General features: G+C 45.1%; 1 long non-coding RNA gene across 1 annotated transcript; it reads left to right on the forward strand.

Annotated features, from left to right (window-relative positions):
- The first annotated feature begins 36621 nt into the window (after nucleotides 1-36621).
- Nucleotides 36622-44748, forward strand: LOC112614658. Its single transcript, XR_003117110.1, has 2 exons — nucleotides 36622-36823; nucleotides 44152-44748. It is a non-coding gene; the product is annotated as an uncharacterized LOC112614658 (long non-coding RNA).
- The last annotated feature ends 27341 nt before the right edge of the window (nucleotides 44749-72089 follow it).

Below are 72089 nucleotides of genomic sequence, written 5' to 3' on the forward strand. Positions count from 1 at the left end.
ACTGGGCTTTCTTACAATGTGGAGCCTGGGTTCCAAGGGTAAGAAGAAGGGGAGAAAAAGTGAGGGAAAGAGAAAGAGAAAGAGAGAGAGAGAGAGAGAGAGAGAGAGAGAGAGACAGAGAGAAGCTCTATGTCCTAGCCTTAGAAGTCACATAGCATGACTTCTTTCTTAGTGAGTTTTAAGGAAATAGAAATAGACTGTAACTCCTTCAATTCTTTTTCCTTTTTTATGTTTTTGTAGAGATGGGATCTTCCCATGTTGCTCAGGCTGGTCTCGAACTCCTGGTCTCAAGCAATTCTCTCGCCTCAGCCTCTCAAAGTGCTGGGAACAGGACCTTTCCAATCCTTGATGGGATGTGATGATGTTCTCTTCAAGAGCACATGGGACTGAAAATATTTTGGAAAATACAGCTTGCCATATCCTCCTAGATAGCACTAATGACAACAACACAACATTCACTGAGTTCTTACCAAGTCCCAGGCTCTGTTCTAAACATTTTACCTGTGTTCTCTAATTGTAACCCTCACTGCCACCTTGCAATGTAAATACTCGCCTTGTTCACCTATGCAGATGTGGGAACTGAAGCACAAAAGGGGAGCCCTAGCAGGCTTGGTTGATGGCTGGGTGTAGGGGAACAGATTCCTGAAGAAGTAGAGCTGGGGGAAGTGAGGCTGGGGAACGTGAGGGAGAGGAAGCATGCAGGGAGGAGTCTGGGGTAAGAGTGGTGGGCAAGCCTAGGCAGCTCCACACTGGAGCCAGGCTTTGAAGGACAGATCAGACTTGGGGCAGTGGTGGTGGGAAGGGTGTTCTGTGTGTAGGGCCTGGGCTGAATCAAAGTGTGCATCGGGGGGAGTGGGCATATTGGCTGAGTATAGAGTAAGTGGTGGGGTATTAAGGAGAAGCAGTGGAGGCTGGGAATGTCGGCTGGGATGTGCAGATGTTCTGCTGGGGGCCCGGGAGCCAGAGCAGGTGTCAGAGCAGCGCTGATGACAAGAAGGGCTTTTCTGTTCTGGAAGGGCAGTCTTGGGGTCAGGGACAGCAACTGAAGTTGGGGTCATGTTTGGTATGAGGCCATATCTTTATCTCCAAGCAATGCCCGCTCCCCATTCTCTTCCGTCCTGGAGGGAAGAAAGTTTTGTGCATCCCCTAAAGTCTCCACACAATGTGCTGAAGGCCAGCTGGGCAGGGGGTCAGGGGGAATGCACAGTGAGCTGGGCTGCCGAAGCCTCGGGCTGCCTCCCTCTCCTGCCCAGCTGGCAGACTCGCCTCATCATGCTCTGGCGGTGGTGGCAGGGCTGCCTGTGTCCCCCAGGTTCTGCAGGGCTGTCTCTCCTCTTTGCATGCCTCTCTCTGCCTCTGTGTCTCTGTTTTCCTCTGCAGTTCTCATCCCCTCCTCCCACGGGCAGTAATGTGTCTCTGTCCCAAGTCTGAGCCCCCTTTGAAGATGAAGAGATGGAGGCCCAGAGAATCTTGGTCCCAGGCCTCTTCAGGAAAGCTGACTTCAGGGCTTTCGGGCAGTCAGTGTGCTGAATTCCCTGTAGAACCTTCTGTGCTAGACCGAAAGCCATTCAGCACAGCTCATAGTACTTGCTGGGATAGCTCTGAACTCAGAGGGGCATCAGAGGCACCCCCACCCCTGAGGAGCATGGTCGAGCACTGGTAAAGGTTCAGGCTCTGCATCCACATGCCCAGATGCCAGAGCTCTGCCACTCACTAGCTGTATGACCTTGTGCCAGTCACTTGATTTCTCTGTGCCTCAGTTTCCTTATCTGTAAAATGGGGGTTACAATAGTATCGACCTCATGGAATTATGTGAGGATGAAAAGGCTTGATGCATATAAAGTGCTTTGGAGAGTTCCTGGCCCCTGGTAAGAACTACAAAAATATTTCTAGGCGGGTAAATGTAAACATATTTTTTTAAATATACTATAAAGCCTAGTAGTTTAGAGCATAGGCTCTTCAGTTTGATGCATTCAGCACTTCCTGTGAGATCCCAGGCAGGTTATTTAGCCTCTCTTAACATCTCTGAGCCTCCATTTCCTTATCTGCAAAATGGGAATTAAACAGTTGGAATAAGGATCGAATGAGATCATGCAACTGAAGTGCCTAGCAGACAATGAGCGCTCAGTGAACAGGTTCATCAGGTCCTCCTCCCACACCAGGCCAAGGGCAGGAAGAGCTGCCGCTTTGGCCAGTAGAGGATGGGTGGAGGTGGGTGGTATCTAATTGGAGCATCGGGGCAGGCCTGGTGGGAGCCTGACCCTTCCTCATCTACCTCATCAAGATGGGCGACAGGTGCTGGGGACCTGAGAACTAGGGCTTTCCATACTGACCTGGTCAACAGAGCTCCACTGGCCTTCCTCTGGGACATCTGAGCCAGGAGCCGGGACCCGGGAGCTGGCTGGAGCATGACTCCGACCTCTGAACTATGAGGTGCACTTGGGGTCTCTGCTCCTTTTGCACTGTGTTTTCTTCCTGCATGGCCTCCAGACTGGCTCTGCCTCATCCTCAAACTCCAACCCACATCCCCAGGGGCTGCCAAAGGTCTCTGCTGCTTGTCCCACTGTCGGTTCAGCCTATGCAGGCTTAGCCCTCCTTCTCCAGACCTCATTTCCAAATTGAAAATCTTGGCATTGGACGTGACTTTCAGGTATTTGTCCCTTATTCCCTTCGCCTCTTTTGGGGAATCTCCTTCCCACCTCCATGGGGGCTGCCAACCAAGGGTCCTGCCTCCCTTCCCCGGGGCAGATCATATGACTTTTGTGGGCCAATCAGGAGACCTCTCCTGCCTGGAAACAGGGATTGGTCCGGAACTGAACATGTGATTCGAGGAGGGCCAATTTGAGTTCCTTCTGGGGAGATTGCTAGGGATGCGGGGAGGGAGAGGGTCTTCTGAAATCAGCAGCTGAAGAACCATCCTTCCTGTGATTAGGAACCAGCCTGCTGGTGTGAGAGCTGATGCAGAGGAGAGCTGAGACGTGGAGAGAGAGGTGGGTTGTTGAGGACACTGCTTGAACCTTCAGCCATACCTGAAGGTGGTGTTTGGCTCCCAGTTACATAAGCCAATCAATTAATTCTCTCTGGCTCGCTCGCTCTCTCTGTTTTTTTTTGTTTTGTTTTTTTTTGGTTTTTTGTTTTTTTGTTTTTTTCTGGAGCGAGTTTGAATTGGGTTTTGTTACTCTCAGCCCAAAGAGTTCTGACTAACCCAGAGCCACATTTGGTGCCCCTTCTTCTACCATCCATCTGCCCATGTCCCTTCCTAATCTTGTTCTTTTTCATCTCCTGATCCTTCACTGTGGTTTGCGCTTTTAGACTACTTCTTGCCAATGGTCACCAAGAGTAGGAGAGGAGATGAGGGAAGGGAAGACAGAGTGGAAGGACGGAGGTGATGGAATGGGGAGGCAGAGGTGTGTCATGCGAGTCCAGGGAAGCTGAAAACCAAGGATGTGGCTGCAGCAACCTCACAGATGTGCCCAGCTCCCATCAGCCTGCTCATTTTAGAGAGAAGAAAGTAGACACAGAGAGGTCGAGTGACTTGTTAAAGGACACACAGCTAGGAAGTGGAAGAAGCGGGATTAGAATCTGGGCTTTTGACTTTAAACTCTGTTAACACAGAACCTCAGGCTGTCAGAGGGAAAGGGCCCTCACTCAAACTTCTCATTAGGCAGATTAGAAAACCTGAAGCCCAGATGGAATAGAGGCTGGGTCACTGTCCCGCAGTGGTGATTTTTGGGTGCATGGCAGAGGTGCAAATGTGTATACATCCACACATAGGCACACACACAGGCACGCCCTCCTATCTGAGTTCTCAGGTAGTCAGTAAAACCATTCAGGGTGATGGGAATGGGCGATTTGGAGGCACAGTCAGGAGCATAAACAAAAGCTCTTTAATAAAATATTAAACAAAGGCCAGACCCCTTTCTCACCCATCCCCACCCATGTCTACTCCCCAGAGGCCTCTACATTAACTCCCAGCCTTGTGTCCACACCAGTGCCCCATATCTCTAAATAATGCATGTCTGCCACTATTTCCTGATTCATCAGTTTTGGACATTATCTATTGACTTTCCAAGATGATGGATGAGAATTTCTCTCCCATTCATACCCCCTCCACTCCGCCACATTATCCCATTATTAATTTTCAGTGCTTCTAGTGGTTACTTTTCTAACTTGGAGGACTAGACCTGCCCCTTGGTTTCTGGGTCATGCAATGCTAGAAGCATCTCGTGAAGCTTTCAAAGCTCTTCTTGGTAAGATGAGGCTCTCCCGGCCCTTGCCCTCCCTGCAGCTCTGCAAGCCCTCTCTCCTGGTGGCCAATCACATGCCTGCAGGGACCAGCCAGTCCTAGCGTCATAGGACTCTGGGCCTTGGGTCTCTGAGCTCACATTCCATCACTCGCCTGAGTCTTTCCTCTCGTGTTCTGTCCCCCATCCCGGGCTCTGCCACAGGCCCCTGCAAGGAGAGGGAGTATCAGCCTGGTCAGAAATCCTGCGGCTTTCCTGGGGACATTCTGCTTCTTGGGGTCTTATGGCCCAAGGGTTTCTAATGTTACCTCCCCACTCCTTCCGCATCATCACTTTGAAATAGAAATGAAGGTCTCCAGTGGGCTTGCTCTTCTTATGAAATTATCTGGCTTCATTATGTCATTGGAAAAAGAGAGAACCAAAACACCTCAAAGACTGACAGGCAGTTTGACAAGTGTCAGCAGTCAAAGTCTGAATCCGTCCTCTGAGTTTGCAATCACTTAGCTCCCTCCCCTTTACCTTTAAAATACGAACAATGAGGTCTTTTGTGGGGTTTGTTGCTTCTGCTGGGCCCTTCTGAGTCACTGCATATTTTTATGTGTTCAGTAATATACAGTGTGAGTCATTCTCCAGCTTGGGGGTATTTTGGGACTTGTGGTGTTTTACTTAAAATTGCACAAAAAATCAAATATTACAGAGGTGATAAAAAATACAGCAAATTCATATGACCCAGCTCAGTGTGTGTACAATTCCAGGATGGGAAAGAGAACTGGGGCATGAGGTCACTGTCAAGGGTTCTTTGGGGTGTGTGGTTAAGATACAACCCATTTTTTGCTGAAGTCAAATAAGGGGGTGATTTTAACATCCCTAAGAAATCTTCTTAGGCCAAAGGTGGAAGGTGCCAGTCTTCCTCCCATTCGCAAGAGTTCAGAGAGGAAAGGAAGTTCCTCCCTCAATGAGAGCTGTTTCTTCCAGATTTTCTAGTTTCTAGACTGGGGTGTTGGCTGTGGGAAGGGGGTTGGGTGGAAGCGGGGATGGAGAGGATGGTGCTGAAGCTGTTTCCCCGAATGAGCCATGGCTTCAGCTCACCCGGCTCTGACAGAGCCCCCATCTCAAGAAGCTGGGGCGACAGTGGCTGAGTCAGGCTGGTCTGAAAGGGCTGAGGCGGGTGCATTTGCCTTGAGAAACTTTAGGGGGAGATGAAGGAATGCTGAGTGGGGATTCCGTCATAATGGAGAAACTGAGTCACAGTTGAGCAGCTCCTGACGGGTGATGTGTCATGGAACCAGGCACTAAAGCAGGGATGAATATCACTTTCCCCCCACCAGAATGTCCTCCTTACTGCCCTGCTCCCTCTATTATACTACACATCCTGGATAAGCCACTTCGCCACTGTGGGCCTCAGTTTCCCCATCCATAACAGTGAACTGGATTATTGACAAGGCTGACCCAGCTGGATGCTCTGCTTTTCTGACATGATCTAGGCTGCCGAGACCAGAACCCTTGTTCCTTCGGGAGCCCAAGTGTGCAGGGCACTGGGGCAGGTCCTAGGGTGTGAGGTGTGGCCCAGGTATTGGGGTTTCAGCATTAATTGCATTCTGAGCACATGTCTACCTCTCAGAGCTGCGGGGCCTGTCTCTTTCTATTAGTTTAACAAGCCCTGGTATTAATGAGATTGCTCTATAATTGAACCTTTTCACGGGTCCCTCGGTAATGAAATTATGCTAATTTGCATTCAGCACCACCAGGCATCCATCACGCGGGACCAGCCGGGAGCGGCCGGTGAGGCGGCGTGAATGCGCCGCTAATTATCACCGAAATGAACAAACCCAGCAGTATTATTATTTCATCTTCTGCCCCTTCCCTTCCTCACTACCCACCTCCCCCACTCCATCTATATTTTTGTCTTTTCATTCACATGACTGCCCGAGCAGGGGTGGGAGAGGGTGGGAGAGGGTGCCGGGGAGGATGCCGCCTCTCCACTGTGTGGCAGCATGGACCAGGGAACAGCACAGGCCCGGGGCCGCCTGCGGGCTCCGTGGGTGCAGGCGTGGGGCATGTGTGCACGTGTGTGCGAGAACCCATGCTGTTTCTCAGCCTGTGTGCAGCGTGTGCTGGTGTCCGGGTGTGCAAACCATCTGCATTTGTTCGTGAGGCTATGTATGTCAGAATGTGAACCTAACCTTGGATGTGTGTCTGTGCTGTCGCGATGCAGGCATGCTTCTGTCTGGGCAGGTCTGTCTGCTTGTGTGGGAGTGTGTGTGTGTCCTTGTGAATGCGGTGTGTGTGTCACTCTCCTGGCTGGGGGTCACAGTGTGTGTCTCTGATGAGGGCCTGAGTGCGTGTGTGTGTGTTTTTGCCAGTGTGCATATCTGTTTCAGTGGGAATCTCAGCAAATATCTGTGCTAGTGTCATTGTGTGTGAGTGTGCGGTATAGACGTTAGTACGTTTGTGCATGGGGCCTGGCACGTCAGTGTGTCTTATAAGATGTGTGTTTTGGGATGACTGTTGTGGTGTCTGTGTGGTGTGTCGAGGTGTGGCGTGTCTGTGTTGGTGTGAGTAGGTTCTCAGTGTGTGTCTCTGTGTGCCTATGTCAGTGTTCAGATGTGTGTGAACATGTGTGTGAGCATCTGGCCTTGTGTTCGGGAACATCCACTTACCTGGCCTCGGAAGGGTGACTGGGAAACCCAATGGCCTGGGAATGATGGCTCACTGAAACTGCTACACTCAGAATGGATCTTGGTGAAGGGACTGGGCCACCATGACAAGGGGGCAACTACAGTGCCCTCCTTCCCATTTGCTGTGCCCCAAGGAATCCTCCTGGTCTCTCAGGTGAACCAAGAATAGTTCAGACTGATTTTCTGGCCAGGCCTGCTGGATGGAGGCTTGGAAGAGAAATTTTATTTGATTCAGAGAAAATATTTTGATATTCCTTTCTAACCTGAGTATGTGCAGTAAGATTCACTCTGGCTTTGTTGGGTAAACATTTCTTGGGTGCCCCTCTGTGCCAGACCTGCTGGGTGCTTGGGGCTAATGGACTGGGAGGGGAAGAGGCCACTGAAATCCTCTCTGGGTGTCTATTAGGGCAGAGGCGAAGCTCCTGATAAGAACGTGTCCTGGCTCTGCCAGCAACCAGGTATTGACTTTGGGCGAGACTCTCTCCCTTCTCAGAGACTCAGTTTTCCTGGCTATAAAATGGGAGTGGGAGAGACACTGGCTAAGATGAATTCTGAGATCCCTTCTAGCAATGGAATGCCATGGCTCTGAGAGTTGTTGTATTGGGGGAGCTACTTTTACTGTGTGGTGAATAAAAGTCTGGACTTTGGAGACAGTCAGCTCTGAGCTTGAGCAAGTTAATTAATTTTTCTGATTCTTCATTTCCTTTCCACAAAACATTTGTAATAATATGTTATATGTTTGTGTTGTGGCTAAATCAATAATGTGCTGGTAAATGTATAACAACCAGCTTGATAAAAAAGTTGCATGTATATATGTAAGTTAATTATAAAACTTACCAATATAAATGAATGTAATACCGAATTTACAAATAATAAAGCATATAGTTCTTTTTATGATAAATTCCATATGGCCAATTGATTCTCCAAGAATGCTTTTGTTGATTTTTGTCAAACTCTCCTATTCATAGACAACCTACAGTTGCAATTGACAAATGAGTATAGTTCTGACATAAATATTTGTTGGTAATTTTGGTTTTTTTTAATGAGGAAGATATAAGTGAAACAACTAAAATATCTATTAAAAATTTCATTTTTTGTCATTGGCATAAGAGACTTCTTGTTGAATTGATGATTAACATCATTTTCTTTTTTTTTCCCTTTTCTTTTCTTTTTTTTTGTCCAGAGACGCAGCCTTACTCTGTTCCCCAAGCTGGGGTGCAGTGGTGTGATCATAGCTCACTGCCACCTTGAACTCCTGAGATCAAGCGATCCTCCTGCCTCGGCTTCCAAGTAGCTAGAACTATACACGTGTCACCCCATATGGCTAATTTTTAAAATTTTTTTAAGAGCTGGAGTCTTGTTATGTTGCCCAGGCTGGTCTCCTGCTTCAGTCTCCCAAAGTGGTGGGATTATAGTTGTGGACCACTGCTCCCAGCTCTCATCAGTTTCTTAAAGTCCAGATCATCAATAAATCAATAAATCAAGCCCTGCTTTGTGGTGTTTGCTGATTTCCACGGTGTAAAGACTTCTACTATGGCCAGTTTAAAACAACACGATGTCACTAACCCTGAAGTGGGGAAGAGATGCACAGGAGCACACAAGCACATACTATTTTCACTATAAAGATACAATAGATATAAATAACCCCAGGAGCACGGATCATAGGATAATAATTAGAAAGTGATGAGTTTAAGAATTACTAACTTTTGTTTTTAATATAATTTATTTGATTGTAAATTTAAATGATTTAATTTTTAATGGTGGATATATTTAACAACCCACTGACTTTTTTTTTTGTTTTTGGAAAATTGAACTATTGACTCTTGCAAGCTGGTATGAACGAGCTCTAGCATAGACACTGAATGGAATAAAATAATGCAAGACCTAATACATTTTAGTTACTCAAAATAATTTAGCTATTATTATTATTAATAGTAGTAGTAATAGTGACACTACATAAGTAGTATTTTACAGGAAGTAACACTACTTCTTATCAACTAAGAGATATCTGCCCTGTAACATGTTGATTTAGTTACAATTTGTGACTAATCTTCTTCATTTGTGAAATGGAGTTCACAATCCTTTCCCTATTTCCTAGAAGTCTCAGTGAAATGTATGGAAACGCTTTGGAAATGCTATGTGTCTGGAAACTGGGTAGGGCCAGGTAGAGCCACAGAGAGAACAGCAAGTATAGGCAGCTTATACTTGTGTGTGTGTGTGTGTGTGTGTGTGTGTGTGTACAAATACTTTTAAGATACTGAGATAAAATGTCAAACACTGGAGTGCACACGTCTGAAGTCTACAATTTGGGCTTTGACAAGTGTGTGACTGATAACATTTCCATCACTGTAGGGGGTTCCTTAATGCCCTTTTTCAGTTCAGGCCTTCCACTCCCACCATAGGCTATGAATGTTCTCATTTTTGTCAACATAGATCCATTTTGCCTGTTTTTGAACTTCATGTACAATTCCATCATTTAACAATGGAGAATTGCTCTGGGCAATACATTGGTAGGTGATTTTGTTATTGTGTGAACATCACAAAGTGTACTTACACAAACCTGGATGGTATAGCCTACTACATACACACCTAGGCTATCTGGTATAGCCTATTGTTTCTAGGTTACAAACATGTAGTGCATGTTACTGTACTGAACGCCATAGGCAATTGTAACACAGTGATATTTGTGCATCCAAACATAGATAAATATAGGAAAGGTACAGTGAAAATACGAAATAATCTTAGGAAACCAGTATCATTGACTGAGACATCATTATATAGTGCATGACTGTAAATGCAATCATACATGTGTAATCTTTTATGACTGGCTTAGTTTGCCCAACATTATGTTATTGAATCTATCCATATTTAGCATGTATCAGTAGTTCATTAGTTTTGCTTGCTGAGCATCCCATTTGTAATTCACTTATTAATGGACATTGGGGTGGTTTCCAGTTTGGGGCTATTATAACTAAAACTTCTGTGAGCATTCTTGCACATGTATTTTGGGGGCATGTATCTTTTCATCTCCCTTGGGTAAATACTACCTTGGAGTAGAATTGCTTGGTGAGTGGTTGTACTAATTTATACCCCCACTATCAATGTGTGGGACTTCTGGCTGCTCCAGATTTCTGCCAATATTTAGTGTTGTCAGTGTTTTTAATTTTAGTTATTATGGTGGGTGTGTAGGTGTATCTCATGTGGTTATAATTTGTATTTCCTTGAAGATTAATAACATTGAGCAGTTTTTTGTATGTGTATTCTATGCCATTTACATATGTTCCTTCATTAAGTGCCTTTTCAAATTTGTGCTTGTTGTTTATTGAATTATTTATATCTGTTATTATTGAGTTGTAGAAATTCCTTATATATCATGATTTTTAGCCCTTCATCAAGGATTTGTTTTGCAAATATTTTCTCCCAGACCATGGCTTGCCTATTAATATCATTAACAAAGCCTTTTGATGACCATTTTAAAAAGTTGATGGAGTCTAAGTTATTATTTTTTCTCTATTGTTATTGTTGTTTATATCTTGTCTAATGAATTTTTGCCTACTCCCCAGGTAGTGAAGATAGTCTTCTATGCTTTTTTTCTACATTTTAATAGTTTTAGCTTTTACATTTAAGTCTATGATCTAGCTCAATTTGTGTGTAGTGTGAGGTAGGGGTTAAAATTCCTTCTCTACCATCCATTTATACAGTTGTTTCAGCACTATTTGTTGAGAAAACTTCTTTCTTTAAGTTGCCTTGATGACTTCCTTGAGAATCAAATGGTTGTATATGTTTGAATCTTCTTCTGGGCTCTCTATTCTATTCTATTGATTGATTTGTCATAGTTTTCATTACTATACTATTTTGGTTATTATGGTTTTATAGGAAATCTTGAAATCAAATCATATGAATGCTTCAATTTTGTCCTTTTTTCTCTCTCAAAATTGTTTTGGCTACTCAAGCTCCTTTGAATATTGATGTAAATTTAGGAATCAACTTGTGCATTTATACAAAAATAAACTTTCTGGGATTTTGATTGAGATTGTCTTGAATATTTATATTAATTTTGGGACAATGGACATCTTAACAACATTGAACTTTCAATCTATGAACATGGTATATCTGTTTATTTAGGCCTGATTTCATTCCCCACAGCAAAGGTTTTTAGTTTTTGTTGTGGAGTTTTGTTCATATGTTGTTACATTTATTCCTAATTATATTATGTTTTATATATTATGGCAATGGTATAATTTTTCAATTTATTTTACAATTGTAGTATTTTATTTACTATTATATACAAATATAATTGTTTTTTGTATATTAACCTTGTTTCCTGTAACCTTACTCAATCCACCTCTTAGTTTGAATAGTATTTTTGGTAGATTGCTTAGGATTTTTCTATGTAAACAATCATTATCTAAGGCAGCTCAGGCTGTTAAAACAAAATACCATAAACTGGGTGGCTCAAACAACAAACATTGGCTGGGCGCCATGGCTCATGCCTGCAATGCCAGCACTTTGGGAGGCCAAGGTGGGTGGATCACCTGATGTCAGGAGTTCAAGACCAGCCTGGTCAACATGTTGAAACCCTGTCTCTACTAAAAATGCAAAAATTAGCCTGGCGTGGTAGTGCACCCCTGTAATTCCAGCTACTTGGGAAGCTGAGTGGGAGAATTGCTTGAACCTGGCAGGCAGAAGTTTCAGTGAGCCAAGATTGTGCCACTGCACTCCAGCCTGGACAACAGAGCAAAACCCCGTCTCAAAACAAAAAACAAAACAAAACAAACAAACAAAAAAACAAAACCACTAGACATTTATTTCTCAGTTCTGGAGGCTGGTAACTGTATCACCAGATTTGGTTCTTGGTGAGGGCTCTCTTTCTGGCTTGCAAATGGCTACCTTCTCTTAGTATCTCCACATGGTGGAGAGAGGACACTCAGATGTTTCTTCTTCTAAGAAGTCGTGGCACTACTTATCAGGGCACTGATCCCATCATGAGGGCTTCACCGTCCTGACCTCACATAGATCTAATTACCTCACAAAAGTCCCACCTAATACTATGTTAAAGCTTCAACATAGCCTCCTCCTCCTGAGGAGGAGACACAAACATTTAGTCCATAATAATAATGTAATCTAGAAATAAATGTAACTATTTATTTTTGATATTTATGACTTTCAATTAGTTTTCCTCTTCTTTAAAAAATATATATATTTTTAAGCCTACAGCATCCGGTATTCCCTTGAAGTCTCCCTTCCAAGCACTAATCAGGCCTGACCCTGCTTACGTTCATAAGATCAGATGAGATAGGGCACATTCATGGTGATATGGCTAACAGACACACACACACACACACACACACACACACCACACACACACGCACACAAGATCTTTTAAGATGAAAGATGTTGCTAAATAAATTCTTTTTCTTACCTCCATTGCACTGAGAAAAATCTCCAGTACATATGGAATAGAAATACAGAGAAGAGACATACTTGCCTTGTTCTTGATCTCTGGGAGGAAGTATTAAACATTTTGTCATAAGTATGATGCTTATGGTAGGTTGGTTTGTTTGTATGTTTTTAGTTTCCTTTTATTACGTAGAGGAAAGTTTTCTTCTATTTCTAGTTTCCTGCTAGCTTTTGAGTGGGTATTAAATTTGTCAAATGATTTTTATGAATCTATTAAGATGATCATATAGTTTTTCCTCTATTTTGTTAATGTGGTAAATTACATTGCTTGCCTTTCAAATATTAAATCAATCTTGCATGCAGAGATACATTTCATTTTGTTGACGTAATGTATTATCCTTTTTATATATTGCTGTATTCTATTTGTTAATATTTTGTGAATTATTTGAACTTATGGATATGAGGGAGATTGTACATATTGTGTAATTTTCTTTTATTATAATATCAGCATCTAGATTTTTTGTGGTATCTTATCTTTTTATTGTGGTAAAATAAATGTAACATAAAATTCACCATTTTAACTATCTTAAAGTGTACAATTCAGTGGCACTTACAATTTGCATAATGTTTTGCAACCATCACCATGATCTAGTTCCAGAATATTTTCACCAACCCCAGAGAAAATTCTGTATAACAACTTCTCATCCTTTTCTGCCTTTTGTCCCGTAGCAACCAGTAATGTGTTTTCTGAACCTATGGATCTGTCTTTCTATCCTGGATATTTCATATAAATGAATTATACAGTATATTGCTTTTGTGCCTGGCTCTCTCACTTAGCATCATAATGTTTAAAACATGCATCAATGTTGTAGCTTGTATCAGAACTATATTACCTTTTACGGCTGAATAATATCCCATTATATGAATATCCCATCTTTTGCTTATTTATTCATCAACTGATGAACACTTGGGTATTTTTCCCTTTTGTCTATTGTGAATATTGTTACTATGAACATTTGTGTACAAGCTTTTGTTTGAACACCTATTTCCAGTTCTCTTGGGTATATACCTAGGACCGGAATTGCTGGGTCAGATGGTAATTCTATGTTTAACTTATTGAGGAACTGCCAAACTGCTTTCCAAAGTGGCTGCACCATTTTACATTTCCACCAGCAGTGCATGAGGGCTTCACATTCTCCATATTCTCACCAAAACTTGTTATTTTCCATTTGTTTTATTATAGCCAACCTAGTGTTAACTCATTGTAGTTTTGATTTGCATTTTGTTTATGATTAATGCCATTGAACACTATTTCATATGCTTCTTGGGATTTTCCATATCCTCCTAAGAAAATGACTATTCAAGTCGTTTTCCCACATTTTGATTGAATTGTCTTTTGCTTGCTGAGTTATAAGATAATACATATTGGATACCAGATTTAGCAGATATAGTATTTGCAAATATTATCTTTCATTTTTTAGATTTTTATTGCTGTCTTGATAGTGTTATTTGATGCAGAAAAGTTTCTCATTTTGATTAATTCCAATTTATCCATTTTTTTCTTTTGTTACTTGTGTTTTTGGTATTATATCTGAAAAGCCATTGCCAAATTCAGAGTCATGAAGACTTAGCCTTACGTTTTCTTCTAAGAGTATTATTGTTTTAGCCTTTACATTTAGGTCTTTGGTCTATTTTGAGGTAATTTTTGTATAACGTGTGAAGCAAGGGTCCAAGTGAATTCCTTTGCATGCAGATATATAGTCATTCAGCATACTTGTTGAAAACTCTATAAAACTTTTTCCCATCGAATGATCTTGGTTGGCACCCTTGTCAAAACAATTTACCATAGATGTAGTGGTTTTATTTTCATGTTTTGACTATAGACCATTCTCAATTCTATTTTATTGATCTATACATGTATCCTATGGCAGTACCCCTCTATTTTGATCTATGGCTTTGTGGTGAGTTTTGAAAACAGGAAACATGAGTATTCCAGATGTATTATTCTTTTTCAAGATTTTCTGGTTATTCGGGGTTCCTTGCGATTCCACATGAATTTTAAGTCAGATTTTTCATTTTTTGCATAAAAGGCCATTGGGGTTTTGATAGGGATTGCACTGAATCTGTAGATTGCTTTGGGTAATATTGACATTTTAACAATTTTAACTCTTCTGATCTATAATCACAAGGTGTTTTTTCATTTATTTAGGGCTTCTTTTATTTTTCAGCAATGTTTTACAGTTTTTAAGTGTCCAAGTCTTGCATCTCCTTGGTTAAATTTATTACTAGGTATTCTTTTTCACACTATTAAAAATGGAATTGTTTCTTTTTTTTTCTTTTTTTTTTTTTTTAAGACACAGTCTCACTCTGTTGCCCAGGCTGGGGTGCACTGGTGCAATCTCAGCTCACTGCAATCTCTGCCTCCCGGGTTCAAGCGATTCTTCTGCCTCCGTCTCCCGAGTAGCTGGGACTACAGGTGCGTGCCACCACGCCTGACTAATTTTTTTGTATTTTTAGTAGAGACAGGTTTCACTGTATTAGCCAGGATGGTCTCCATCTCCTGACCTTGTGATCCACCCACCTTGGCCTCCCAAAGTGCTGGGATTACAGGCATGAGCCACTGTGCCCTGCCGTAATTGTTTCTTAACTTTACAGATTATTCATTTCTAGTGTATAGAAATACCACGTATTTTTGTGTGTTGATCTCGTATACTACAACTTTGCTGAATTTATTAGCTTCACTTGATTATTTTTGTAGATTCTTTCGAGTTTTCTATACATAAGATCATGCCATTTGTGAACAGAGTTAGTTTTACTCCTTTCCAATTTTTGTGACTTCATTTCTTTTTCTTGCCTAATTGCTCTGGCTAAAACTATTTCAATTTTGAATATAAGTGATGAAAGCAAGAATCTTTTTCTTCTTCTTGATCTTAGGGGGACAGCTATTAATTTTTCACCTTTGACTATGATATAAGCTGTGGGTTTTTCATAGATGCCCCTTAACAGATTGAAAAACTTCTCTTCTTTTCCTAGTTGTATTATGAAAGGATGTTGGATTATGTCAAATACTTTTTCTGTATAAGTTGAGAAGACTGTGTGGGGTTTTTTTCCCCCTGCATTCTGTTGATGTGATATATTACATTGATTTTCATATATTGAGCCATTCTTTCATTCCAGGAATAAATATCACTTGGTCCAAATCCAAATATACTGTTGGATTTACATATACATTCATAAGGTATATTACCTGGAGCTTTCTTTTTGTTGTGATATTTTCATCTGGATCAGGTGTCAGGGAAATGCTGACCTCATAGAATAAATAAGAAGTGTTTCCTCCTTTTCAAATTTCTGGAAGAATTTGAGAAGGACTGGTATTGATTCTTCCTTTAATGTTTGCTAGAATTTACCAGTGCATATGTCTGGTTCTAGGCTTTTCTTTCTTGGGAGATTTTGATTAACTGATTTCATCTCTTTACTTGTTATAGGTCTGTTGAGATTTCTATTTCTTCTTGAGTCAGTTTAGGTAATTTGTATGCTTCTAGGAATTTGTCCATTTAATCTGGGTTACATGTTTGGCATATAATTGTTTACTTAATCTATTTTAAATTCCTTTATTTCCCAGTAAGGTCAGTAACAATGCCCTTATTTTCATTCCTGTGATTTCTTCTTTGATTCATGCGTTATTCAGAAGTGTGTTGTACAATTTCCAAATATTTGGGGATTATTAAATTTTGTTATTGATTGCTAGATTAATTTCATTGTTGTCACAGATTATACTCTGTAAAATTTCAATCATTTGAAATTGATTGGATTTATTTTCTGGTCAAACATATAGTCTATTTTGGTAACTGTGTCATGTGCACTCACAAAGCATGTTTATTATGCAGTTATTGGGTGTAATACTTTCATAAATTTCTAGTAAATCAAATTGGTTGATATTATTTTTCACATATTCTTATATTTTGTCTGACTAGTATGATAGGGGTTTTATAATAAGTTATTATGATTGTGGATTTATCTATTTTTTCCTAGTTATGTCAGCTTTTGTTTCATGTATTTTAAAATTTATTTTTAGGCTTATAGGCATTTACAATTGTCATGTCTTTCTAATGAATTCTCCTTTTATAATTATGAAATGTGCTTACTTATTTTTAGAAATACTCTGTCTTAAAGTCTTTTTTTCTGATAATATAGCTTTTTCTGATAAATCAGCTTTGTTATGTTTATTGTTTACATAGCATATATCTTTTCCCTTTCCTTTTAATTGTTGTATTAATATTTAAAATATTTCTTTTGTAGGAATAGAGTTGGTCTTGTTTGTCTGATTCAGAGTGACAACAGCTGTCTTTTAATTGCAGTGTTTAAAGCATTTACACTTAAAGTAATTATTGCTATGACTGGGTTTAAACCTATTATCTTATATTTGTTTTCTATTTCACTAATTTTTTCCTTCTGTCTTCCCTTTCTGCTTCATTTTGGGCATACGGCACACTTTTATATTCTATTTTATTTTATTTTGTTTATTCTCTTTTTAGCTCTCTATTTTTAGCTATCGTATTCATCATAGCCTATTAGAATTAATACTCTATAAATTCACTTAAGATTTAAGTGAAATTTTAACTATGATTCACTTTAAATTTAAGTGAAACCCTATAAAACTACAATTCCATTTATCTTTCTTGTTCTTCCTGCTGTTTTCATATATACTATTTCTACATATGTTATAATTCCACAAAACAGTGCTATTATTTTTGTTTTAAATAGTCAGTTGTCTGTTACAAAACTAAAGAGAAGAAAAGATAATCATTTATGCTTGGCCGCTTATTTACTATTTCCAGTGCTCTTTATTTTTTCCTCAAGAACTGAATTTCCATCTGATTTAATTACCCCCAAGCCTAAATTATGTTTAAAAGCATTTGTGTGCGTGTGTGTGTGTGTGTGTGTGTGTTGCAAGTCTGTTGACAATGAATTCTCTCAGCTTTTGTTTATCTGAAAATGTCTATTTCACCCTTATTTTGAGCAATATTTTTGCTAGATATACAATTCTGAATATATATATATACATATATATTCTTTTTTTTTCATTCACCATCTTAAAATATGTCCTCTAAAAATATTCATTGTATTTACTCTTGGGGTCTGCTGAGTTCTTGGATCTTTCAGCAGATGCTTTTCATGAAATTTGGGAAATAATCCTTCAACCATTTTTCCTGTCCTATTCTTTCTCATCACTCTGGGACTCCAATAGCATGTGTCTAACTATTCAGTAAACTACTTAATATTATCCCAGTTGATAAGGCTCTGTTAATTTTTTAAGTGTTTTCTTTCTGTTCTTCAAATTGGATATTTTCACTGATCTAGCCTCAAGTTCATTGACTTTTTCTACAATATCTAATATGATTCTAAATATTCACTAATTTTAGTGAATATTTCATTTCATTATATTATGTTTCTTAGTTCTAGAATTTCATTTGGTTCTTTTGCAGTTTGTATTTGAGTCCTTATTTGTCATTCATCATGTCCACGTTTTCATTTAAATTGTTAAACATATTTATAATAGCTGTTTTCAAGTCCTTGGATGTTAATTCCAACTTCTGAACCTCTCAAGGTTGTCTTTTTTTTGTTGATTTTGGGTCACTTTTGCCTACTTTTTTGCATGTGTAGTAATTTTTATTGTGTTCTGGATATTCTGAATTTTGTTGTTATCCTTTAAATGATGTTGATTTTATTATGAAAGGCAGTTAATTTACTGGTAGAGTCTTTTGATTTTATTGAGCTGCATTTTATTTTTTGTTAGAGTACATCGATTTAGGTTTTGTCCTTAGTGTTAGGACATGGTTCTTACTCTAGGATGTGGTCCTTACCTTTTATGCATAGACTTTCTGATTGCTCAGCTGAATGACTGAGGTGTTCAGCGAGGGTTTCTTCATTCTGGCTAGGCCAGAACCCCCTACACTTTGTAGCCTCTGATATCACCATTCAGCTCTCAGCCTTCAGCAGCAGCTCTCAACTAGGCTTGCAGAGGCTCACTGTGTATATCCATAGCACATCTATTGGTCAAGGATCTTCAGGGAGTGTGTCCCAACAGAAACTTCAGGGTCCCATATTAACACATACCCCCCATACTCTAATGCCCTGCCTTGAAAACCTGGAGTCATTCAGGCTGGTGAAATGCCCAAGGGAAGAACTTGGGAAGGGAAAAGTCTTCTACAATGTGCTTCCTACCACTTTCCAGCTATGTGAACAGGACAACTTGCCTAATTTCCCCATGACTCAGTTTAATCACTTGCAAAATGAGGATAATAGTAGTACCCAACTGATGGGGTCATACTGAAAGCTAAATGAGATAATACATATGTGATGCTTAGAACAGGGTCTAGCACATAGTAGGTGCTGTCTAGGAATTATCTGCTATTTTTCTTCCTGGCCCTGCAGAGCTTGTCTGTAGCTCATGCAAGTAGTGGCAGCATTTGAAAGATGAGGCTTCATGGTAAGAGAAGCTCATTTGTACCCTTGTGCTGAACAGCATTAGAAGCTTTCTGGGGCATTTATAGGCTAGGAAGGTGTCTTAGTTCATTTGTGCTGCTATTACAGAATACATAAGACAGTGTTTTACCCAGCATACCCAAGAGAATGCTGGATTTGTGTACAACGATAACAAACATTGTCATTTACTGGGAATTTTTCGTGGGCCAGGAACCTTGATAACAGCTTCTGTGTATTGTCTCCAGTCCTTAAAGCATTTCTGTAGGTGGCTTTGATGAGCCCGTGTGTGTGTGTGCGCACGTGTGCGTGTGTGTGTTGCTATTTAATCCTTTCATTTCCAACATACAATTCCCTGTTAGTTCCTTAGGGCAAAGAGCGTTTAGCTGACTTCTTGTGATTTTTATTCTGCAGCATTGAGGACAGGCCTGCACATATAGGAGTAGACACAAATATATTATTTGGAAGAGAAAAGTGGACCCAAACTGCCTTGGCTTCCCTCACACTTCAGCACTCTCAGGGTGCCAAGCTCTAGATTAATCCCAGTTTGAAGGAAACTTAAAACCAGAGGTCCTTAGAGGCCACTGTGTATATGCTTTCATTTTAGAAAATGGGGAAACTGAGGCCCAGAGAGGGGAAGCCTTGTACTAGGCCGAGCAGAATCATAAATACTTTCAATGTTCAGGTGTCAGGGCATGTAGAGCAGGGCTTCTCAAGCCTGGCTGCGTTTTTGGATCATCAGGAAGAATTTTAAAAACCCTGATGACCAGGTCACAGCCCAGACCAAAGAAAACAACTTCTGGAGTGAAACCTGGTCATCAGCCGTTTTAAAATCTGCCCAGGTGATTCCAATGTGGGGCCAACTTTGAGAACCAGTGCTTCAGAGAGCACAGGCACCAGCAGTTTCCAATCTGTCTCCCAGGAAACCCAAGGTTTTGCAGAGTTATTTCAGAGGGTGCTGGCAGATAGGATAAGGACAGGGAGTCTCCAGACTTCTTGTTTTGCCTTAATCAAAGGCTCTGCTTGCATCTGTTTTGTTTATTGCTGCCTTATAAAGTATCACTTGATACTTTACAAAGTGGCCCCTGCAGCGCATCCCTTGGTCCATTCCTCCAACTTTGCAGATGGAGAAAAAGGTGATCTGTTCAACACCACATCAAGACCCTGACAGAACCAGAACTTAGACCCCATCTCTTGACTCTCAGCCTGAGTTTTTCAGCCACCTCTGATCCCAAATTCTTTTCTTTTGAAATGATGCAACACCCTGCAAGTCCCTTCCAAGCATCCACATGTTCCCTCTTAATCCCGCTGGCATATCCACGCTCTCCTGTGGACCAAATTGTTTGTTTTGGGGTCTGCAGATTAATCAAGGATAGCTGGTGGTCATGGGGCATTTTGGATATAGAGATTATGTAGGAGGCTGTGAGTTGAGGGGGTAGCAACTGACATCTAATTAGCCTTCATTTTAAGTCTCGATGCAGCAATTATGACTTCTGAATAGCAGTGGTTGTTACTGAGGATGGTCGCCTAAGCAGTGCACATAATTATTATAATTACTGTGTACCTAATGATGCCTAATAAGGAGCAACATTGCACAGAGGCGCGGTTGCTGCTCAGCCTGGTGGTCTGGGCTCTGGAGGGGGAGCAGCCGGGGTTCCGATGCTTGTGTGGGACCGTTTTGTAGGGACGCCAGGCTGCCTATTGGAGAGTAGGAGCTGCAGAGTGCACAGGAAGGGGAAGCTCCCAGAGTGCACAAGAAGGGAAAGCTGTGTTGGCATCAGCTCAGAAGCAATGAGTGTAGAAGTTGCTAAGCTGGAGCTGTCCTCCTTCACCATTGATTCCAAGGTTTTACTTAGATCCATGCTAATTCTGCCTTACAGGAACTCTGCTTGGGGAAGGCACAAATGGATAGCCTTTATGGACAGAGTGTGTGTGTGTGTGTGTGTGTGTGTGTGTGTGTGTGTGTATTGGATAGCCTTTATGGACAGTGTGTGTGTGTGTGTGTGTGTGTGTGTATTAATGAAAAATAACCACAAATTTTTATAGAGGGTGCACTACATGCAAAGCACTTTACATTCATTATTTCATTTAATTCTTACAAGAACCCCATTTCACAGATGGGGTAATTGGGGTCCAAGGATAAACACAGTTAGCATTTGTTAAACACTCAAATATGTGCCAGGCATTGTACATACATGATTTCACCTGATTCCCACAACAATGCCATGAGATAGATATTATTATCATTGCTTTCTTATTTATTCCTGTCCTACAGACGAGGAAGCTGAGACACAGAGAGTGAAGACTTCCAAGGTCATTCAGCTGATACGTGGCAGAGCCAAGATTTAAATCCAAGCAGCTGAACCTTCGCTCCCTCCCTAACCAATACTGTATTTATTAACTAGCATATGCCAGGCACAGGCCAAACAAAATCAGATAAGCAAGTAAATATATATTATCAATTATAGCAGGATATATAGCAAGATAGCAGGATGAGGTGGACAGGAAGAGAGATGAGAGGAGGGGTCTACCGTAAGGAGGATATACAGTGAAGAACTCACTAATCACGCGACATTTGAGCAGAGGCTTGAATGTAGAGAGGAACAGCTGCGTGTTAGGTTGGTGCAAAAGTTGGAGCCTGATCCTGTAAGGCCTTCTAGACCAGGATAATCTCCTGGTATTTTATTCTAAACGTGTTGGGAAGCCCTAGGAGGGAATTGAGCAGGAAGTTGTGTCTCAGAAGATGGCATGAGCATTTTCCCAATGATCTGGCTAAAAATCTGGTGTAGCTCACCCCATCAGTGCCCCGCCCATATCCCCTGGGCACTCACCTTTAGACCTGAAGGCTGCTTACTGCAAAGTCCAGCAGATCTGCACAGTGTGACAGAGGGGGACCCAGCTCCTTAGCCACTCAGGTCTGAGATGGTTGCTCCCCTCTGTCTCCCCAAAGTTCTCAGCAGGAGTAAGCTGCTCTCCACGTGGAAGTCCCATGCCTTCTCCACGGACAGAACGCTTCTGCAACGTTTGCAGAGCTTGTCCTTTTCTCACCTCCACCTGCCCCTGGCTTTGGGCACCCATCAGGCAAGGGTGCTGCTCCCTCAAGACCTTTCCTCCCCTGCCCACCACCATCTATCTGGCCCAAACACTGTTCTAATTTCCAGTTCCTTGAAGAGAGGTTCTGATTGGCTTATCTCGGCTTGGAGGGCCCCACCCCTTCTGCACAGTCCAATCAATGGCTCTGGGGGTGGAGCCTGGTGGTAGAAAGGGGGCTCTTCTGCACTGTGGGTGGGGCTGACGCTCAGAGTAGACGGGCTGGGGTTTCATCAGGTTCTGAGGTTCCGGGACCCTCCTTTGCCCAGTTTACAAACTCCCCATCCAGTACTTTCACTGCGCCTGGCACAGAATGAGTGCTTAATACAAACCATAATTCAGATAATCCGAGTTCCTGCCTCTACTTCTCCATCTACCAGCTGGGTGACCTTGGGTAAATCGCCTGGGATTTCTGTCAGTTTCCTCTTATATTAAGTGGGAACAAGGACTATACCCCTGAGATTGGCAGGTGGAGGCATCTTATCAGGGATGTAAATAAGCATGAGCCCTCATGTACTAGGCATCTAGGAGGAGATGCTGATATTCATGTTGTGCTAATTATAACCATTAGTACTAAGGACTCCCGCCCCCCACCTAGGACGGCTCTGGAGCTGCCCTTTTTCTCCCCGCCCCCCTCCACACCCCTCCCCAATCTATGCTCTGCGCTGCTGTGCCGGGACCTTGCCTCCCAGTTAATGGGGGTATTGTCCCCGCCCTGCGGGAACAAGGCGAGCTCAGCTGGCCTTAGTCACAGGTCAATTGCTTCATACAAATCCGCAGGGATCCGCGGATGCTGTGACAAGGGGCGGGCGAGGGAGGGCTCCGCGTCAGGGGCAGACAGCTCCAGGTGCTGGAGGCTGCCGCGCGTAGAGGCCCTCCCAGCCAGGATGTGCGTTGTCCTGAGAATCGAATTACCCGGAACCCCAGGGCTCACCCTTTCTGAAGGAGAGCAGGTGCCTCCTGAGAGCAGGGCTTCTCTACCTTGGGGCACTATGAACATTCTGAGTGGGTGTTTACTGTGGGAGACCCTATTCATGGTAGGAGGTTAGCAGCCTCTTTGGCCTCTACTCACTAGATGACAGTAGCACCCCTGCCACCCCCACTCTGTAACAACCAAAAACGTCTCCAGACATTGCCAAATGCCCCCTCAGTCAGGGACGAGGGGGCAAAAGCAGCCCCAGTTGGGAGCCACTGCTTTAGAGAATGAAGTTTGGAGCTGATTTCTGGGACAAATTCCATGGAACAGCTAGGAAGTGCACCTAGGTAAGGCTGGAGGAGGGTATGAGAAAGCAGAGGGCTTAGGTTCTGACCAGAAAGCATCCCAGTGCCGGGTAGAGATGAGGACCCCAAGTAGTGCTAAGTGGCAGCACTGCAGATGCAGGTTGGAGCATGGCTGCATGGGAGGTGGTGATCCTGGAGGAGGTGAGAAGTAGGCTGGCCTCAGGCAAGGAGGACTGGGGGTGCAGTGGGGTGCAGTGGGGTGTTGGAAACAGCTTGAGCAAGGGCCCTGGGGGATGAAGTGAGCATGAGACCATATGAAGATCGGGCACAGGCTGGGATCTCTCAGGACAGGGAATGGGAATAATATTAATAGCAATAAACTGTGACCTTGACTTTTGAGTACTGGCCATGTGCCACATTCTGTTCTGAGCAGGTTACTTGTGTCATCTCATTTAGTCCTCAAAAATCTCTACAAGGTAGATTTGATTATTATTCTCATGTGGCAGGTGAGGAAACTAGGGCTTCAGATGTTTCAGGGTTCACCAGTGCCACACAACCTATAAAGGCAGGTTCACACTTCAAAGCCAGGCTATTGACCCTCTGGCTTCACTCCTTGCCCACAGAGCCACAGGTGGGCTTGGGAGGGTGAACACAGCAGCCTTCCCCTAATTCCCTGAAGGTGGGATCAGGGCTAATCCATCAAGTGAATGAATGAACACATGAATAAGTGAATGAACACATGAATAAGTGAATGCACGAATAGAGGAAGGCTCTGGTCTGCTGTGTGTCCTGCTCCTCAGGCAGAAATCACCTTCCCACCCTACTCTTGGCCCCACCCAGCACCCCCAGCTCTCTCCCTGGGTACTCCTTCACTTTGGAAATATTCACAGGGCACTTCCTGCTTGGAGCATGCTCTGGCATGAATGCCCCATGAAATACGGGTTTTCTTTGATCCCCCAGCTAGGGCATGTAGAAAGAAGAGAAGGAGAGAAAGATCTAGACACCAAGAAGAACTTCTAAGTGATGTAAACACCATAGCAGCCACCAAGAGCGCTCACTGCTTGTGTTGGTCTGCAGGGGCTGCCACAACAAAATGCCACAGCCTGGGTGGCTTAGGACAGAAATGCGTGTTCTCAGAGTCCTGGAGGCTGGAAGTCTGAGATGGAGGAATCAACAGGGGTGGTTTCCTCTGAGCCTTCTTTCCTAGGCTTGCAGATGGCTGTCTTCTCACTGTGACCTCACATGGTCATCCCTCTGTCTGAGTGTCTGTGTCCTAATCTCCTTTTCTTCTAAGGACGCTTGTCAGATTGGATTATGGCCCACCCCAATGACCTCATTTAACCTGAATTACTTCTTTAAAGGCCTTATCTCCAAATACAGCCACCTTCTGAGGTCCTGAGGGTTAGGACTTCAACCTATGAAGTATGGGGGGTACAATTCAGTTCAGAATGTTGATCTGTTTCACAGGGACCCTGAACGAGTGCTCGGATGCTTGTGAGGCCCAGAGCTTGGGGTGTGCAGCAAGGAAGGGCTCTGCTAGCTTTCTCACCTCCCTCCTGACCTCCTCTGCCCCTCGCTGGACCCAGCCCATTGGCTTCAGGATGGGCCCCACGGGACATGCTTTCATTGGAACCTGAGGAAAGAATGCACTCACAACAGCGCTGGGAGCACAGAGGCCTCCCACTACCCTTTCTGAGAAGCACGTCTATTTTCTCCTAATTTATTCAGTGCCGCCGTGTGTGTGTGTGGCCTCTCAGGTGCAGAGTGATTTCAGCTAACATGCGCCATGCCTGCCACCTACCTCTACTGGAGATTTCAGCCTGATGCCTCCCTTGGGTCTCCAGGGGACTTTCCGATTCAAATTCCATTTGATGCAGATTCTGAAAGTGTGCCTTGTGAGGGCTCCAGCCTGCCATCCTCATTATCCTCAGAAGCCCAGAAGTAGCAGTGGTGGGGGCACCCTGGAAGCCCCGGGGGTCTCATTAGGTGACAGATGCCACTATGGGCCTCTGCCATGTGCCAAGCTTCCTATTACAAGCCACCTGGGAACGTTCACTCAGGGCTTTTTCAGACAGAGCTGCACATCTGGCACGATCCTGAGTCTGTGCCTCTAGGGGCCCCGTCTGTCCTCAGTTTCCCTATCTGCAAAACGAAAAACAATACGTATCTCTCAGGGATGAACAGAGATAATTCAGTGTGTTTTCCAGATTTCAGTGTGTGGTCTGCGCCCTCATGAGTTTTGCTATGACCACATGCCACCTGTACCCTTACGTTTATTTTATTTTTAGAGGTGGAGGGTCTCATTCTGTTTCCCAGGCTGGAGTGCAGAGGTGTTATCCATACTTCACTACATCCTCAAACTCCTGGGCTCAAGGGATCCTCTCACCTTAGCCTCTAGTACTATAGGTGCACACTACCACACCTGGCTGACTTCTTTATTTATGTAGAGATGAGGTCTTGTTATGTTGCCTAGGCTGGTCTGAAACTCCTGGCCTCAAGCCATCCTCCCATCTTGGCCTCCCAAACTGTTGGGATTACAGACATAAGCCACCACACCCGCCCTCGTTATTTATTTAATTAATATATTCTTAAATGAATCCATGTCGAAAGACTTGAACTGATCTATTTCAAAAGGAATTTTTTATATTATTAGCGTTAGAGGAAAATTGATATCACTTATCACAAATGCAAAGCAGTAAGAAAAAACAAAGAAGACGACATCATAACTGTTTATCTGTGTACCGGCTAAACTCATGATGAAGAGCTGTGCTGTGCCTCCTGTGCTCTTGGAAGCACATGAATGTAGAGGACGCCTAGGGTCTGGCATACAGTAAATACTCAATGGATGATCACTGTTATGAAAAAAATGAGGCCAATGTGGTGTCTGCCCTTGGGAACGTTTCTCTGAGTTGGTCAAGGGGAATGATTTTGCTCCAAGAAACTGCCATATTTATTCTTCTTTGATCATTAGAGCTCCACAATTTATCATGGTGGCAAGTTGCAAAAATGGCAATAACCTTCACTCTTCCCAATAAGAAGTGAAGTCCATTGCCTGCCCCTAAAATCTGGTCTGGCCTTGTGGCTTGCTTCAGCCAGTGCAACATAGCAGCAGTGCTGGTGTGCCAGTTCTAAGCCTAGAGGAAGAGGCTTTCCAAGGGGCCTGACAGCTTCTGCTTTCCCGGACCCCTGCTATCACCATGTGAACAAGCCTGCACTGGCCTGCTGCTGGATGAGAGGCCATGTAGAACCCAGCCAAGGTGTCCCAGTTAAGGCCATCTCAGAGCAGCCAGCATCCAGCGGCCTGCCATTGGTCTCCAGATGCACACATGAGCCCAACCAAGATCAGCCAACCCTGGCTCAGACAAGCAGAACTGTGCAGCCCAGCCTGAGATTTGTGAGGAATGACAAATGATGTTTTCAGCTTCTAGATGTTGGGGAGATTTGTTATGGAGCAACAGCTGGCCTTCCCATTTTGTCTTGTTTGTTGCCATGGTGCCCAGTCATGGCAGCTCCGTTTTTTCTAGAATTATTTATCTGTTTCCTCTTCTTAATTGTCTTCCCTTCCTTTTTCACTCCTTTGTGTGTGTTTTTGAAAGACACCTCAAGTATCTTTGGAAAGGAGCTGGGTATAGATAATAAATTGAAAATCGAGCTGAGAGTTGGTCTGAGAGTCCCTGCCATTCTTGAGGCTAGCCTGTGGGGACACGAGGAGGCATGGAAGATGGACAGCGGTGCTGTTGGTGACAAGGGGATCGTTTCTCTGCAGTACCCACTTTGCTCACCTCTGCTCATTGGGGGAGCCGGAACTCGGATCCAGGTTTTCTGACTCCGGGTCTCAGGCTTGCTCCATAGCGCCACCTGCTGGTGACGGCAATTGGTGGGGCGGGATGGACTGGGGGAGGCGGAATGGGGGTTTGCCCCTGGCATTACCACTGGGTTCTTTCTGTTTGCTGGGCACAGGTAGGCACCCAAATCAAGATTCAGATGTCCTGATCTCAGAAGTTGTCCACTTCCTTTCCGACTTCCACGGTAACTCGGAACCACACCCTGGAGTTATCCCTGTGTCCTCTTTCTCAGAAGTTCCACATCCAACCCCTCAGCAAGTCTCAGAGGCACTCTCACCACCTCCTCTGCTCTGTTCCTGTTTCTCTTGGATGGCTGAATGTTTCCTAAGGAGTTTCTGCTGCTTCACGCTTGCCCCCTGGAGTGGCATCTAAAAGGTGCAGGTCAGATGAATCTTCTGCCAGCGCTCCTGGCTTAGCCAAGGAAAAGGGCAAGTCCCTGACTGTATCCTGCGAAATTCCACATCTGGGAACTCAGGCATATCAGGCCTGGTCTCCTTTTCTTCTTCCTTTTAAAATAACAAATACATTGACATGCCCCTTATTACACTATGCTGAAATGAAATTCATAGGCAATATCACCTATCAATAGACACAATTTAAATAAATCCATGTAAGCCACATAATGCCCTAACTGTATTCTAGAGGAGAATTAAAAGGAAACTAATTTATATTAAAATAATAGTTATCTCAGCATGTAAATATTCCAGCCCAACTCTTCTGAAGAACACAACGAAGGTGTCAAAACCCCCTCTGCAAGTAGACTTTCTAAGAATGGGGCACAACAAATACAGTTTGGCACCCACTCAATGATTCAAACTCCATGAAGGGCATGGCTTTCACTGATGGGGTCCCCGTGAAGGTGATCAACTCCTGATAAAGCCCCCAGAAAAACAGAGCATAACCTCCTCTTGATCCACACACAAGCAGCAGCCCCAGAAAGCTCAGTGTTTAATGAAATTGAGCAAAACGTGAACACAAAACCAAAAATAACCCCACATTCCTTTGGGTTAAATATGAAATCAAGTTAGGTTCCAGGCTCCAAATTCTATCTAGGTTTTTTACCTGCCTTGATATATGGTGGATAACTCTTTGTGTGAGGAGCTGTCCACACATCACAAGGGGTCTAGCATGTGGGTCCCTACCCACTAAATGCCATTAACACCCCCAATCTTTGTGATGACCAAAAACAGGCCTACAAATTTATAACCTCCCCACCACTCACCTATAATCTGGCTGTTCTGGGCTCCACCCCGACTTCTTTCCTGCTATATTCCTCCTCACCTACTGCATTCCAGCCATACTGGCCTCCTGACCTATGAGTTTATCTGGGAGAAGAATGTTCTAGGCAGAGGGAATATTCAGTGCAAATGTCCTGGGGTGGAAATGTGCCTGTCTTGGTCCAAGAACAGTAAAGGAGCCAGTGTGGCCTTAGCGGGGTGAGTGAAAGGTAGAGAAGTCAGAGATGAAATTAGAGGCAGCAGGACCCAGAATGAGGGACACGTGAGGTTGTTAAAGGGACTGACATTTTAAATTCAAATTGATGGCTTATTTTGAAATGTCAGGAGATTTTGCAAAACTGAGCCTGCATTCCTGCATAGCAACCACTGGTGAGGCTTGTTCCCTATGGGAGGGGTGTCTCCTCTTCAATTTGCCACAAGTCCCACCCGTCCCTATTGCCTCATACATCCACCTGCTTTGCTCATGTACATTGCCTGTCTGCCCCATAGGGATTTGAGGTTACAAACTCTCCCCACAGGGGAAAGAGTGTGGGGAAAGGTAGTGAATATGGGTGTGGAGGGAGAAGGCAGTTTTCCCCCTTCCCTCCTCTGGAGAGCACAAGCCCAGGCTTCTCTGGGAAGGAACTCTGGGAGGCTGTGGGTGAGGCCTCCTTTCTGCCACTGCTCTGCATGCTGCACTCTCAGGCCACCTGCTGAGAAAGCATCTCAGCAGGGGAGGCCGAGGCAAGGGCACCCATGGGGACGCCTCGAGGAAATAGTGAAAATATTTTCCCAGGGAAAGCCAACACTGCCATTTGTTTTAGTTGCTTAAATTATATGTGTTATTTATTTTTTAAGTGGTCTGTCATTATTGGTGAATGGGGAAGCCACCCGGCCTCACAATGCAACCAAAATTTTAGATATTGCTATGTAGTTATTAACGAATGAGCTTTTCATCTTTGGAAAATGTGCTGTGCGTGAAGCCCCAGGGGCTGGGTTTCTTGTTATTGGGTAATTACAGCCCATGAGAAGGGGGTGGCCTGGGTCTTCAGCAGCAGGCGGGGCGGGACTTTTGAGGTTCTCTGCATGGTGGCTCAGCCATCCATTCGTATATTTATTCAAACATGCGTATTGGGCGCCTACTGTGTATGAGGTGCTGCTCCAGAAACTGAGAGCAATGATATTAATATAAAGAATAAAGCCACCACTTTCATGGTGCTTACTGTGTGCCAGGCACTGTTCTGAGTGCTGTACCTGTATTAACTCATTTCATTATCCCAGCAGCCCAGCAGGTAGCATTTTCCCTATTTTACAGATGTGGAAACTGAGGCAGAGAAAGAGACACAGGCTTCACGTGTGCCTAAGACATTTCCATGCAATGGAGAAAAATCCAGCAGTATTATATGACAGAGAGGGTCTGGAAGGGGCTAACTGCAGATAGGGTGGTCAGGGAAGGCCTCCCTGGGGGAGGTGGTGGGGAGAAGGAGCCAACTATGGAGAGATGTTAGTGCTACCCGTGGCGAATCCCTACGGGTCTGCAGAACCTCAATTCTTGCCTCCTCAGATTGTTTCAATCCCACCGAGTGGCATAAGACAGATGGAGAGACCGAGGCAAGTTTTTAGAGCAGGAATGAAAGTTTATTAAAAAGCTTTAGAGTAGGAACAGAATGAAGACAAGCACACTTGGAAGAGGGCCCATGGACAACTTGAAAGACAAGTGCCCTGTTTGACCTTTGACTTGGGGTCTTATATGTGAGCATACTTACGGGGTTGGGCGTCGCTTCTCCCCTGTCTTCCCTTGGGGTGGGCTGTCTGCATGCACAGCAGCCTACCAGCGCTTGGGATGGGAGCATGCGCAGTGTGTTTACTGAAGTTGTGTGTGTGCTCACTTGAGGCGTTCTTCCTTTACCAGTCAAATATCCCTGGAAGGTCATATACCAAGTAAACGCTGCCATTTTGCCTCTTACCACGCATGCTTGAGTCCACTTGCCCAGCTCCTGGATCTTACCAAGAAGCTGCTCATCACCAGTTTCAGATGTTTTCAGCTATTGGGAGACTGCCTTTCTCTGGCGCTGGCTGAGACCAGTTATTACTTTAGAGAAACAGAAAGAAGGAATCTTAGGCCGAAGGAATGTGGTTTTGCTGTAGAAATCTGACTGCATTCAGAGCCTGGGGCTTTCTAATGGGCTTGTGATGGTCCCGGGTGGGGGACCTCAGCTGCCATGCAGGAGGCTGGAGTCAGGGCATGGCTGGGGATATCGGCCTCTCAGGGTGCAGAGAGGACACTCAGGCACTTGAGTTGACCCTTTCGTGCGGATGGCTGGACAAGGAGGTGCTGAGGCCTCAGGCGGGGTTTCTCAAGGCATAATTAAGGTGCACCTCCCCCATTCCCCACTCGCACCCTCTCCACTTAGGAATTCCCTGTGGTGTTTTTTTTGTTTGTTTGTTTTATTTTTAACATATGCAGGTTTATGGGCTTCACCAGATCCTTCTAATGCTAAATGTCTGCGTGTGGAGCCCAGAAATCTGCACGTGTGCCCAGTGACCTAGAGGATTCTGGAGCATGGGGAAATTTCAGAACTGTGTAGTCAAGAATTCCCGATGAGAGGCTGGGCATCTGGAAGGGTAGAGATGATGTTCCCCTCCCTTTGCTGCCATCAGAGCTTGTTCTGAGGCTTCTGTTTAAAGGGTGGTCCAGAGGAGAATGGCTGGGCAAGGGAGCTCTTTACCTCATGGCCCATGAGCTACGGTTAATGGCATTTGCAGTCTGGAGTTGAGGAACTGGGTGGGGGCACTGGGAGCTGAAGGCATCCCTGGACATGGCTGTCTCACTGGAGGGGGTTGAGTTCTGCAGAGAGAATCCTAAATGCAGAACCATGACCAAGGGGCACAAGTTCCAGGAAGAAGATTTTAATTCCAATTACTGAAGGATTTTGTAATGGCCGGAGCTGTCCAAAAGCTGGAAGATGTGGACTTTAGGGTCAGGCAGACCAGATTGAGTCTTTGCTCGACCACTCTTGGTTGTCAGACCAAGGGCCTTAACTTCCTGTTGCCTGAGCTTTCTCAGCAATAGAATGGGGACAAACACGGCAGTCACTCATAAGGGTGAAGTGAGTTAACACATGGACAGTGCCTAGAATATTGCACACAGTAAGTGCTCAATAAATGCCAGCTGTTGTCATCAGCACATTCTTGTTACTGGCAACAGAAGGACTTGCCTTTACAGGCAGATCAACCTCTTGTGAGGATGGAAACAGACTCTAAGGCCCCTTGTTGCTGATTCAAGGGGCCTCTGGAAGACCCTTGCACCCCAAAGTGATGTTTCCAACTGTCTGCTATTTCCATGGGCTAAAATGGCAATGGCTTTTGCTTCCCAGCCCTGGGGAAGGCTGGGATGCTCTAGGGAACGGGGAGAATAAACAGATCCAGACTGGCCACAAGGGACTGTCTCACCATCAGATGCTGTTAGCCAATGGAGTGTCCTTCCCCATCACTTGGACATCACAAAGTCACCAGAGTTCTTATGCCTTTGAGCAAGGGTGTGCCATGCCGGTAGTGTGACTTATACTGGATCAAAGTCTCTCTCTGGAGGAAGCTGGGCCCGGGGACTTTGCTCACTGCCAGTGAGCATTTCAGCCTTCCCTCTGAGACTGGGTTCTGTCTGCTGAGAGCCTGTGGAGGCTGAGATGGCCAGGTGGGGAGTGATGATTGATGATGGTGATGATGATGATGATAATGATGATGATGGTGATAGCAAAGACGAAAAAGAAGAGAAAATCATAAAGATGGCAACTATTACTATTGTTCTTTCTCCACTGAGCACTCACAATGTGTCAGACACAGCATTCAGGACTCTTCCCCATTCATTATCCCAGCTAATCCTTGCAGCAACCTTTATGAGGTAGGTGCTGTCATCTCTACTTTATTTATGAGAGAAACTGAGGCTCCTGGAGTTGAAGCTCCATGTTCGAGGTACCAGGCAAGCAGGAGGTGGAGTCAGATTGGATCCTAGTTATGGGCATCCATGCCCTTACACTGAGCCATGCTGTCTGAATGCAGCCACCCCGGTAACCTTGGCCCAATGGGTCAGTAAGGCTGGCTTGTTGAGAAAGGGACACTGGTGTAGGGCATACCCTTGTGTCAATGGGGTGAGTTTGAGAGATGGGACCCTTGAGGACTGAGGATTGTGAAAGGCAAGACTTTTTAGCAGAAGCTGCCTGTATGGAGAGGCCTCCTTCATCACCCTGCTCAGACCCCACTACACCCTTGGCATTCCACACTCCCTTGGTATTGCAAGACAAGGCAGTGACAACCACTCGATTTCAACTGAAATCACTTGTTTTTTCCCTCCTTCCCAACTGGGCTCTCCCCTGAGACCCAGGTGTTAATGAAATCAAACAAATGAAAATGGGTAAATTATTGCAAAGCTATGAACACCTCCGCAGGGCCACGCCTCACTAGTTTCCAATACCACCTCATTCCGGAGGCTGCCGGAGGAGCCGAAGCAATTTCGTCCCATGGGTGAGGTGGTGGAAGGAAGGGACAAAAGAGACAAGATATTGCAATCAGAAGGTCGCTGACCCAGGCTTTTGTATAATTATAGAATTTCATTTCGGGCCAACTGGATGGACGACTGAGCTTGTTGGCAAATTAGTGGTGAAAAATAAAGCAATTTTTAGCGTCCTCAAAAGAGTTGCCACTCTAGTGGAGTGTCAGCGCCCCAGAGTCGGGGAGGAAGGGATGGGTGGAGAAGAGGGGACTAGGTTGGAAGCAGCTAATCATTTAAACTCATGAGGCAGAGACGTGTTAGTTGGGGATCTGGGTGAACGTACCCCTTGCTGCCCAAGGGGGTGATCCCAACTACCTTTGGGGTGTGTCTTCAGGATAGAAGGTGCTGGGACAAGAATCTGGCCTGAACCGCACTCTTCCTAGAATGATTCTCCCAGAATCAGGTGCGGAGATTTTTCTTTTTTCTAAGTAGTGTCCAGACCAGTCTGATATATAACCCTGGCTTTGCCTTGACACAACCAAGGACAAGCCTCTTAGTCTTTCTGAACCTCAGTTTTAATTATTTTGTTAAAATGGAAAGCAGGAACATTCACCGCATGAGATTAGCCCAGTAGATCATAGATGAGAAAGTACTTTACACATTAAAATGAAATATGGTTTTGCTTGATATTATTCTTTCCAAGCTTTTATTATGAACATTGCTTTTCATTTTTAGGAAATAGATTTGGCTTCTTGCCCTTATCACCAATTACCTTTATTATTATTGTTGTTGTTGCTATATCTGCCCATGCATCCACTCTATAATTATTTTGTTGATACTTTTTTTAAGATTGTCTTACTTTTGCAATTTTCACTTAAACATCCCTTCTAGCTTTATGTTAAGACAAAATATACATGAACATACTGGCTTCTTTACTCTCGTCTTTCTTTCTTTCTTTCTTTCTTTCTTTCTTTCTTTCTTTCTTTCTTTCTTTCTTCTTTCTTTCATCTTTCATTCTTTCTTCTTTCTTTCTCTTTCTCTCTCTTTCTGTTTCTCTCTCTCTTTCTGTTTCTCTCTTTCTCTCTTTCTTTTCCTCTTTCTTTCTTTCTTCCTTTCTTTCTTTCATTCATTCTTTTTTCTGAGACAGAGTCTCTTTGTTGCTCAGGCTGGAGTGTAATGGCATGGTCTTGGCTTACCGCAACCTCCGCCTCCTGGGTTCAAGGGATTCTCCTGCCTCAGCCTCCTGAGTAGCTGGGATTATGGGCATCCACCACCATGCCTGGCTAATTTTTTGTATTTTTAGTAGAGACAGGGTTTCACCATGTTGACCAGGCTGGTCTCGAACTCCTGACCTCAGGTGATCCGCTCGCCTCAGCCTCCCAAAGTGCTGGGATTACAGGCGTAAGCCACTGCGCCCAGTTCACTGACTGGATTATTAATGACCCTATTTCAGATCAAAAGTTCCCAAGGATTGGAGAGAGGGACGAGACTTGCCCGAAAACATACAGTCAGGCAGTGGTAGAGCCAGGACTTGAACTCAGAATACTGTGACCCCCAAAGTGCTGTGTCCTCTCCATGAATGGACCAGACCATAGAGGCTGGGAAGTGATGTCATTACTCTCTTCCTCTCCCCATAATTAACCAGTTGGGGAAGGTGAGATAAACCAAAGCTGAACTAGGTACCCACAAGGGTTTACATTAGCGTTAGCCCATTTGGGTTTTTCCACTGGCTGGTGAGCCAGGCCAGGTAAGCCTTGAGAAGTGATGTGGTTCTTGAGTTTTCAGGGCAAGTCAAGGGGAAATTGTGATGTCTTCGAATTTTAGGACAAGATGCAGGGAAATTGCAGCTGGGTTTATACATAGCCTCTCCAGTGAGGCCATGTGTGGGCATCTAGGGATGGGGGGGGGCAGGAAGATCACCTGCTGTTAGCCCATTGATGATTTGATCACAGATAGGTACCTCTGGGAGGCTCCCAAATTAATTAGAGGCATAAGAGCATTCCCAGGAAGAGACCTAAAGAGCACCCCTGCTCTCTAGAAACTGGGAGTACAGGGAAATCATGGGACGGTTAGAGAATAGTATGAGATGGCATGTGAGAGAGTAATAGAAGATGTTACAAGATCCTAGGAGCAGTTGGCATTGTGAGGAGGGAGAGACTGGGACGTTGGGGTAACCTGGGATGGCTCCCTGGAGGAGGTGAGACTTAATCAGGGATTTGGGAAGAGAGTACGTTAGCCAGAACGTTTAGCTACAAAGATTAGAAAGTGCATCTTGACCTGGTTAAAGGAAAGTTAAGAAAAAAAAAAAAACAGAAAAAAAAAACAACTTTTGTTTTGTTTTGTTTGTGGCTTATATAAACAGAACGCTCAGGGTGAAGCCTATGAACCCAGGTGCTACAAAAGTGTGGTCCACACTGTGGCCGTGTGTTCATTTCTCAGCTCTGCCTCCCCTGGGTTGGGGTGGTTATTTAGCAGCTCTCTACATGGGGCTGTAAAGATGCCCCTGACAGCGCCAGTTTTCAAGGCCCTTGTATCCTGTGTCTCAAAGTGTACCTGCAGGATTTTAATATACAGAGGTGGCCATGGGATGACACAAAGGGGTCAATGACATTGAAATAAGACCTTTATTACTGAACAGCTCATGAGAGGAGGGACATACCACACCACATGAGGCCACAGAGAGAAGCATCAGCTTTGGTCAGGAGGCAGAGGGAGTGAGGGGAAAGCCTCTGCCTGAGCCTTGATTAGGGTTTCCTCAGGCAAGGCAAGGCATTGGCTATGGGTGTGTGGGGTAGTTAGTTTGGAATTAGCTATTCTGAATAATTCTGGGAGGCTTTGGGGCATAGGGACTTGTGCCTAGTGGTCTGGTACTTGAGCTTGGGTTGATGTGGGGCAGGGAAAATATTGCCTTGCGGCGTGAGAGTTGAATAAAGGAGGTGTTTGGGGGTGTGAACTCAGGGTTGGTTGGTTTGCATATGAAAGGTGTGTAGTCAGGGTGAGTTGTTTATTATCTCTAGGAATCAGCTAGTCCTGGGAGAGGCAGTTTCTTCCCAGTTAGAGACCACAAATGTCAGAGCATCAATACTACAGAAAAGAAGCAAATATTGTTAATACAATTGACCCAGTGAGTAGATGTCCAATAGATGAATACAGACTCTAAGAAAACACAGGACATCCTGCGAGCATCTTTTTCTTCCTAGCTTTGATGGGATGGAGCCCTGTGATTGGTAATGCCTGAGAGATGCGCCTACCCTGGGAAGGCCAGGCCCACCCCGTTGGGAACATAGGAACACGTTACTGGAATGGTTGGAGGGATGGTGATGATGCTTGGCTGAAAACCCTGTGTCTAAGGGAGAGAAAGGATTCTGCTGTGGTGGGCTGAGGGCAGGGGCATTTCAGACATAGGAGGGAGAAGCAGGACAGAGATGTTAGCCATTTATGAAACAGTCTTCACACACTACTGCCTTCAAACTGTCTTGTCTGCTCCTTCCCTTGTCAATATCTCAGATGGATGGGTTAGCTTTCCTGTTAACTTCTGTAATTGACTCATTTTCAGGTATTAAAATGTCCTGCCCAGTTTCTATCAAATCCAGTCTTGCAGGCTATTCCAGTTTTCCTCCCTCCTCTTGTCTCAGCCTGACCTGAGCTGGAATCCTGGAGGAGGGGAGGTTGGGGAATTGGGACTGTCTAGCATGTTCCTCCCTCCTTGCCCTCTTATCTGCTGCTGTGGGTGTTCTATCCCCTGTGTGTGAGCCCGAGGTGAGAGGACAGATGTCATCCTGGATGGGCCGTTACAAGGCATCAATTCTATCAGGGAGGGGCACCTTCTGTTGGCTTTCATGGGGCATCATGGTTTTCTCAGGAAGGATCTCTGTGTGACACTATTTCTGGGTGTGGGTTGCCTGTTCTCTGGCTGACCTCATGGGACCTTCCTCTTGCTCTCCTTTCTTGCAGGAAACCCTACAACTAACAGACAAGATGCCTTCAAGACATCTTGAGCCTAGCTACCTCCCGTGGCCTGTATTTGGTCCACAGGAAACTCGTGCAGTCTTGCTACAGCAAATTGAGGTGGTATAGGGTACCTGCTGCTGCCTCTCTCCTCACTTTTCCACAGAGGGCTGCCCCAGCGTGACCCCCACTTCCAGAGTTTCTCCAGGTAAGGAGCGGGTGTGAATCTCTGTACATATATGCTGTAGCAGGCATGCACTTCTCCTTGCTGTCATATTCCATGGGGTGAAAGTCGTGGTTAGCACCTGTGACTTTCTTCCTGTGGGCTCTGCTCAATGTACCAGGGGAGCTGACATGCCTGGGAATAGGAGTTGGTGGACAAATACCCCAGCTTCCTTGCCTTTATTTGGGTCACGGTGTGTGCATGATAGTCATCAATGGGTTTGAGCTCCAGTTGCCCACAGTGGTCCCTGCTCATTAATGCACACTGTACTGGCTTCCTTTCCATCCCTCTCTCATTTTCCTACTTCCCTCTCAGTACTTCCTGGAATATTTATCAAACTGCTGTGCTTGAGTCTTTAGCACGGGGTCTGATTCCAGGGGGAACCCAGCCTAAGACATGTGTCCTTAAGCTCCTAAGTATACACTCCCAGGACGGTTCTTATCTCATCTCATCCTATCCCAGTTGAGGGTGGAATGGGGCTCCCAGACTCCACAGCTCAGCAAGCCACCAGCCATGGGTGTCAGGCTGGTCCCTGAAGCCAATCTCTTGAGCAACCTCCCATGCTTGGTGGCTGCTGTGCCTTCCATGCCTTGTCCCTTTCTGTCCCTCTTCCTGAGTCACAGTGCTCTCTGCCCAGGATGACAACTCTCAAAGCTGACTACTTCCCAATACTTCTCTCAAACATTTACTCTTCTCCTTATATAGATTGGAGTGGGTGATGGGGATACTCTTAGGTCTTAGTGGGTGACCTGTTAGGATACCTCTTAAGAAGTCTGAGGGGGTGTGTCCTCCAGCTCCTCTATAGAATATAGGGCACTTATCACTTATCTTATGACAAACTTAGATCAGGGACTTAGAGAGAAAAGTCCCACTCACCAGCTTGTTTCAAAATATAGTTGATGCACATACACCTACCCAGAGACCCCACAATTCTACTCCTTCATATGCACCCAACAGAAATGTGCTCCTATGTTTACCAACAGACACATACAAGAGTGCTTATAGCAGTGCTATTGGTGATATCCCAAAACTGGAAAAAAAAATCAATGCCCATAAACAGTAAAAAAGATTATTATATTGTGATAAAATCATATGGTGGGTTACTACTCAGCAATGAGAATGCATGAACTACAACCTCATGTGAAAACATGGATGAAACTCACAAACATGGTTGAGGCAAAGAAGCCAGACACAAAGGCATACATACTGCATGATTCCACTTGTAAAGAGTTCACAGTCAAACAAAATTTACCTGTGATGCAAAAGTCAGGCTCATGCTTATCTTTAGAAGGGAGGCATTGACTGGAAGGTACCACAAGGTGAGCTTCTGGAGCGCTGACCGTGTTTCATTTCTTGACCTGGGTGATGGATGTCTGGGTGTGTTTACTTCATGCAAATTAATCCATCAATACACTCAGGATTTGTGCACCTTTATTAGGTATGGCATGCTTCAATTTCTATATTAATATATGAATACCAGGCCAGTATAAACCTACTGTGAGCATGCTAACCTGACAAGAGGAGAAAGAGGTCTTCTGAGGGAGTTGCATGAATGAGCAAGTATGTACTGTCAGGAGGCAAGAGAGTACCTCTGGGATAGGATTTCTGGAGTGTTTGATGAAAAGATCCAGAACATATAACTGAACAAATAAGAATTCATGGAATTGACATCACTTTCTTGGAACCAAGATTTAATAACCTTGCAAAGGCCTGAGGAAATGGGACAAACTCACTGCTAAAGAAGCTTCTAGAAGCCTAGAGAAGGCAATGGCCCATACTGAGATGAAGTAGAAATAGCTGAGTTTCTCCGGCAGGAGGAAAAAACCTGAGGGAAAGGGACATGCAGTATATGAGGCCAGAAGGCCCATAGAGGATATGTTCCATTAGAGGACCAAGAGGACACACCATTCACCAATAACATCAGGAGCGCACTGGTGAGAAGCACACCAGCCTCCCAAGTAACTCATTGTTGGCTCTCCTCTGCAGATTAAGGCTGCTGATAGGAGAGGCAGATGCAAAACTGGACCATTAGGAAGATAATGACTTCCTAATATAGCAGAAGCCAGAGGACTGCAATTATCACAAAGACTGGCAAGGTCAGAAGGGCTGCGATGGTGGCTTGAACTGAGAGCATGGATAACGAGCCTGGTGTCTTTAGAGGCAAAATATTCAGGCAGCCAATAAGACTGCTGCCTAACATTTACAAACAGAAGGCAAATATGGACGAACAGAGGTGGAGAACTTCTGTTTTCAGCTAAGATGGAGTAGCAAGTTTCAGATTTGCTCTTGTTCCTGAAACAACCAAAAATACGCAAAATATGTGAAACATTAGTTTTCAAGACAGGAAAATTTAGGCAATGAAGAGGAATAACCTTTCAAAAATGGGAATCAAATGAAGGGAGCCCTATGAGTGCCCCATCTTATTACCGTGAGAGATTTTCTAGATTATGGCCTAGAAAGGGGAAACTCAGGTAGACTCTCGTGTTCAGAAGGCAGAGTTAAAAGTTGGGAGAGAAAAAGGTAGAGTTTGTAGGATGGTACACTGGAGAAGAGAATGCTGCACAGATGGATAACTCTAGAGGTCTACAGAAGGATTCCTTCAAGTATTCAGAAAAGAACTGATAAATACCTATGTGTGAGGAAACTGACCAGGGCTAGGGATAGAACCCTCCAAAAGGATTATAAGGAATAGCACTCCATACTCACTGAGGGCTGGAAATAGTGCTTGTTTCCATTAGCCATAAGGGAAAATCTAAAAATTCATGAGGCATTGGGTAGAATACACAGAAAGGTCTTGACTCCCTAGTGTAGAATAATTCACTGTAGATTGGACATTGTTCTGGTTCTGCCTAATGAATCTTAAAAGCAAGACCCAGAAGGATCAAACTGTTTCTGCATAACTGAACTGTATCCAAAACAAAGCTCAAGAATACTTTTAAGAATTAAAAAATCCAGCAAACAGCAAAGTAAAATCCATAATACTTCACATTCAATAAAAAATACTAGGCATGAAAAAAAGCATTAAAATATCTCCCATAATAAGGAGAAAAATCAGGCAAATAAAATTGACCAAAACTGACACAGAAGTTAGAATTAGTAGACATGAGTTAATATTTAGTAGTCAGTATTGTATATATTTTAAAAGTTAAGTAGTGATATGCAATAGAAAAAATGATCCAAATTGAACTTCTAGGTCTCATAGTACAATATGTGAGATAAAAAATACATTGCATGAGGTAAATGCTATATTAGATACTGCAGAAGAAAAGATTAGTGACTTGAAGACAGCAGTAGAATCTACCTGAGCTGAAACACACAGAAGAAAGACAACAAGAACAAAAACAAACAGAGCATCAGTGAACTGCGGGATAACTTTATTTGACGTGTTATATGTAGAGTACTCAAAGGAGAGAAGAGAGAAGCATGGATAAAAATTTTAAAAAGTAATGGCTAAAATATTTCCCAAATTTGATAAAAACTATAAACTCACAGATTCAAGAAATTCCACAAAATTGAAGAGCAAGAAACATGAAGAAATCCGTAACAAGGCAGATTGTAATCAAACTACTCAAAACTGGCTATAAAAAGAAAATCTCTAAAGCAGCCAGAGGGGAGAAAACAAGAGTCATGGTATACACAGATAAAGATAATGGTGACAGAAGATTTCTTGTTGGAAACAATGCAAGTGGGAAGACAGTGGAGCAATAATTTTTAAAAAACCAAAGAAAAAAACATATCAACTTAGAATTCTATACCCAGAAAAAATATCTTTCAAAGCAAGGAGAAGTGGCCTGAGTTGAGAATATATAAAGATTCCTGGACAGAGGCCAATAGCCTGGCTGACTGATCAGAGTCCTGGAAGGAAAAGGATGAAAGGATTGGAGACAAGGAGGTCTGAGGTTGAGACATGTGGATGGACATATGGACGTTGGTGTGAATTCTGAAGATTTTTTTTATCACATATTAACTCTGACCAGAAACTATCCACCACAGAAGAGGCACTGAATAAGAAGACAAAATGACTCAGCCAGTTGATTTTAACCACCCTTCATCATTGGCCACCCCAGAACTGGCAGAATGGACAAATGAATAGAATAGCCATGATTGTAGAGACAAAGGTTAGTATCGGTCTAATTATGAATTTCCAGAAAGGAAAGACAATTTAGCTACTGCTGCCACTGAATATCTAACTTGCCAGCACCATGGACCAATACTGAGCCTCTAGATCTGGCACTATTCCTCAAGGAGACCACTAAGCCACTTGGTAACAAGTTGACTACATTGGGCCCCTTCTAGTCTAGAAGGACCAGTGGTTCAACCTTATAGGATAGATACCTATTACAGGTATAGTTCTGCCTTTCTGCCTGCAGAGTCTCAGCTGGTATAACTATTCAGGGATTTGTAGAATTCCTGATTCACAGACATGGAATCTCACACAATGTAGCGTCTGTCTAGGGAACCCATTTTATAGTGAAGGAGGTGTAAGGGTCTATGGGTTGTATCATGTACCATATCATCCAGAAAGAGCTGGCCTCATATAATGCTAGAATGGCCTTCCAAATGCACAAGTAAGTGCCAACTTGGAGGCAAGCCCATCAGATGCCATCTTTCAGAGTGCAATATATGCATTCTATCAGAAATCCCTGGGTCCCAGGTAGGAAGAGTACATGGACTCAGGAACCAAGGAATGGAAGCATCCCTTAACATTCCCACTGACCTTGCAGGGAACTTTATGCTTTCCATCCTCCCAACCGTGGACTCTGCTGGGATTAAAGACTTTGGTTCCCAAAGAGGATATACTCTTGCCGGGGACACAGCAAGAGTACCACTGAATTACAAAACTACCACTGCCACCAGGGTGCTTTAAATACTTTGTATCTGGGGGCTAGCAGGTAAGAGAGGAGTCACCATCATGGCAGGGATAATCGATCCTATCATCAGGAAGGGATAGGGCTGCTAGTACACAATGGGGATGAAGAGGAATATGTGTGGAACTTGGTTTTCCCTTTCCCCATTGTAACTGTAAAGGAACACATGCAGAAAGCACAACGTAAGAAATGCATGATAAGTCTGGTTGTGGCGGCTCACACCTATAATCCCGGCACTTTGAGAGGCCAAGGTGGGCTGATCACTTGAGCCCAGGAATTCAAGACCAGCCTGGGCAACATGGCAAAACCCTGTTTCTACAAAAAATACAAAAATTAGCCAGGCATGGTTCACCTGTAATCCCAGTTACTTAGGATTTGTTACTTGGATGCATCTGTAATCCCAGTTACTTGGGAGGCTGAGGTGGGAGGATGGCTTGAACCTGGGAGGCAGAGGTTGCAGTGAGCCAAGATCATGCCATTGCACTCCAGCCTGGACAAGAGAGCGAGACTCTGTGTCTCAAACAAACAGCAAACAAACAAAAAACAACAAAACAAAATGTATGATTACCAAGGACTCAGACTCCTCAGCAATGAAGGGTTGCATCACACCACCAGAGTCATCAAGACCTGGAGAAGGTGGGAGGAATTTAGGAAGGACAGTGGAAGAAGGAGAAGGTGAGTGCCATTTGTGGTCCTGAGATCAATGGGGTGATGGGGGTTGTAGCTCATCCTGCCACCTTCCGTCTTCTAAGTGTCCCCTCAGAAAGAGAGGCCCATGGGAATTAGGGAGGAATTGCTCCCCAAACATACGTGGAGAAATGGACCTGTAAAAGCAAGGGGTGGACTGTGGAGGCCATAGAGATGCCCCATGCAGCTCTCCCCTCAAGAGGACCTGGTGTGGGGAGCATAGCTGAATGGCAGCCCCTAGCAGCCACACCTTAGGATCCACCATGACATTCATGTTAAGCCCACATTTCCCCCAGGTTGCTGTTAGTGACAGAGAACATTTGGGTTCTAGGGTTGGACCATTCCTGCCTGATGTGCATCTGCTTTGTTCAGGTACTACCCACTGAATCTGACTGAGTCTTTCCCAGAACTCCTCATGAACCTGACTGAGTCTTTCTCAGAGCTCCACTGTATCTGAGACTCTCCCTACTCAATCCCTCCTTCTCTCTCTCCTTTCCCAGGTGTCAGATATGCATTTCAACCTGAAGGCTCTCCTCGTCTTGTCTTGTTCCTTCACCTTTTATCCTTCATCGACATTCTGCCTAACAATCTCTTGCACATCCACTCCTGTCTTGACATCTGCTTCTCAGAAGACCTAAATTGATACACTTTCTCTGCTCAACTCTCCTAAACACCTTCCCTTCTATATTTCTTCACTGTGGGGTTCTATTTTCCCTTTCATGGATCTGATCCTAATTAGTGATTGTTTTATATTTCCATGTGTGTGTGTGGTCCTGCTCCTTGGAAATGTGACTTTTGTGTGAACACGATGCTTTGAAGGATACCTGCATTGTCTACTGCTGTGCCTAAGGTACCTGGCACATGACAGGCATTCATAGTTCCCATGGGCCTCTCTTTCTGAGGGGACACTTAGAAGAAGGGAGGTGGCAGGATGAGCTACAACACCCATTGCCCATTGACCTCAGGACCACCAATGGTACCCATCTTCTCCGTCTTGCACTGTCTTTCCTAAATTCCTCCCAGGTCTTGATGACTTGTTGGTGGTGTGATACCTGTTAAATGAATGTTCAATAAATGGTGGGAAAATTGAGGAAGCACACATTAAACGTATAACAATGCTTTGAAAAAAACCCAAATGCTCTACTTTCCAGAAGTGCCCACTCAATGATCTGGCATTATTTCCAGCCTCGATCACCAAGACTCTCTCTGTGGCTGTTTGGAGCACGGGCCCAGGTCCCAGCACAGGGAGGCACCAGCTGGGAGGATGCTGAAGCCTCCTGGCTGCATTTCCCCAGAAGCCAGTACACATTCATAAGGTTGAGGTGATGAGCCATCCTCTCGCTGGAGTGGGCACTTTAGGAACATTACCCCTTGAAAAGCATCTCCCTGGGATAAATGCTGAACAGGGTGTTTATCTTCAGAATGCGAAATGTATGAAGTGCCGTAATTAAACCAGCAGGGGTGGGGATGGAGCGCTAGCTCCAAACAGTTTCTTTGAAGATGAAAGTCATTAGATTTCAATGAAAATCTAGGATGCAGCATCCCACTGACACAAGAATATTTAACCTACATCCTAGAGCGGGGCAAGCAATTGATAGTATGATTGATAATAACTTGATTGCAGTAATTGTGAAGGGGAATTTGAAAATGGTTAGATTAGCAGGAAGCAGGCAATGAGTCGATAGTATCTTTGTGGAGCCAAATTTTCCTAGAATGTTGAATGTTGAAGTTTCTCCATGTTTTTTTTTTTTTTTCCAGCCAGGAGAATCCTGAAATCTCTGCAAATAAGCAGTCCAGGAGCCAGAGAATTGTGGGATCTCATATAAACAAGTCATCCAGGAAAAACACAGCCAGTCTCCTTTTGGTAAACCTCCATGACTGGGGATCCCCTGCCACCTGGAAAGCAGTTCTGCCTGCCATGCATGTCATCACTGATTTTTACTGCTGCAGCAGACTCTGTCATACCTGCCCGCTTCTTCAGTGAATTGTTCAGTGCACACCACCAGCTACCTGCTGTAAGCATTCGCACTTCTCTACCTGCCTGGCAGCCTTTCTCAGCTGAACACAGGCCAGGCCAGAAGTGCCAGGGAGTTAATGTCCTTGGAAGCAGCTCTCTACCAATGACAAATGGAGCTGGTGGATAAATTCTCAGCTTCCTCCCCTCTCAGGTGGGACAGCCCTGAGATGTGCTCTATGCAATCTCCCACAAGTCCCCAGCAGGCTCAAGCTCCCACTGTCCAGCCCTGGTAACTTGCTCATCGACACCCCTGTCTTGCCTTCCCTTCCTGGCCTCACTTCCTCACTCTCTTACTGTTGCCTCCTGAGATCGCATCCAAAATAAATGACCTGCACCCAGATCTGTGTCTCACAGTCTGCCTCTAGGGGAACTCAAAGTAAGATAACTGTGGAGTGTTTTCAAGGGTGAGACGCAAACCATGGACAAGTGGTTCAGTTGGGGCACTGGCCGGTCAGAAAGGGCTACCAACTGCAGTGCCAGGCCTTACCTCCTGACCTGCCGCATCGCCGTGGGAAGGTAGGGATTCACGTGGAAGTTATCCCCTGACTTGCATCACTGCAGAGGGCTGGAAGTGCCAGAGACTGTGGTTAGGCACCGGGGGAGGCCCCCAGGGTCTCAGGGCAGTGGTAATGAACCAAGAAGCACAGAATTATTTCAATATTTTATCTGATGGAGCTATGCCAATGATTACTGTTTATCAATTCTGAATATATTTGAAATTTGTAAGAATTATTTCAATCACTTCTGGGGTCAGGGAAGTAATGGAAGTGAATGAAGCAGGCTAAATGTAAGAAAAATCAAGCAGCTGACCTGGTTTGGTGGCTTATGCCTGTATACCAGCACTTTGGGAGGCCGAGGCAGGTGGATCACTTGAGGTCAGGAGTTCGAGACCTACCTAGCCAACATGGCGAAACACCGTCTCTACTAAAAATACAAAAATCAACTGGGCATGGTCTTGGGCACCTGTAATCCCAGCTACTCAGGAGGCTGAGGCAGGAGAATCGCTTTAACCCAGGAGGTGGAGGTTGCAGTGAACCAAGATCGTTCCACTGAACTCCAGCCTGGATGACAAAGAAAGACTCTGTCAAAAAAAAAGAAGAGAAAAGAAAAGAAAAGAAAGAAAGAACGAAAGAAAGGAAAAGAAAGAAAAGAGAAAGGAAAAGAAAGAAAAGAGAAAGAAAGGAAGAAAGGAGGGAGGGAGGGAGGGAGGGAGGAAGAAAACAAGAAAGCAAGAAAGCAAAAAAGGAAAGAAAGAAAGATCATGCACTCACATGGACACATGGATGTTTATTTTTCCATTTGATTGGCAGCGGTAGAGAGGAGTCTTTCTCTTCTATGGGAAACACAGCAGCCAGCACAAGCTCGCTGGCACATGTCAGCGATGGCAGGGTGTTGGGAGACAACAGGGTGGAGACAGGAGTGTCCTGGCCTTTCTTAAAGGGGCTACCATGTCTCACTCCAATCAGTCGTTACCTTGTGGGATATGGGCCTGGTGGTGCCAGCTTTCTAAGAGACTTAGAAAGTTTGGATTCTTGGCCAGGCACGGTGGCTCATGCCTGTAATCCCAGCACTTTGGGAAGCTGAGACGGGCGGATCACGAGGTCAGGAGATTGAGACCATCCTGGCTAACAAGGTGAAACCCCGTCTCTATTGAAAATACAAAAAATTAGCTGGGCATGGTGGCGGGTGCCTATAATTTCAGCTACTTGGGAGGCTGAGGCAGGAGAATCACTTGAACCTGGGAGGCGGAGGTCACAGTGAGCCGAGATCATGCCACTGCACTCCAGCCTGGGCAACAGAGTGAGACTCTGTCTCAAAATAATTAAGTAATTTAAAAAAAGAAAGTTTGGATTCTTATGTGACATTCTTCAGTTTCAAATAATTTAAAACCACGGTGTAAGCCAAATGAAATGTAAGTGTGTGCTGGTCCACTAAGCAGGCTGCCAGTTGGTGACCTCTGTCTTAAAGAGTGGATTTGAATTCAAAATTGCCTCCCATTAACTGGCGTCCCCCACTGGGTGGTGTTGCTGACCTTGCATCTCTGTCTGCGCCCTCCTATCACTGAGCTTCCTCCTAAGTTGCCTGCCTCTGATTCCTTGCACTTTTGTATGTGGACACACTGAATGCAAAGGGCTGAAGCCCCGTTGGGACCTGCCTTCCTCAGTTATCTGTTCCTAACCAGATATACTTCAGGACTTCTCCGCACATGGAGGGAGTTTTTGTCCAGGAGGTCTGAGTAGAGACTTCCTGAAAATGATGCTGCTGAGGGAGGAGGGGCTGAAGATGGGTCTGGATTCATGGTTGAGGGAGCTATGGAGTTTTGCTTGGAGAAGACTGTGTGTGTGTGCATTATGTGTGTGCATTATATGTGTGCATGTGTCTGTATGCATGTGTGTGTGTGCCTGTGTATGTGGTGGTGGAGGCAGAAGAGTGGCAGAGGAAAGCAGGCAGATAGCTGAGAGTTACCTTCACATGTCTGAAAGGAGAAGAAGGTACCTTTCTTCCTACAAGTCAGAACTAAGATTAAAAGTAGAAGACAGAAGGTCAAGCTTGCTGTTTTTCTTTTTTCCCCACTGCTCTAGTAAAAGCTTAGTTGAGAGTGACAGATTTGCAACTCAGGCTGACCTAAGCAGTAAAGGGAGATTACTGGTTTATGTTACTACAGGGGAAGATGGACTTCAGGGATGGCTGGATACGGGTGCTCAATTGTATTAGCATTTTCTCTCTCTCTCCCTCGGTCCCTTCATCTCTCTGCTCTAGTTTCCTCTGGACCAGCTCCATTTTCAGGCAGGTTCTCCCCTTTTGGTGATAAGACAGCTGCTAGTAGCTCTGGATACTTGTCATCACAACTTTCGTCGCTTCCCTAATGGCTCAAGAAGTCTCAGAAGTAAATCCACCCATAAATCAATCCCTAGAGCTAGGGGGAATGGAATGTGCCAATCAGGTGGACTTAGAGCATGTGCCCATCCCTGGAGCTAGTGGAGGTGGACTTAGCTCCACTAAACTACATGAATTGAGAATAGGGAGGGATGGTTTGGAAAGGAAAACCAGAATGCCTTTGCCAGAGGAAGAAGAAGGAGGCATGGCCAATAGTATGGCTGAAACCACCAGAATCTACTAGATGCATCATGAAAATCAAGTGACATTACAGAAACCCTGAAAGAGGAGAGATAAAAATATTCACCTCTAACCTTATCACTGGAACTCAGCTATATTTTAAATTGAATTTTTCCCCCCAACACCTTTACACTTTTAATGCCTTTTAAATTTATGTGTAAACACAGTAAGACACATTTTGCTATCTTGCTTGTTTTCCAACCCCGAATTTTTTTTCCCCAGGTCGCTAATGATTTCTCATTGACATCATTCTTTATTTATATAGAGGCACGGTCTTACTCTGTCACCCAGGCTAATGTGCGGTGGCACAATCACAGCTCACTGCAGTCTCAAATTCCAAGTGACCCTCCTGCCTCGGTCTCCCAAATACCTGGGAATACTGGCATGTGCTACCACGCCCAGTTAATTTTTCTATTTTTTTGTATAGGTGGGGTCTTGTTATGTTGCCCAGGCTGGTCTCGAACTGAGCCTCAAGTGATCCTCCCATCTTGGTCTCCAAAAGGGCTGGAATTATAGGCATGAGCCACCATACCCAGCTGGCTTTTTCATTTTTGAATGGTTCTCATATAAATACCTACATAGTGTCCTTGATTTTGCCTCTTGACTTGAAAAACTGGAAAATATTTACTATCTGGATCTTTACAGAAAAAGTTTGCAGATCCCTGGCTGGGAAAAACACCAGATAAGAGCTTCCTCTCATGAAATGGGCAATATGTTTATGATCACTAGGGAGAAATAAATATTCCTCTTTTTTAGGGAAGAAACAATGAAATAACCATCATTCTTAATGAATGAAGGTGGCAACCTCTCAGGCACTGGAGGGGTGCTCCTGGGTCTGCACAGCCTCTTGTCAGGGAGGCTATGGAGGGAGGAATCCTGTCATGGGTGGGTGGGTGGGAGGCTGGAACCCAGGCCTTCTGAGGATTTGGTGATGTGACTCCAAGTCTGTGATTTCCTTTCTCTGGTCACCATAGAGGGAGGGCTTGGGGGAATGGCTTTGGCCAAACGGGGCAGCTCCTGCTCCAGTCCTCATCCTCTCCTGGAGTTTGACTCCAAGGCCTGGAGGGGGCCAGGTGCTTGCAGGGCTCAGTGGCTGGGCAGCACTTTGAGGAATTGCTACTTGCTGACAGCGTCTCAGTTGAGAGGCCTCCCAGATCTCGTGCTCCATCACTTCACAAAACAGAAACTCTGAGGCCTGTGGAAAGAGCTTGCTCTTTGGGAAAACTGAACACTCAGCTCAATGAGGAGCCACCATCAGGAACTTTGGAGACTTAGCCTAAACTCAGAGGTAGCTACTTTGACAGTTTGGTGATTTGAGAAATAATGTTACAAGCTTTGTAGATCAAGCATCTCACAATACCTTGCAATTTTTTTAGGAGAAGCAGATGGCTGCAATGAACCTCAAAATGTCAACCAGTCCAGGAATGATAAGTCATCTCACGTGCTAATTCTGATTAGGTGCATGGTGTTAAGAGGTATTCTGAGGCCGCATTCGGGTTCAGGGGAAATTAGATTGACTAGTAATGTGTGCCACGGTCTTGGGATGCTAAAGTGATGGTGTGCATGTCAAGAACTTAGTATTCTTGGTATAGTTTAAACTGTGTTCCTTGCCCAGAGTCACTGCTCCTTTCTCTGCTCTATTATTTCTAGATTCTCCATCCACCTATCCCTTTAATGAAGCAGTTTTGCATACGTTTATGCACTAAGTGCCAGGACATAGTAAGGAATAAAACACATACCAGTTCTCAAACAACTCAAAGTTCCCATCAAGGCTTTTGAGAATCTGCACATTAAAGCTTCACTCCCTGGGCTGGACAAGGTGGTTCATTCCTATAACTCCAACAGTTTGGGAGGCTAAGGTGGGAGGATCGCTTCAACCCAGGAGTTCAAGACCAGCCTGGGCAAGATAGTGAGATATGATCTCTACAAAAAATAAAACAATTAGCCAGGTGTGGTGGGGCATGCCTGTGCTCCCAGCTACTCAGGAGGTTGAGACAGCAAGACTGCTTGAGCCCAGGAGGTCAAGGCTGCAGTGAGCCATGATCACACATGCGCTCCAGCCTGGGTGACAGAGCAAGACCTTATCTCATATATATATATACCTCACACCAGGAAGCCAGCAGGGTGGAGGAGAATGCAGCCCTCAGGCAATGGAGATGAGGTCTCCAGAAACTCAGCAGCCTGGAGTGATAGTTTAGTGAACTTACTATTTGGAAGGCGTGTTGATGGCAGATATTTGAGAGCCCCAGAAGCACAGGAGGGTCCCTGCTTCGGTTAGACTGGAACTTCTTTTCTCTGAGGAGTGACAGGTGGGGCTGCCATAGTGTGGAGGGTCTGATTTCTTCATCCTATTTCACCCGGTCGTCCCCCATTTGGCAGTAGAGCTTACACTGTCTTTGGTATAGAGTGGGTTAGAGCCTTGACAGTTCCAGCAGTTTCTGCGTATGAGAACTAAAGAACTTTAAGAGAAGCACGACGTCAACCCTGTACATGCAGCGGTCCACCAGGCTAGCCTAGCTGGACTAACTGGCTGCCCAGCCTTCTGTGTGAGCCCACTCACATCAGCTTAGAGATAGATAGAACCTCTCCCAGCCTCAGTTTCCCTCTCTGTCACAGGGAGGCTGGGGAGGCCTCCCTCATGAGGCAAGTGTGAGGATGCAGGAAGACCTGGATTTATTCAAGCGCCAGGCCCTCCTGGCCCTCGCACCCCTCCCCACTTTCTGCCGCTCTCGCCTGCGGTTTCCGTTTGGGGGGATTATCAGAGGAACCCAGTCTCAAAGTTAATTCTCTTAATGAATTGTAAATAACCAGGCCAGTATGGAAAATGCTAACGATCCCCTTTGAAATTCTAAGCATGTCTGGTTCCAGTTTACAGGCAATCCTCTGAAGAGGCTTGGGGTTGATGCTGTCACTGTCTTAGGAGGGGTGTGTGGAGCTCTGGCCGGCGTGGCCCAGTGGGGCCCAGCAATGCCAGACAAGGCCGGGGCTTTGAAGAGCTCCGCTCAGTGCCCTGCAGGGGTGCGTGTCCATAGCTGGCGGGCAAAGACGCTGGGACTGTCTGCGTGGCCAGCCCACCCTGACCTTCCCTAATCCCCCACTCTTTTAAAAACAATTTTAGCTTTTATTTTAGGTTTAAGGGGTACATGTGCAGGTTTGTTACATGATTATATTATGTGATGCTAAGGTTTGGGGTATAACTGAATCTGTCACCCAGGAAGTGAGTATAGTCCCCATTAGTTAGTTTTGCAGGCTTTGCCCCTCTCATTCTCTCCCCCATCTGCTAGTTCCCGGTGTCTACTGTTGCCATCTTTATGTCCATGAGTACCCAGTGTTTAGCTTTCACTTATGAGTGAGAGCGTGCAATATTTGGTTTTCTGTTCCCCCATCAATTCACTTAGGATAATGGTCTCCAGCTGCATCCATGTTGCTGCAAAGGATATGATATTGTTCTTTATTATGGCTGCATAGTATTCCATGGTGTATATGTACTACATTTTCTTTATCTGATTTACCATTGATGGATACCCAGGTTGGTTCCATGTCTTTGCTGTTGTGAATAGCACTGCGATGAACATATGAGTGCATGTATCTTTTTGACTGGACGATTTATTTTCCTTTGTGTATATACCCAGTAATGGGATTGCTGGGCCGAATGGTAGTTCTGTTTTAAGTTATTTGAGAAATCTCCAAACCTTAGCTGAACTAATTTACATTCCCCATCAACAGTGTATAAGAGTTCGCTTTTCGCTGCAGCTTCACTAGCATCTGTTGTTTTTTGACTCTTTAAAGATAGGTAGGCCCCCACTCTTTTCCAGGTATGTCACCCGCCATTTTGGTATCATCCTTTTCTTTCCCATCAGCCTGTGAAGCCACAGGTAGGGCTGGCTTTGGTCTTGAGTTTGCCATTAATTGGCCTGTGAACTTAGGCAGGTCATTTTCTCTCTCTGGAGCTTCAGTTTCCTCATCAGTACAAGAAATTACATCAAGGATTGCAAACTTAAAAGCCTCAGAGCTGGGCAGGTAATGCAGAATGATGAGAGCAGGCTGTGGGCCAACTGCCACTCAGTGAGAGTTGATGGCTGCCACATGAAAATGCTGACCCAACAATTTCAGTTCTTGTGATTTTTTAAAAGAGAAATTGTAATTTTTATGCAAAATCTCCTCACTGAAAAATATTGGCAACTAATTTTTAAGCATTTAAACACCGCATAGATCAAGCAAAACATGGGTGTACACTGATTACCGTCTGTGGATCTCTAGTTTGAGACTCTGGCCCTGCAGCCCTGCCCATCAAAGGTCTTCGGATTTATTTTTAAGGCTGAGGCCCTCACTCTGCCCTCATAACCCCAGGTACCCCCAGCTCTATTCCTCCTGCTTGGGGCACTCTACTAGTTGTGAGATTGGTTTCAGATATTCGTTGGTGGTTTTTTTGAGACAGGGTCTGGCTCTGTTGCCCAAGTTGGAGTGCAGTGGCATGATCTCTCCACTCACTGCAACCTCTACCTCCCGGGCTCAAGCAATTCTCCCATCTCAGCCTCTCAAGTAGCTGGGACTATAGGCTCATGCCACCATGTCCAGCTAATTTTTTTTTGTTTGTTTGTTTGTATTTTTTGTATAGACAGATTTCACCATGTTGCCCAGGCTGGTCTCGGACTCCGTAGCTCAAGGGATCTGCCTGTCTTGCCTCAGCCTCTGAAAGTGCTGGAATTACAGGTGTTAGCTACTGAGCCTGGCTGATCTTAGATATTTGGTTTCTACTTTTGCATCCTCTTGAATTCAGGTGCAGTCATGTGACTTACTTTGATCATTAACGGGAACAGATGTAACAAGTGCCACATAGAAACAGAAGCACGGAGAGCTAGCAGAAGCAACCTCATGCTCTATTTCCGTCTGCCATAGGGCCTAGGATTGTTCCAGGTGCTGGCAACCCATCTACCGGGCTCCCAGACAACAACAATGCAAAGCAGAGCCCGTTTTGCCCTGCAGGGGACACATAGAGTGAATGAGAGTTCATGTATGTTTGTTATTGCAGCATAACGGATCCTATCCTGACTGTTACCATTTTCCTCTTACCCTTAGCTGTTGGGCTCATGGTTGGCCTTCCAGAGGCCAGACAGACAGCTGGACAGTAGCAGCAGATGGCAATAGCAGCCCTTGATTTGATTTGTTTTGTTCTCTTCTGTGTCTCCAGTGTGTGACCCAGGGCTTGGCACATAGCAGGTACTCAATAAATATTTGTTAAATGAATGAATGTATTGGCACGTAGGAGGGTTTTAGCCATCTGGTTGGATGGCCATGAAGGCCAAGGGAGGCTGCAATCAACTGTTGTGTATGGGTGGAACTTGGCTGGGTCTCTGACAGTCTTTCCTTGGTTATAAACATCTTCCAAAGTTCTGGGGAAGTCAGGCCCTGCCTTCAGGGTTCATGCTCCTAATCCCTAGGCTATCGGCAGACTGGAAAGGTCCCTGCATGTGATTCTAGGGCAAGCTCTGTTCTTTGCATGCCATGAGGCCCAGGACAAATCTCTTGTCCCTTCTCTTCTCTGCTTCCTTATCTCAACCTGCACTCATTTGAGTGCTGCCTTCACAACTACTATCACAGTTACGTGCCACCTTGATGACAATTGACTTAATGCTTTTTCTTTCTTTCCTTATACTTTATTTACATCCTAAGCAACATTTCTAATATGCATTAAAATAAATCTATGGCTGGGCAAAACTTTAGCACCATTCTTGAATCATTTGTCTCCTTTTCATTTTTTTTTTTTTTTTTTTTTTAGGATCAGAGTCTTGCTCTGTTGACTAGGCTTGAGTGTAGTGGTGTGATCACTGCTCACTGCAGTCTTGAACTCCTAGACCCAAGCAATCCTCCCACCTCAGCCTCCTGAGCAGCTGGGATTACAGGCATGCACCACCATGCCCAACTAGTTTTTAAATTTTTTGTAGAGACAGGGTCTTGCTATGTTGCTCAGGCTGGTCTTGAACTACTGAGCTCAAGGGGTCCTCCTGCCTCATGTTGGGATTACAGGCCTGAGCCAACGTGCTTGGCCCATTTTTCTGCCTCTTATACCACATTAGATTCCAATGTTCTGTCAACACAGCCTCAAAAACATGTCCCTGCTCTCCGGCTGCTGTCATTCTTTGCCCTGCTGCTGGACCCACTTAAGGTCCTTAACTCCAGCCACACTGGCCTGCCCTATGCCCCTGAAACTCACCAAACTCCTTCCTGCTGTGCCCCCTTCGCACAGCTCTTTTCTCTGCCAGTAATACCCTTGCCCCAAGTCTTCTCTTGTCTCGATCCTTGGCATTATTTAGGTTTTGGTTTAAGTGCCACCTCCTCAGAGAGGTCGTCCCTGATCTTGCTGTCTAAAGTAGCTTTAGAATCTCCATTTCACCTCCTTATTTTATTTGTTCATTGCCTTTATCACTGCCAGCTATTTTCTTCCACATTTATAGGTTAATTGTCTCTTTCCACTAGAACAGGATTTCTCAATCTCAGCTCTATCGACATTTGGGGCCAGATCATTCTTTGTTATGGAGGATTGTCCTGTGCATAGTAGTTTAGCAGCTTCCTCTAACACATTCTCTACCTCCAGAAGCCAGCAGCACCCCCTCCATAGTTGTGGCAATCAAAAATGTCTCCTGCAGGGGTGTGGGTAGTATCATGCCTGGGTGTCAAGAATCACTGCTGTAGAATGTGAGTGTCACCAAGACAATGGTCTCCCTCGTTCAGCTCTGCACCCCCCATGCCCAGGACACTGCACGATAAGTAATAGTGGAACTGAATAAATTGGTGAAAGAATCATTAAAATAGGGGGAAATAACTTGAGTAGCACCTGAAGTCATGTGGCTTGCCCCCAAGGGTCTGCAAGTCGTGTTAGGGGAAATGCAGAGTGTCGCCTCTAAGATCACGTCCAACTTAAAGAACAACTCTGAGATTCTCCCAGACCAAAGGTCTCCATGGAGGCCAGGGCGAGCCTGAGACGGTTGGCTCTAAGCATCCTGACGGGCTGTCAGTTTTTAATGCAAAACTGAAAGAAAAGTTTGCAGCCACGACAGGGCACAATCTGAAGAAGATAAATCACAGTTACTTGCGGCCAGCTGACAGCAGTTTAAGCCGCTGCAATCATCGGGCTCCGAGGGAGAAGCTTCTTTTATCTTACTAAATGCAAAAAGTAGAGCTGAAATTGGCAATATCGTGGCCCTCTCAGCGGCTGGGCTTTTTACATAAATATCAGCAAGCAGTAAGTAAATTCTGTTGACGAAATGTAATAAAACAAAGACTGTTTCAAATATGACCATTCCCTGATGCATTCTGAAACCTCGTCCCACTCACTTATTGCACGCTGCTGAGATTATAAGGTTTGCTTTTATCTGTCAGAAATCAATATTTCAAACATCGGATAAAAGAGGAAATTGAACTGGGAATAGGCTGAAGTGCTGTAAAAACTACAAAGCACAATTATCAAAAAGCACTTAAAGTGCTTAATAGGACACACATATAAAAATGCTCAAATTAATGTCAGGGAGCCATAATGAGAACTTTTCCTATGCTTTTTCATCTCCACGCAGTGTAATTTGAAGGCTGGCCAGTCCATCAATATGGTTTTCAATTTCTATGATGCCCTGAGGACCCTGAGCTCTGCATTTGTTAGAAATGAGCCATTACATATGATTGGTTAATATTTCAGTTTATTGAAGATACATTATTTTGTATGGAGTGTTTAAGTTGTTGAGGTTTAACCATTACAAACAGTTATGACAAAAATAGATCCAGGGGTAAACAGCTTCCACAGTCATGCTTTTAATAAGCACAGCCATAACTAGGAAATTGGATTTCCAGGAGCTGGGAGACAGGAGGGGGAAAGTTGCAGAGACATGGGAGGGAATGGGAAGGACCCTCAGTTCTTCTCTGCACCCATAACACTTATCAGAAAATTGATGAGGATATCTTTTTTTTTAAACGAAATATTGTTTGTTATTTTGTTGATTTCCTCTTAAAACAGAGGAACATTTCATTCCTTCTAGTGATCGTAAACATATTTGCCCCTTTCTAGAGAGGAATCTCTTCTCTGGTGTCTTTCCAGGCCAGGGATCTGCAAACATTTTCTGTAAAGAGCCAGATAGTAAATATTTTCATCTTTGTAGCTCAAGAGGCAAAATCAAGGATACTACGGAGGCACTTACATGAGAACCATTAAAAAATGGAGAAGCCAGTCTTTGCTCGTGGGCTGTATCAAGATAGAGGGCGACCCCTGTTTGTTTGAGGATCCCTTTGCTAGGCAGAAACGTGTGCTTACATAACTTTCATGATAGTTTGCGCCATTGTTGGGGCAGAGGCATAGGATAAGATAAATCTACAGCCACTTGACCTGGCCTGTAAGACCCTGTGACCTGTGACCCGCCCTGCCCGACACCTTCCCCTCCACAGCCACGCCCCTCACCACTGTGCTCCAGCCCCCGGCCCTTTGCTCTGCTGCTTGGTTTCTCTTCCCAAGACTTGCATTTTTTCTTCCTTCTGCCTGGAATATTCTCTCCCCGACACCCTCTGGGGTGGCTGATTCCTTCTGGAGTTTCAGGTCTTGGTTCAAATGATCCCTACTTGAGAGGCCTTCCTAGGCTACCTGGTTCCGCCTTCCAATGCACTCCAGCGTGCATTCCCATTCAGATTTTATGTATTTGTTCAATTGTTTCTTATCTATCATCTCCCTCCTTCAAGAGCAGCCACCACATCTGATTTGTTTACCTCTGTATCCTCTGGACCAAGCACAAAATGGTTCTGAATGTGGTTTTCAATGTCTATTTCAACTGTTTCAAGTTCAGAGTCACCAGGCGCAATAACTATGTGCTGAATAAGTGAATGAAAGAATGACAACTTATTATCCCTCTTGGGTAGCTGGTCCCAGTTTGCTGACAAGAAAGACCATAGTCAAGAGACTTTCTCTCATTCCTAGGTGTGTGTCTCCCTAAGGAAGATAATTTATTGCATTTTGTTCATGGTGTTCCTTTTGCCTGGGGTCCACTTTTTGTCTCTTCCTTCCAACCCCAGCTCATCCATGAATATCCTAATTCTCCTCATTCCTTTCCTGGATAAACGACCATTCCTCCAGGAAGCCTTCCTTGATCCTCCAGTCATGATGATGCTGGCCTTCTTGGGCCTCCTCATGTGTCCATGCCTCACACACAGCCCATCACGTGGCTGGGCTCACTTGGGGCCAGGGTCCTCTCCATTCCTCTCCCTTACAGAGCCTTGCATGCAGGGGTTGGGTCAGGGTCAAGACTAGCAGCTCGACAGCCAATGGGTGATGGCACCAAACTCCAGAGTCAAAACCTGCAGTCGGATCTGTCTCTAAATCACGCTGCCGCGGATTCATACAGCAAAATTGGTCTTGGAGCTCAAGCCATGATCTATGTCGTGGTGTCAATAAATGTTCTTCAGGCCTGCAGTCAGGTGTGAGATCTATACAGGGTTCTGCATGGAAGGGAGGTGGGAATGGCTAGGGAGAGTCACTCTGGAAGTTGTCTGGAAAAGAGGCATGAAGTTAGGGAACGTTTGTCTATGTGTTTGGTACCTGGCCTCTGACAGCTGAGCCTTTCTGTCTACACCTCTGCAAACATGCAGGTCTATGTCCTTAGATTTGAAGGTGTCCCTCTTAGCACGTAGACTGTGGAAGAGGGAGGCTCTATTGCTGCTGGAAGCAAGCGAAGGGGAAGGGTAGAGGTGAATCCTCTTTGCTCAGTTGTGTACTTGAACATGGGATGCAGAGCCTGTGTCTGCCTGGAACTCATGTCTTCTCCAGAGGAAGTTTTCTCTGGCTTGCGGGAGAGAATGCCACTGTTCAGAAAGAAATTGCCTTTAGTGTGAGCAGAGAAAAGGGATTGATGTCAAATGTGAACAGGGGCTTTCCTCAGGAGGCTGGTGCAATGTGAGCCTTACCTTTCGTTGGTGTTCCATCAGTCTACGACAGCTGGCAAGTCCTTGCATCATTTTTGTTTTCTTTAAAATGAGAAGGGAGAGGGTGAACCTGGTGCTCATAAGCCCTGCCTAGCCTGGTGCATATTTGCTGGCATGACGTGGAACAAGGTAGGTATTCACCTAGCTGCAATATCGGAGCTGTATAGATTGCAATTGGCAGAAACCAAAGTCCAACTACCAGAAGCGCAGAGAGGCTGAATCCGAGAAGGGCTGGACAGTCAAGTGCATAAAAGGACGGAGATACATCTGGGCCTCAGGACAATGAGACCAGGGGCTCAAACTCTGTCCCTCATTCATTCAGCAATGCAACCAGCACCTGCTGGGTGCCTTCTATGTGCTGGGCACTTACCAGGATCTGAGTAGACAGGAGTGGTGGCCCTCGCCCTCATGGGCTGACAACCAGCTTCTCTGTGTGCATCAGCACCTTTCATGCTCATTCCTTCCTGGCCAGCCTTCTGCACCCAGTGAAAACATGGCTGCAGACAGTGGGGACATCTCACAACTGCATGAAACTCTCTCATTCTGGGTCTAAACATCCGGGAGAAAAAAGGAAGCAGTGCCCATTGCGGGACCAATCCCTTAGGATCAGGGCTGAAGTCTCACTCTATGAACATGGAGGTTTCACTGGGTACTGTGGATAGAACCCCATTTTAGAGTTGGAGAAATCAAGTCTCCAAAATGTGATTAGCTTGCCAAAGATGACACAGTGTTAGAGTCAGGATTCAAACTCCAGTCAATCTGACCCCATACCCTGTGCTGTCTCTATAACAATATAATCAAGGACATTGGATGCTACTCGTCTGCAGACTTGGACAAGAGGGTTGGCTCCTCCAATAGGAGGTGCAGGGCCATGGTGGAGGTGCGGAGGAGAGAGAGGAGACTGCTAAGTGAGGTAGCAGGGGCAGTGGCCGGGCATGTCTTTGTCTAGATAGGGAGGGGCAGGTTGCAACCTTAGGGTGGGTCAGAACACGGGTGAGAATGCCCCCGGGTGCCATGGGGCCAGTGCTCGCCCTCCAGATGAGAGACTTTCTGCAGCATCACACCCACCCAGAGAAAGAGCCTTGGCACTGCAGACCTGGGTCCCATGCATTGTTCCAAAGTCGCTCTGCCCCACAGCAGAGTGCGGTGAGCTCGTCCTGCGGGGACCATAGAATTGCACTTTTCAAAGCTGCGAAGTGCCTCTCAAAGAGGAGATAATGAAAGAAAGGAGATGTCTGCACCCACAAAGGAGAAGCATTACTCTAAGTAGAGGATTTTGTAATTACATTCATTTGAAATAATCAAGCATTTCCCTATTAAGGGAACCTAAAGGAGGTGCTGGAGAAAGTGATCCAACCATTTCCCAGGGCTGTCCTCATTGTTTGCATGAAGAAAAGGAGCTGCAAATATAGATTGGGCTCTCGGTGAAAGGAGGCGGAAGTCGATGGAGCAGAGGAGGAGGGAGGGCTGGGTCACTGTGCCCTGGCAGCCACAGAGCCTGCAACAGACCAGGCGTTTGCTTGAAAGGGACGGTTGGGCACTGTGGTGGGGCCAGCAGGGTCCATGGGGGGAATTTAGAGCAGTGCTGTCCGAGAGAACTGTCTGGGATGCTGTACATGGTCTCTCATACTGTGCTGTGGACAGGGTGCCCGCTAGAGCCACCAGTGGTTGTTGAGTACTTGAAATTTGGCTAGTGTGACTAAGGAGCCAAAATTTTAATTGTATTTCAATTTAATTCAGTTAGTGAGTTAAACTAGTGGCTCCCGTACTGGACCGTGAAGAGGCGGAGAGAGTTGCAGGTGGTAGGCTCTGGTTGGTCATCTCCTAAGATCAGTACCTGCAGGGGCGAGGCCTCAAGTGTCTACAGGGTCTGGACAGGTGATGTCAAGATGAGTGAGGTTATTAGGTAAATAAACAAAAATCTCATTTCTCTTGTAACATGCCACCCTTTGGGCCCATCTTTGGTTTTCCTATGTTCGAGAGACATCAGATAAGCAATAGGCCTGGTTCTCTGTTAAAAAGTGGCCTCAGGGCTACAGAGATCAGGCAGAAGTAGAGGCTCACACCACGAGGACTAACAGAACTTCTCTGTGGTCAAATCCAGAGCAAAAGTCTACCAGTTGCAACCTCTGCTGTAACAGTCCTTGCCGTCTTAGAGAGGAGGAAGAGGAGGGTCAACGTGGGTCAGAGACTTGGACAAAGTTGGTGGTAGACCCACGTAGGACTAAAAGTCAGGTTTTTTTCATTCTCAGCCAGGGTGAAATATTAATAGTGAACAATCATCACCATAGCACTAGAACTATTGTTTTTCACTGTGGTCTAAAAAATGGGAAGATTGTTTACTATGCTCATGCTATGTGCCTGACCTTGTGCTAGGTGCCAGGAAATCAACCATGAATTAGAACCATGAGAAGCTTGACAGGCATTCAGCATCCTGGATCCTCCTCCAGCAAAAACAAGACCAGGCATGAGATGAGAACTCACCCCACCCTTCCAGGGACCCTTCTTCAAGTGTGTCTTTTGGAGTCATAGCACTAGAATGAAAAAAAAGAAAAGCAAACCCTGACCCAGGTGCTTTTAACCTGTGTGATTTTGGGCAAGTTCTTTTCTCTCTCTGAGCCTCAGTCTCCTCGCGTGGAAATTGGGATCATAGTCCTGTTTCATCAGGGAAGATCGAATGGCAAAACATATGTGAGAAAGCAGGTGCTCTATAAATGTTAGAAGAAAGGGAAGTCTGGACATGATTTAAGTGTATCCCATCAGTGGAGGCCAAGGCAAAATATTAATAGTGAACAATCATCATCATTATTAATATTTCTCTCTTTCTGGGGGATCCCAGCCATAGCCCTCTTCATATGCTAGGAGATTCCACTCCATGTGACCCTTGGGGGACAGAGTCCATCAACCACCAGAGTGGCTGACACTTTCCTGCCCTGCTTGCAGGAGGCAGAGGCTTATAACCTGGTCTTGACCAATGACCTGCATCTGCCACAAATTTACCAAGAAGCATGCCAAAAAGAAGCAGGAATGGACTGCTTCAGCAGCGCCCGCAGTCCTGGGTGGTCAGAGCCTGGATCCAGCTGTGGCAGCTGGTATTTTGTGGTGGCAGCAGGGACTACCCTACTGAACTGGGGAGACCTTCGCTCTGGCTCCTTGCACACACTTCCTTCCCCAGCCCTCCCAAGCAGTCTGGGATGCTTTCAACATATTTTTTAAAATTCTCTCTCTGTTTAAATCAGCCAGTCCATTTCTGTTGATTGCAACTGGGGTTCTAAGTGATACGCTTTCCTTTAAGGTTTAATCTGAGCAACCATGTGCATTAAGTGCAGGAAACAGGTTCAAGGGCACTTGACTGTTTGCCAGCCCGGGCCCCTCTGTCATGAGGTTGCATAGGTAAGTGGGCATTGCTAGAAGATACAGAGACGTTCATTACCAAACCCACCCCTTGTAAAACGGGTCCTCCTCAAACAAACAGCCCTCTCCTCTCATCTTGATTGATATTCATTTGTTGTGTTGAAGAATCCTGGGCTCCCACACCAAGCCACTGGCCAATGATGGCCTGCTAGAGGAAGAAAACCATTGTTGGGAACAGCAATAGGCAAAGGGATTCAATATTCCATATTCAATAATTGATTGCCAAGTCGTTTAAATGTCACAGGTGAAGATTGGATTTTGGAAAACTGATGCAGCCTTTGAATAGTTTTCCCCAAATCTCCCTCTATATAACTGTGTGAAAATCTATCATGAGGGGAAGGATGATATATATTGCGGTGAAATAGTTTTGATTTAAAAAATACACCCCAAATCGATAGTTTTCTTTATTCTAGGAATTAACACTACTGTATTACATTTATTGCCTATATTTTATTTCATAGAACATAAAATGAAATTTTTCTAAGTTTTACTTTCAGTTTTCAAGATAAAGCCTCAATTATTTATCTACTGACGACTAAGAAATGCTGGCTTCCATGTTAAATAGCTTTTAACAGGAACCTGTTGCCCTTGGGCAACAAAGATATTTGGGAACAGCCTCTCTGTGCCTAACCCTAGCCAGCCCACATCCCAGCTGACCACAGCACCCTCCAAACTGTGACCTACTTGTCTTCTGGTACGTCATCCCCCTAATGAGGCCCATCCCAGCCTGGCTGGTGTCCCAGCAGATCTGGGATGTAAAGACCAAAACGCTTGGCTCTCTGGCTGAGTTTGCCCCTGGCCCTTCACATTACCGCCTGACCCCTCCATCTCGAGCAGGAACTAGGCAGGGCGGCCGCAGCTGCTCAGCAGCCCCGGGCCACCCAGGAATTCTGGTCACTGTAGCTGCTCTAATTACTTTTTCCTCCTGCCTCCTGCTCAGGCCGTCTGCATGCTGATGGTGCAGGGCTGGGTCTCCACTGGATTGGAGTGGTATTTTTTTAGCATCCCAACCAGTGTGTCCGGTTGACTGAGACATTTCGGGGAAGAAGCAGGTGCATTTACTTTTCAAGTATTATTTTACTAATCAATTGAAAAATTACCTTCATGAATGACAGAAGTGCAGACCTTTGGAGTATTTCATTAAAGGGAGCAAACATTAATTACGAATCTAGCCCAACCTTGCACAGACATAAATTATGGGCCTGATCTATTTTCTCTGTGCTTAATTGCAAGCAGTGACTAGTTCTTTAAATTATTATCTGCTAGGCCTCCAATGAAAAGAGAATTTATGGAGTGATATCCCGAGGCCTTGCTGGTGCCTACGCTGCTGCTCTGTGGGGATAGATGGAGAAGGAGAAGACCACATCAGAGGAGCCGGAGTGGCATAGGTGCCCCAGGGAATGTGTCACATCCTTTCAAAGAATGGAGAAGGGAACAATTTCCACCACTGTATTTCTAAGTCTCTGATCTGGTGTCTCAGGAGTTGGCCTGGGTCCCACTGAAATGGGTGAATTAGAGACAGATGCCCCTCCCTCAGTTCACTTACAGCCATCTGCCAGAAAGCAGGCATAAAAACTGTACCAATCTAGGTTAACCATGCAGTAAGTGGTGCCCCCTGCAGTTGTGCAATGCAACTTGCACGGCTGTACAAGGTGGCCCTTGGGAATGGCCATTAGTCCAAATTAAGCTCTCTCTGCCTTTCAGATGATATCTCTCTTGCTGTAAACCCCATCCTTGCTTCACTGACACAACTGGTGGGTAAATATCCTTGAGTGGGCAGAAGTTTAGGATTTTTCCTTGAGGAACTGACCTCTACTTTAAAGGCATGACTCAAATCATAAAGACCTTTGAGTTTTACGGGAGCACCCACTTGTAGGTGGGGCCTGGTGGTAGTGACTCCTGTCTTGGATGCTTTCTCTGGAAGTTAGTAGCCCCCAAATTGGGCACCCCAGACAGCAATATGGAGGATCAGGATATTCTTAGGGGAGAAATTTGGCCAGAATTGGAGATGAGATGGGGAGGGACAGCTGGCCTGGGCTCCTGGCTTTTGCTAGGGGAGTGGATGCTGGTCTCTAGTGGGCCTGGAGACCCAGGCTCCTCTGTGAGCCTGGATCAGGTTATTTGCTGTCCTAAAAATAGTCCTGGTGAATGTGAGTCCATTGATTGGGAAACACACTCACAATCCCTTCTCTCTGAATGGGATGGGGGACACGGTGAACAGTCTCAGCTGACTCCTTTACCACCGGCCTGAGGTCCCTGGACCACCTGGACTCACCAGAGAGGGCCCCAGGCCACAGAACTGCAGGGCAGGACCAGGGTAGGATGAGACACTGCCTCTCGCTTGTCTGAGCCTGGGCCATTTGCTATTGGGTTGAATGAAGAATGACCAATGGGAGAAACAGTGAGTGACCCTCTTCCATGTGGGTGTTCAGGCATCTACAGCCCCAGGTATGTCAAGAAGCCCTTCCAAACCTGAATCCAATCATGGCTCAGCTCTGGCCCTCTCATCATCTTGGTGCCTTTAAGGGTTTGGCGTCTCAGGCTATTTTTTAGCCCCTGGAGTGGATGTTTCCATGACGTTTTCCCTCAGTCATTTGGTTTATGGCATTTTCCCCAACAATGACAGATCTAAGGCCAACTGGACGGGGCCCAAAAGTAGCCAGAGTACTGCAACAAGATTACCAGGTGCCAGGGGTCTACAAAAAACCCACAAAAGTTCTGGCACAGGTGTGTTTGACTGCCTGAAAAAATAAACAGAAAACACGATGGAAAATGATATTGCTCAAAATCACGATCTCTTAGTGGGATCCACATTTCCTTCTATCAGTCAGAGTCTTGGCTGAAACCAATGGCACACTCGGACTGGGCAACTAAGATAGTTTAATACAGGGGCTCTTTACAGAGGAATGGGCCCACCTGGGATGGAGCAGCACACAGGGCTCAGAATAGCATTGAACGATGACCTCTCCTAGACCTAACACAGTGAAGGAAGAGTACAGTTGCTAGATGCTGGAGGCAGAGAGCTGTGTGAAGAGGGCAGCTGGCAGGACCTTGGTGATCCTGGTGGGGGCAGGGATGTGGTCATGTCCATGACAACTCTAGGGGACAGGTCTGCTAGTGCTGCCCATCGGTTGAGTCCAGCTAGAAGCCAAAAGGCATGGGATCCCAGTTCTCCAGTTCATTTATGTGAAGGGGCCCAGAGCTGAGCAGGAAAGGGTGGAGAGAGGATTTGAGCAGCAAATGAAGACGCCCAGCATATTTGCCCTTGACTTGGTTTGGGAGTACCACTGATGTTCACATTGACATTGAGATGTTGAGCTCCACTGGCTCTTGACCCCACCTGCTGCCACACGGCCTCCCCATTCCTGTAAATCTCTCCCTCTCCAAGTATGTCAGAGAGTTCTCAGGGGAAGTCTCATGTGTGCTCACAAACAAGTCTTTTCTAGTTGGGTGTGACCGCTGCTCTGGGCACCACCGACAATGCATTGGAGCCTTGCTCTGCAGAGCTTCGTGGTGATCTGCAAAGAAGTGAGGGAGAAGGCCTCTCCCACCCTGAGCTACACCTGCCAGAGGAGTCCCAAAGCAATGACAAGTTCTCCAACATCTTGAGTACAGTCTGGAGTGAAATATCCTTTGCAATTTTCACCTTCAGCTCTCTTGCTGTCGGGACTCTGATGCTAGTGCGCAAGGCTTCCCAGAAGACATGTCAGGGACAAACTGCTCCCCTCATCATATTCAGAATCTTAATTCCTTCCTTAATACCCTATAACCAAAGTTTTATTCCTTGATCGAGCTGGTCCTACTTGAATCTCTTTATCAGGATAGGCTCTCTCAGGAAGCCATGGAACTCTTAGACCCACCACCCAGTTTCAAATTCATCTAAATCCTGGTGTGGTTTCAACCCAGGAACCTCACTATATAGGAAACTATCACATGATCCCTTGTCTTTTGTGTTACAAGATTTCATTATATCCCTGCTACATGAATTCACACAAATAAAATTTTTTCTTCAGGACTCAGTTTCTTCATTTGCTAATTGGGGATAATAGTTTCTACCCTCTTGGAGTCATTGTGAGGATTACCTCAGATAATATATGTCAAGTGCTTAGCACAATCTTTAGAACATGTCTATTTTCTGTTTTGCATAAAATTTGAAGCATGTTAACAGTACACATTATCAGTCAGTTTCTTTCAGGGATAGAAGCCCATCTCATGGTGACTGTAGCATACATTTATCAATCCTTTAGGCTGTCCTATGTTTGAACTCCCTTCTCATGTTTGGAAAATTTCCCACTTTTTGAAGCAAAGCCTGTCTTCCACTGTAGTAATGGGAAAATGCCCTTTGTTCACTTTCCCAGCCTCCATTGCAGCTAGAGTATGGTTCCATGACCTAAGCCTCCATCAGTAAAGATATAACTGCCCTAGACTTTCCGAAAGACATGGAGAAGCAGGGACTTTGTGGAATCCATTCTACAAAAGACAGTGACCGTGGTGGTAGCTATATTCAACCCCAGCAGCAGCATCAGGGGTGCCAATGAGCAAGGTGAGATATGAGTGCTCAGTGTCACCTTCAATGGTGTCCCCCCATTCCAGTTTGATGGCATAAGTCTGGCATTGTTCTGAGCCATGTAGTCCCAGTCCTGGCTCTCCTGCCCTCGTGGAGTGTCTATGAGCATTTACTATCCTTTTAATGCATTCCTTCTCAGTTTAAGTTAGCCAGAGGTGATTTTTACTGTTTATGACTAAAAGCCCTGATTGAAACAATAGCTGAATTAAGGAAGATAATGGTAGCTGTTATTACGAACAGGCTTCGGATTTTTGGTGGCTTAACATATAGGAAGTTTACTTTTCATTTACCTCAGTCTAAATGGCAGTGGACACCAACTTCCAATGTCATTTTCAGTATTTGACTCCCAAGATCATCCTAGATGTTTTGACATTTAATCAGTGGATGGAAGAAAAGAGTGTGAAATATTGCAGGGAAGGTTTTGGTGGAAGCGCTATACTTCACTTCTGCCTCCAATTGCATTGTCCAGAACTCAGTTGCCTGGTACCACCTAGTTGTAAGGATGCTGAAAAATATTGTCCTTAACTGGGAAATTGCTTCCCAGTGAAAACTCCACAAATCTCTGCTGGCTGTCTCTGCCATTGGGTAAACCAGTTATAGGGAATTTATTGCCCCCTATGACAATGAAAAGTGTAGAGGATTTAATTTCAGGAATGGCTGCATCTACAAGTCCAAAAAAACATATTCAATCAAGACTCAGTGGCTCCTCAGCACTTATTTCCCTCCCCATCATCGTGTGGACTCATTAAGAGAAAGGCTCTCTAGCTCAGTAGCAAGATACCTGCCAGCAGCTCCAGAATAACATCTTACCAGCATAACAAAACCAATGGAAATACAGTGTCTCTTTCCCAATAGTTTCAGCCAAAGTCCCAGGACTGACTCTCATTGGATCATCTTGAGTTGCATGTCCTTCCCTGAACCAATCACTATGACTAGGGAGATGGAACAAGCTGATTGGCAGACATGTGCTTACCTCGCTTGGAAGCAAATAGATTCAATTGGTACCTAAACCTCATGGATTCAGAGTGGGAAGGAAGAGGGTGTCCCCCCAAAGAGAAATGCGGATGCTTTTACCAGAACAGAAAGTGGTGAAATCAATCATTGTCTACCGAATGTACATAGACATTTGCTCTTGGCTGCGGCCCTTGGAGGAATATTCCTGGGAATCATCCTGTAGTAGAGCCTTAATTAATAAATGGAAGATGTTTCCAATGTCGGGATTTTTACCATAGAGAATAACAGCCTAGGCATGTCTAGGCACCCAAAACATGTCCTTTTTTGTTGTTATTGTTAATCTATCATCTGTGTCCTGGCTTTGGCTCTACCACTTTTCCCACATGTGACCTTGAATAACTTTTTCCCATTCTGTGAAGTTGGGGAAGATATGATGTGGTAATATCTGAGCTCCCTCCAACTCTGACATTCCAGGGATCTGTGGAAAGCAGTCTTTCTGCTGGTTTTTGTTTAAATCCAGCAAACCCAGCCTGTGTCTTATCTGCACAAACAGGAAAATTAAATGAACACTGGATTGGTGGTGGGGATTCTTATTAATCCTTGCTTTATTTTTGTAGAATAATTCAATTTAGCAATTCAATTCTACAAATATTTATTGATTGACTATCAGAGTCAAGATAAGCCCAGCATTTGGATAATCATTTTTATGTTTTAAAAATCTGTTCTCTGTTAATTTCCAGTGTGAGCTGTGCAGGTGGGAAGGAGCTAGGGCAAGTGAGGAGACTCCATTTTACAGATAAAGACGCTGAGGCCATGTGTAATGTTAAATCCAGCTGGTACAACCATTTGTGTGCCTCTCCTCGGCATAGCTGTGATTTTACATTTTTGCATGTGATGATTTGATTACTGCTGGTCTTTCCCACAAAGGTGTTTGCTCTAGAAGGGGGAGGGATCTGGGTTGTTTCTGCACCTAACACAGTGCCTGGCACATAGCAGATACTCAACAAATGTTTGTTGAATAAATGCATGAATGGAAGAGAGAAGGAAGGAGGGATGGAGGGAGGGAAGAAGGAAAGAAGAAAGGGAGGAAGGGACGAAAGGAAAGACAGAAGAAGAGAGGAATGAAAGAAGGAAGGTAGGAAGAAGAAAGGAAGGAGAAAAAGAGGGAGGATGGAAGGAAAGGAGAGAGGAAGAAATCAAGAAACTATTAAAAGATCTGCTTGTATCTCTCTGTGGGATCTTGGTCAAACCTTTTTCCTCTGCGACTCAGTTTCCTTCTCTGTCAAATGAATAGTGATTTCCCAGCAGGCTTTACATCAGGGTTGTGCCTGACACTGAATGGCAATATGGCTGCACTGGCTGTGCCCCAGATTTCCTAATTCAGAACCACGAAGGGTGGGATCCAGTTCTCTGCATTTTTAGCAAGCTCCCAGGTGATTCTGAAACCATCCCCACAGAGTTGACAAGAATTGCATGCCAGCTTCTAGACAGAAATGGAGTTAGAATTAAGCTTTCATCAGACTGTACTTTGGCTCACTTCCTTGTTGGTGAAAGTCATGTAGCACTAGATCCTGACCATTGCAACCCCATTGTTCCTATAGATAGGGTTTGTGACACTGGAATCCTAAGACTCTTTGAGAATTGATTTGCATCCTCATTGTTCCTACAGGCAAGATCTCTGACATTAGAATCATAAGACTTTTGCTTAAAGATTGCTTAAGATGTTTTTTAGACCCAGAATTCCAGCAACCATTTTGGAGACCCTTCCAGAGGAAGGGGATCAGCACGAGAACACGGCCTCATCCTCTCCCAGCCCCATGACTTCACCTGCACTCTTCAACCAACCGGCCCACTCCAAAACTCTTAAAACCACAACTCCAAACTCCTCCGGAGATGGATCTGAGGTTTCCGCTCATCTCCTTATTTGGTGACCCTATGATTAAACCTGTTTCTCTGTTGCAACTGGTGTTTCAGTATATTGATTTGCTGTGTACATCACGCAACAAACCTGTTCCAGTTACAATTCTACTGCAGCTTGCTAGTGCCCAGACATTTGTAACTAGTAAGCAAGAAAGCCTCTCAAAACCCGTCCAGTTCTGACATCCTGGGATTTCCAAGTGATGCCCACACCAAGTCCACATGAGCTCCTCCCCCTTCCCTGCCCCCCACCTGCCATGCCGGCCTCTCTGTTCTACTGAGATGGTAGCAACCAGACTTGCCCTGGCTGCTGCCACTGCCTCATCCCCCTCCAGAAAGCACCAGGTAATTTGTGTCCGATTTTATTCTCATCTCTTTATCTTTCACTTCCATCTCTGCGTTTTTTTGGGGGCAAACTCCTGAATCTCACCTTTAGATCACAGTAGTCTCATGCTGTGCAAATTATATGGGGTCTTGCTCACATCAGCTGGGGCCCTGCCACCTTCTCAAGGAGCTGCACACTTTAATCAAGGTGCACAGTAGAGCTCAGCCATTTCCATAGCTGGAGAGAGACAATGGGGCCAGCGACTGGTGGGCTGCAAATACCAGGAAAGGGAGGAGAAGGCACAAAGGCATCACAACAAGCGCAAACGGCAGTACTTGTCAAGCCCAGAGTCTTCCCCTTTGGACAGACAAGCAGCCCTGGGAGGGATCATAGCTCAACATGTAGCAACACCTACCCTTTCAGAGTGCAGAACCTTCGGCCGCACTGTTCTGACAGTGGTGTGGGGAGTGGGAAGAACACTGCAGGGGGCATCGGCTGTACTCGGAGCCTCAGTTTGCAATCACACCCCTTGATCTGCCCACATCATGGGACATATGTGACAGCAAAAGAGAAAAAGATGGAAATGTGATCAAACCGTCCACGTGGTGCTCATGCTAACTTATCTCACCTTCCCAATCAGGTTGTACCCCCACTGTCCACAGCCCAGTGGTATGAACAGATGGCTATTGGTCCTCATGTTGTTCATCTATGTTCTCCCAGAATATATCAGGCAGTGCGGAAAAAGTGACTGAGGACAAGGCTGAAAGTCAGTGGTCCTGCCGGCTGACTTTCTTCCAGGGTGACTGACTATGGTTCCAAAGTCCCGCATCTCACTCTCAGCAGCCATGAAGCAGACACCCTGTATTCAGGGAAAATTGACTTTGGATTGAGTTCAGACAAAACCAGGCAGTGGGGAGCAATGTTTCTCAGAACTCAAGTGAAAAAAACATACTGTAGTTAATATTAAATAAGGCGATTGGGCAATCCTGTCCCCCCGTTTCTTTTTTATGGTTTGTGCTGATGTGCCCTTGATCAGGGCCTGTTTTTCTTATGATTAATGAATGACTCACCTTGAGCTGCTTTCTGCGTATTCCATACTCATTATGAATTTGAAGCAGTCATGTCAAACTTGGCACCCAAAAGAAATGCTCAGGAATTTGGGGAAAACGTGTTGATAGCTCAGAAGCCTTCCAGGGGTAAAAGGATGTTGGGAGAGCACCTTCCCAGCCTGCAAGGTCCCAAGCTATGATCTCTAAGTTTGCACTTATCCCAAAGCCGTGAACTTATTGGGTGTGTATCCTATGCCAGGTACTGTTCTGTCCTCACAGAAGGCTTGAAATAAAGAAATGCAATCGCCACCAACATGCACACACAAACAAGTCACATTTTAGCTTGAGCCCTTGTTCTGCCTGGTACTCTTTACTTTCTGAGTGAACTTGGCAAGTTTTTTCCCTTCTGTGGCCTCAGTTTTTCTGCCTGTATAATGGGGCTTTCTCTAAGGTTCTTTCAGCTCTTCTATGTCCAGACTTCCTGAGCTGAAAGAATAAACGGAAGATGGTCTAGGTGTGGGCAGAGCTGGGCTGGCTCTCCTGCTGCTGCCCATCCCTTACCACTAGGCCTCGAGGGGATTCCATGAGTTTCCATCAAGACAGTCAGGGAATTGGATTAGATGGTCATGAGACTGAATCTGACCCACCAGGCACTTCGTATTTTGTTCAGCACTAAAGGTAATGATGACTGAATGCATCCAGTCTCCAGGTGGGTCCATAGGCCAACTACTCACTGGAGGCCAAACGCTACTTGGTCCAGTCATCCATACTGCTTACCTGTCTGGTCCTGAGCGTGTGATCCTGGATTAGCCATCTCTTTGAGTCCCCACTTCTCTATCATTTTGTGGTTCTAAGAAAGGGTAGAGAGAGGTGTCAGATATGGCAGTGCCCTCCCTGCCAGAATGAAGGTCTGGATTCCAGCTGTCAGGTCCTCCTGTCTGTGGTCTCCATCCACCAAAGCTCAGGGGTACTCAGCAGCTCCCAGCCACCTTGCTCATCTCCTACCTACCTGCTCTGGAGGACTGCACAGCCTGGAGACATGGAAAAAACCTGAGTTCAGAATGAATGGTGTGCAGTCATACTTGCTTTTCCAATGGACCTTCAAACTGACTTCATTAGGGCAGAGGCTGGGCATAGGGAACCCTGAGGCCTGATGCAGGTGTGCAGCGAGGCTGGAGCCAGTCTCCAGAAGCAGCATTGGAGCATGATCTCCCATCCCTGCTCCAGAGCTCCCTTGATCTTATACAAGCCTCAGGGCTCTGTCTTCCGATCTGCTATAGAAAGGGCTTAAAATTGACCGACTCATTCATTCCTCTAACAATCCTGGAGTCTGAATGTCAAGGTAGGAGGGGCCTTGAAGGTCCTTTGGCTAAAAACCCTCTTATCCTGGAGGACCTAACACACCCCGCTGAGTGCCCACACAACTCCAACTGATTTATTAAGCACCTACCGTGTGCCAGACAGGCACAAGACACTTGGACTAAGAAGTTCCTGCCTCTTAAAGGTAAAAACCTATGTGATGTCAGGGAGAGGCATTCTGTATAGGACTGAAGTTTCGGAGGAGAGAAGAGCTCCATCTTCTTGGCAGATCAAGGCTGTGGCATTTGAGGGATGGGTTTTTCTGATGTAGGTAGGGAATGACCTGAGCAAACGTATGGAGGCAGCCCTGTGCCCAGTGTTTGCCTGGAAGAGTGAAGAGTTCAGTGTGACTGGAGCCCAGAATGTTTGGAGTGGGTGCTGTGAGGCAGCTGAAAGGTGATTTAGGGACCCGAGGGCTTGCATAATAATCTGCTGAACAGATAGAACATGCTCCAGTTTCTTAAGTTCTTCATAGATATTCTCTCATTTGATTTCTGAGGCAAGCCTATAGGATTTGGAGCTGGGCTGGCTCTCCAGTGGAAGGGATTCCCTAGAACCACAAGACTAGTGGTTCCTGGAGCCAGGCTGGCTCCTGCATGTGCAGGACTGATGGTTCCTGGAGCCTAGGGGCTGATGTAACAAGGGATGGCACACTTCCCTTTTTTTGTTGTTGTTGTTTTTGAGACAGAGTCTTGCTCTTGTTGCCCAGGATGGAATGCAATGGCGCAATCTCAGCTCACTACAACCTCTGCCTCTCGGGTTCAAGCGATTCTCCTGCCTCAGCCTCCCAAGTAGCTGGGACTGCAGGCATGCACCACCACACCCAGCTAAGTTTTGTATTTTTGGTAGAGATGGGGTTTCACCATGTTGGCCAGGCTGGTCTCGATCTCCTGACCTCAAGTAATCCACCCGCTTCAGCCTCCCAAAGTGCTGGGATTACAGGCGTGAGCCACTGCACCCGGCCATGGAATGGCCCACTTCTGGTGTCTGAAATTGAGGTGATAGCAGGCTCATGCTCCGTCT

This window comes from Theropithecus gelada, chromosome 20, assembly GCF_003255815.1.
Source record: "Theropithecus gelada isolate Dixy chromosome 20, Tgel_1.0, whole genome shotgun sequence".
NCBI lineage: Eukaryota > Metazoa > Chordata > Mammalia > Primates > Cercopithecidae > Theropithecus > Theropithecus gelada.